We start from the raw sequence: 72,089 nt of genomic DNA on the forward strand, positions 1-72,089 counted from the left end.
GGGGTACTGATTGTGGATGTGGATGATTAGCCATGATCACATTGAAGGGCCGAATGGCCTACTCCTGCGCCTATTTTCTATGTATCTATGTAATAACTTAGATTTTTTCCCTGAATGCTGATAATATTCCCGAGCAGCAGACAATGAGGGAAGTGGAAAGTCTACCAACAAATTGGAGTGACTTTAGACTTTGGTGATATAGCGTGAAACAGGCCTTTCGGCCCACTGAGTCCGCGCTGACCAGCGATCACCCCGTACACGAACACTATCCTACACACAATTTTACAACTTTACTGAAGCCAATTAACCTACTAACCTGTACGTCTTTGGAGTGTGGGAGGAAACTGAAGCACCTGGAGATAACCCGCACCATCACAGGGGGAATTTATGAATGCCATACAACAGGTTCGAACCCTGGTCTCTGGCACTGTGAGGCAGCAACTCTACCACTGCACCACTGTGGTGCTCATAAGAACATATTTCAAGATGAATTTGTTCAATGAACTGACGACAACAATGTTAGGACCAGGGAGATTAGATAAACCAAGATCTTCTTAACGGCACAGTTAGGATGCGCAACTGGTAGAACTACTGCCTCACAGCTTCAGAAACCCGGTTCAATCCTGACCTTGGGCACTGTCTGTGTGGAGTTTGCACTTTCCCCCTGTGATTGCGATCCCTTCACCCCGCTGCTCCAGTCATCCATATGGTTCCTCCCACATCACAATTACCTGCTGTAAATGCCCCCCTGGTGTGGAGGGAGTGGGTGCAAAAGCGGGATAACATAAAACTAATGTGAACAGGTGAACGATGGTCGACATGGTCTGGGTGGGCCGAAGGGCCTGTCTGCATGCTGTATCTTTCAATTCAATCAATCAAATAATCCCATGATTTTTTTTCCTCTAACTCCACTTTCAAACGTCTTTTGTGATGGTTTCCCTGACACCAACAACACGGATGGAATGTAATAGTTCAATAGTGCTTTATTGCCACATGTGCAGAAAATATTGAAATTATTTTCCAGTCACCAGAGAGAGTCATAGGTATTTATTTCACAAAATGCTGGAGTAACTCAGCAGGTCAGGCAGCATCTCAGGAGAGAAGGAATGGGGGACGTTTCGTGTCGAGACCCTTCTTCAGACTGATGTCAGGGGGGTGGGACAAAGGAAGGATATCGGTGGAGACAGGAAGATAGAGGGAGATCTGGGAAGGAGGAGGGGATGGGAGGGACAGAGGAACTATCTAAAGTTGGAGAAGTCAATGTTCATACCACTGGGCTGCAAGCTGCCCAAGCGAAATATGAGGTGCTGTTCCTCCAATTTCCGGTGGGCCTCACTATGGCAATGGAGGAGGCCCATGACAGAAAGGTCAGACAGGGAGTGGGAGGGGGAGTTGAAGTGCTCAGCCACCAGGAGATCAGGTTGGTTAAGGCAGACTGAGCGAAGGTGTTGGTCGAAACGATCACCGAGCCTGCGTTTGGTTTCGCCGATGTAAAGATAGAGTCATAGAGTCATAGCATGATACAGTGTGGATACAGGGCCTTTGGCCCAATGCTAAGAATAAAGGGGAGGCCATTTAAAACTGAGGTGAGAAAAAACTTTTTCACCCAGCAAGTTGTGAATTTGTGGAATTCTCTGCCACAGAAGGCAGTGGAGGCCAATCCACTGGATGAATTTAAAAGAGAGTTAGATAGAGCTCTAGGGGCTAGTGGAATCAAGGGATATGGGGAGAAGGCAGGCACAGGTTACTGATTGTAGATGATCAGCCTTGATCACAATGAATGGCGGTGCTGGCTCGAAGGGTCAAATGGCCTCCTCCTGCACCTATTTTCTAAGTTTCTATGTTTCCATGCCTACATCGGTCAACATGTCCCAGCTACACTGGGGAACGGATTTGGCGCCATTTCCAAAGTCTGGTCCGCGCGCTAAGTCTAATAGAGCGGCGCCCGGTCCAGGCGATCCCCTGGGGTCGTTCAGCGTAGCGACGTCCCTCCTCTTCTCGCCCTGTCACATTTGTGCTCCGGGAGGTGCCTCCCACAGCCGACCATGAGTGCGCAGGAGGTTTGGGTTTGAGTTTATGGTCACGTGCAGCGACCGAGGTACAGCGAAAAGCTTTTGTCGCGTGTGAACTGGTCAGCGGAAAGTCAATACATGGTCACAGTCGAGCCGTCCACAGTGTGCAGATATATGATGAAGGGGATAACGTGAATAACGTTTAGTGCAAGATAAAGTCCAGTAAAGTCCGAGCATTGAAAGGCCGGGGGAGGTAAGACTCCGGCCCTTCAATAAAGGGGGTCCCGTCAATAGACAATAGACAATAGGTGCAGGAGGAGGCCATTCGGCCCTTCGAGCCAGCACCGACATTCAATGTGATCATGGCTGATCATTCTCACTCAGTACCCCGTTCCTGCCTTCTCCCCATACCCCCTGACTCCGCTATCCTTAAGAGCTCTATCCAGCTCTCTCTTGAATGCATTCAGAGAATTGGCCTCCACTGCCTTCTGCGGCAGAGAATTCCACAGATTCACAACTCTCTGACTCCAAATTTGAGGAAGGATATTCTTGCTATGGAGGGCGTGCAGCGTAGGTTCACTAGGTTAATTCCCGGAATGGCGGGACTGTCGTATGTTGAAAGGCTGGAGCGATTGGGCTTGTATACACTGGAATTTAGAAGGATGAGGGGGGATCTTATTGAAACATATAAGATAATTAGGGGATTGGACACATTAGAGGCAGATAACATGTTCCCAATGTTGGGGGAGTCCAGAACAAGGGGCCACAGTTTAAGAATAAGGGGTAGGCCATTTAGAACGGAGATGAGGAAGAACTTTTTCAGTCAGAGGGTGGTGAAGGTGTGGAATTCTCTGCCTCAGAAGGCTGTGGAGGCCAGTTCGTTGGATGCTTTCAAGAGAGAGCTGGATAGAGCTCTTAAGGATAGCGGAGTGAGGGGGTATGGGGAGAAGGCAGGAACGGGGTACTGATTGAGAGTGATCAGCCATGATCGCATTGAATGGCGGTGCTGGCTCGAAGGGCTGAATGGCCTACTCCTGCACCTATTGTCTATTGTCTATTGAAAACGTTTTTCCTCATCTCAGTTCTAAATGGCCTACCCCTTATTCTTAAACTGTGGCCCCTGGTTCTGGACTCCCCCAACATTGGGAACATGTTTCCTGCCTCTAACATGTTCAACCGCTTAATAATCTTATGCGTTTCGATAAGATCTCCTCTCATCCTTCTAAATTCCAGTGTATACAAGCCTAGTCGCTCCAATCTTTCAAGATATGATATTCCCGCCATTCCGGGAATTAACCTAGTAAACCTACGCTGCACGCTGTTGTGGGGGAACCGCCAAGAACTAAGGGGCCCACAGATGGAATGTGTTAAAAATGGTTTGTGTAAAATGGAATACTTCGGCGCCCTTCATGTGGGGACTCTTTGCATACCTTGTGTCTGCAAAACAAAGACTTGTCACGCGTGACAACAAAGTATTATTCCTTCATTCGTTGTTCCTCATGACCGTCGTCACCGGCTCCCTCCTCTTCCCTTCTCTGGTCTCCGGGGGTCGAGCAAGGGCCAGGGTCCACGACTTCTTCTGTCCAGGGCACGGCCCGCCCGCCCGCCCGCCCGGTCTTCCTGTGTCCTGTCGAGCGGCCCACCGGGATTGTCCGGGTGGGTTCCCAGTCCACGGCAGGCGAGCCAGGCCTGCTGTCTGCTACGGCCAAGGCTTGCTCGGATCCCTATTGTGCATTAGCACATGTACAGAGCTGCTCACATCTAGCATGGCCTGGTGGCACAACATCGCTCAGTCCACTTGTTCCTACCTGATCTCCCGGTTGCCAAACGCCTTAATTGCCCTTCCCATTCCCACACTGACCATTGTATCCTGGGCCTCCTCTATTGTCAGAGTGAGGCTAAACACAAACTGGAGGAACAGCACCTCATATTAGCTTGGGCAGCTTACAACCCAGTGGTGTGAATCCTGATTTCTCTAACTTCAAGTAACCCTTGCATCCCATCTCTCTCCGTTACTTCCACCCAAGTCATATCAGCTTCAAAGTCATCTTGTTGAGTCTCATTGTCTGTATCATTCTCACGTGGCACACAGCTAACAATGGCCTGTTTCCTTTATCATTGTTACTTTTTTACATATCGTTCATTCATTTGTTCTATATCTCTCTACTTCACCTTCTATATTTCCCCTTTCCTTTACCCCTGACTCTCAGTCTGAAGAAGGGTCTCGACCCGAAATGCCATATAGTCCTTTTCTCCAGAGATGCTGTCTGGCCCGCTGAGTTGCTCCAGCTTTTTGGTGTCTATCTGGTACTTATTTATAAGAAAATAACTGCAGATGCTGGTACAAATCGATTTATTCACAAAATGCTGGAGTAACTCAGCAGGTCAGGCAGCATCTCGGGAGAGAAGGAATGGGTGACGTTTCGGGTCGAGACCCTTATCATATCATATCATATATATACAGCAGGAAACAGGTCTTTTCGGCTCACCAAGTCCGTGCCGCCCAGCGATCCCTGTACATTAACACTATCCTACACCCACTAGGGACAATTTTTACATTTACCCAGCCAATTAACCTACATACCTGTACGTCTTCTTCAGACTTATTTATGTCTGAAAGGCCGATATGATGAAATGGCATGAAGTTGACAGTTTTCACCTTGTTGTCAAGCTGGAAAGGGTACAGAAAAGATTTACAATGGTGTTGCCAGGATTTGAGGGTCTTAGCTGTAGGGACAGGTTGAGCACGATTCCTTGGAGTGCAGGATGATCTTTTCGAGGTGTATAAAATCATGAGAAGAATAGATCAAGTAGACACAGAGTCTCTTGCCCAGAGTAGGTGAATCAAGAACCAGAGGACATAGGTTTAAGGTGAAGGGGAAAAGATTTAATAGGAATCTGAGGGATAACTTTTTCACACAAAGGATGGTGGGTGTATGGAACGAGCTGCCGGAGGAGGTAGTTGAGGCAGAGTCTATTGCAAAGTTAACAATTATACAAGTCTATTGCAAAATAAATTATACAAGTACATGGATAGGACAGGTTTGGAGGGATATGGGCCAAACGTAGACAGGGGGGACTAGTATGGATGGGACATGTTGGCCGGTGTGGATAAGTTGGACTAAAGTGCCTGCTTCTACACTGTATCACTCTATGACTCAATGACACCTGTCAGTGATTAAGTTTCAAGAGTTCATTTTTTAAAGGATCAGGAGATTGATTTTGTGACAGGAGCCATTTTACATGCACTAATATTCTCGCACTTATAGCGTTGATCCTTGAATGCCTAGGCACTTCACAGGTACCAGTTAAAGAGACTTTGTTGATCTAAAGGCAGACGATGGTGGAGAAGTGAAGAGAGACTTTGAATGATTTGTGTGAAGATATTATTATCGTTTTATCTGATGAAGTGGCATTTGACTGCATTAACATTTTGTACATCACTCAGAGTGATAATCCACAAGGTGAAACGATCAATATTTATCCATTCAGTCAAAGTAAGACACTGCACTAAAGGTCAGCTAATCGATTAGATACAAAGCTGGTTTGCTGGTAGAGGTCAGAGTGTGAAAGTGGAAGGTTGTTTCTCAGATTGGAGTGTGGGACCAGCGATGTGTGGCAGGGATCGGTGCTGGGTCCCATGGTGTTTGTTAAATAAACTGCTTCCAAGATGGTGCCCAACCCAGGCAACAATTTGCGTGCCAACCACAGAAACAGATCTACAATTATTGCAATCCCTCCACACTCTTAGATAGACACAAAGTGCTGGAGTAACTCAGCGGGATAGGCAGCATCTCTGGAGAGAAGGGTCTCGACCCGAAAAGTCACCCATTCCCTCTCTCCCAGATGCTGCCTGACCTGCTGAGTAACTCCAGCATTTTGTTCACAAAATGCTGGAGTAACTCAGCAGGTCAGGCAGCATCTCAGGAGAGAATGAATGGGTGACGTTTCGGGTCGAGACCCTTCTTCAGGCTGATGTCAGGGAGGCGGGACAAAGGAAGGATATAGGTCGAGACAGGAAGTTAGAACTGGGAAGGGGGAGGAGGGGGAAGAGAGGGACAGAGGAACTATCTAAAGTTGGAGAAGTCGATGTTCATACTGCTGGGCTGCAAGCTGCCCAAGCGAAATATGAGGTGCTGTTCCTCCAATTTCCGGTGGGACTCACTATGGCACTAGAGAAGGCCCATGACAGAAAGGTCAGACTGGGAGTTGGAGGGGGAGTTGAAGTGCTCAGCCACCAGGAGATCAGGTTGGTTAAGGCAGACTGAGCGAAGGTGTTGAGCGAAACGATCGCCGAGCCTGCGCTTGATTTCGCCGATGTAAAGAAATTGAGATCTAGAGCAGTGGATACAATAGATGAGGTTGGAGGAGGTGCAGGTGAACCTCTGTCTCACCTGGAAAGATTATTTGGGTCATTGGATGGAGTTGAGGGGGGAGGTAAAGGGACAGGTGTTGCATCTCCTGCGGTTGCAGGGGAAAGTGCCCGGGGATGGTGTGGTTTGGATAGGAAGGGACGAGTGGACCAGGGAGTTACAGAGGGAACGGTCTCTGCGGAACGCAGAAAGGGGAGGGGATGGGAAGATGTGGCCAGTGGTAGGGTCCCGTTGGAGGTGACGAAATGTTGGAGGATGATATGTTGGATCCGCTGGCTGATGGGGTGAAAGGTGAGAATGAGGGGGATTCTGTCCTTGTTACGAATGGGGGGAGGGGGAGCAAGAGCGGAGCTGCGGGATATAGAAGAGGCCCTAGTGAGAACCTCATCTATAATGGAAGAGGGGAAGCCCCGTTTCCTGAAGAATGAGGACATCTCTGATGCCCTATTGTGAAACACCTCTTCCCGGGCGCAGATGCAGCGTAGACGGAGGAATTGGGAGTAGCGGAAGAGTTGCTGCCTTACAGCAAATGCAGCGCCGGAGATCCGGGTTCGATCCCGACTACGGGTGCTGTCTGTACGGAGTTTGTACGCTCTCCCCGTGACCTGCGTGGGTTTTCTCTGAGATCTTCGGTTCCCTCCCACACTCCAAAGACGTACAGGTTTGTAGGATAGTTGGCTTGGTGTAAATGTAAAAATTGTCCCTAGTGTGTGTAGGGTAGTGTTAATGTGCGGGGATCGCTGGTCAGCACGGACCCGGTGGGCCGAAGGGCCCGTTTCCGTGCTGCAAGGGAGCAGCTCTACTGCTGCATCCCTAGTTTCTAGCCACCAGCCTAAGAAACTAGGGACCAGCTGGTCTACATTCTTCGTTCAAGTATGTCCTGACTGATGGTTCAACCAGGAACCAGACATAATATTAACGTAGGCAGAAACATTATTGAACACGAATCTGATGCCACATCTGATAACTCCAGCCAGGATCACCTGGTCTTTGAAGGCAAGTCAGGGTCACAAGCGTCATGACTGTAAAAACCGAAGAAGAAAAAAACAGCAGTCCGCAGTTAGAATTCTCTTCACAAAACATCCAACAAAGGACATGCTAGGTCTTGGCCAACATGATAACTTAACTAATTAGCAGTGGACTGATGAATTCCAGTGTGTCTATCTTTGGTGAAAATGTTAGACAATAGACAATAGACAATAGGTGCAGGAGGAAGCCATTCGGCCCTTCGAGCCAGCACCGCCATTCGATGTGATCATGGCTGATCATTCTCAATCAGTACCCCGTTCCTGCCTTCTCCCCATACCCCCTGACTCCGCTATCCTTAAGAGCTCTATCTAGCTCTTTCTTGAATGCATTCAGAGAATTGGCCTCCACTGCCTTCTGAGGCAGAGAAATTCCACAGATTCACAACTCTCTGACTGAAAAAGTTTTTCCTCATCTCAGTTCTAAATGGCCTGCCCCTTATTCTTAAACTGTGGCCCCTTGTTCTGTTATTGTTTAGTTTAGCATAGTTTCTTGTCACGTGTACTGAGGTACAGTGAAAAGCTTTATTTAGAGTCATAGAGTCATAGAGTGATACAGTGTGGAAACAGGCCCTTCGGCCCAACTCGCCCACACCGGCCAACAATGTCCCAGCTACACTAGTCCCACCTGCCGGCGCTTGGTCCATATCCCTCCAAACCTGTCCTATCCATGTACCTGTCTAAAGAGTCAAGCAATAAAGAGGAATATTAGTTTGCTGTATCTGGTAGAAAAAAAGAAAGTTAACTTTAATGATGCATTATCTTTCAAATAGAGAAGGTTAATTAGAAAGCAGAGATCTGAGAAAACTTAAGAGAATAATAGATAACTATTCTGGTCTTGGGGAGAAATTCGAATATGTCTGGACGAGACAGCAGCTGAAAGATAATAATGAGACTTCAAATCGCACTGTCTACTGCATCTGATTTACCTCCTGGGGCACAGGAGACCTTACTGACACGGCAGTGGAAACGCTCGCTGTGAGTGAGCTGCCTCCTTGATACGACTCATTAAGGTAGTTTTGTTGCAAGCGTCTTGTTATCATTCGAAAGGTGAGCAGACACGCGGGGCAGCAGTGGTGGCAGATGAAACATCGACATAGAAAACATAGAAAAATAGGTGCAGGAGTAGGCCATTCGGCCCTTTGAGCCTGCACCGCCATTCAATGTGATCATGGCTGATCATCCAACTCAGTATCCCGTACCTGCCTTCTCTCCATAACCCCTGATCCCTTTAGCCACAAGGGCCACGTCTAACTCCCTCTTAAATATAGCCAATGAACTGGCCTCAACTACCTTCTGTGGCAGAGAATTCCACAGATTCACCACTCTCTGTGTGAAAAAAAATCTTTCTCATCTCGGTCCTAAAAGACTTCCCCCTTATCCTTAAACTGTGGCCCCTTGTTCTGGACTTCCCCAACATCGGGAACAATCTTCCTGCATCTAGCCTGTCCAACCCCTTAAGAATTTTGTACGTTTCTATAAGATCCCCCCTCAATCTTCTAAATTCCAGCGAGTACAAGCCGAGTCTATCCAATCTTTCTTCATATGAAAGCCCTGCCATCCCAGGAATCAATCTGGTGAACCTTCTCTGTACTCCCTCTATGGCAAGAATGTCTTTCCTCAGGTTAGGAGACCAAAACTGTACGCATTACTCCAGGTGTGGTCTCACCAATGCCCTGTACAACTGCAGCAGAACCTCCCTGCTCCTATACTCAAATCCCCTCACTATGAATGCCAACATACCATCCGCTTTCTTCACTGCCTGCTGCACCTGCATGCCTACTTTCAATGTAACACTTCGTACGCTCGGCGGATTGAGGGGCGTGGGGCGCGGAGAACGGGGACCAGGCTAAACGTGCTGGCACCCCGCACGCAAGCACACGCAAGCAAAGGTCTTTGATTATGTTGGCAGCCTTCCTGTGGCAGTGTGAAGTGGAGATTGAGTCGATGGTGGGGAGTCTGGTATCTGTGTTAGACTTGGCTCACATCTACAACTTTCTGCAATTGGAAGGACACCCGTTTTACAACCTCAGCTAAGGTGATATGAATATTGATTTCTCTAACTTCTGGTGACTCTTGCATCCCCTCTCACTCCATCCCTTCCCCCTCCCTAGTCGTTGTACGAGTTTCAATGTCGTCCTGCTGAGTTTCATTCCCTGTAACTGGTTTTCACCTAGCCCACAGATAACAATAACCTGTTTCCTTTAATATCATTATTTTTTTGCATATCTCTCATTCATTTGTTCCATATCTCTCTATATCGCTGTCTGTATCTCTCATTTCCCTTTCCTCCTGACTCTCAGTCTGAAGAAGGATCTCGACCCAAAACATCACCTATTCCTATTCTCCAGAGATGCTGCCTGTCCCGCTGAGTTGCTCCAGCTTTTTTCTGTCTATCATGTTGCAGTTGTATAAGACTTTGGTGAGGCCGCATTTAGAGTACTGTGTTCAGTTCTGGGCACCATGTTACAGGAAAGATATTGTCAGGCTTGAAAGGATTCAGTAAAGATTTACGAGGATGTTGCCAGGACTAGAGGGTGTGAGCTCTAGAGAGAGGTTGAGTAGGCTGGGTGTGCAGGAGGTTGGGGGGAGCGATCCTACAGAGCTATATATAGAGGTGTATAAAACCATGAGAGGAATAAATTGGGTAGATGCACAGAATCACTTGCCCAGAGTAGGGGAATCGGGGACCAGAGGACATAGGTTCAAGGTGAAGGGGAAAAGCATTAATAGGAATCTGAGGGGTAACTTTTTCACACAAAGGACGGTGGGTGTATGGAACGAGCTGCCAGAGGAGGTAGTTGAGGCTGGGACTATCCCAACATTTGAGAGACAGTTAAACAGGTACGTGGATAGGACAGGTTTGGAGGGATATGGACCAAACGCAGGCAGGTGGGACTATTGTAGCTGGGACATGGTGTGGGCAAGTTGGGCCGAAGGGCCTGTTTCCACACTGTTTCACTCTATGACTCTATCTGAGGTGACGTCGCTTAGACGTGCAGGCAGAGAGAGAGCCAAGTTTCATTTCCCAGCTCTTCTCAAGTTAATGATCTCGTCCTGGGCAGCTGCCTTTGTGTGCCATGGATCTCTGCTCCAGAGGTTGGCAGCACGCAATTTTGGATGAGCTCCTTTCCTAATTGTCTTCCCCCCTGTTGGAGATACATGTTTGTGGACACTGGGTGAGGGGATCATTGGCTGGGCTAACCTAGCATTCCCCAGGGAGTATCTTGTTATCACAATAAATGACTCTGCTGAAGCCAACACCGAAATGTTATCAGGGTGACTCATTAGAAATCGTGCAGAGGCATATCTGGTTTAAATGAACACAATCATTAGCATGCCATGAACACGTTGCTGTGGTTGTTTAATGTACAGATGATTATTTTAATAGTTGCATGAAATAGATGCAACCATAAAAATAATTATCTGCATATTAAGTAAAACAAAGGGGACTAATACATGTCCAAGACATTCACACTGAGAGCACTTACATGGAAAGTGGAACAGTATAGTACAGGAACAGGCCCATCAAGCTCACCGTGTCTGCACCAACCATTAGTCGGCACTGGGCCTGTACTCGCTGGAGTTTAGAGGAATGAGGGGGGACCTCATTGGAACGTACCGAACAGTGAAAGGCCTGGATAGAGTGGATGTGGAGAGGATGTTTCCACCAGTGGGGGAGTCTAGGATTAGAATCTTGAGAGGCATAGCCTCAGAATTAAAGGACGTTCCTTTAGGAAGGAGATGAGGAGGAATTTCTTTAGTCAGAGGGTGGTGAATCTGTGGCATTCTTTGCCACAGAAGGCTGTGGAGGCCAACTCAGTGGATATTTTTAAGGCAGAGAAAGATAGATTCTTGATTAGTACGGGTGTCAGGGGTTACGGAGGAAAGGCAGGAGAATGGGGTTTGGAGGGATAAGTAGATCAGCCATGATTGAATGGCGAAGTAGACTTGATGGGCCGAATGGCCTAATTCTGCTCCTATCACATGACATTATGATCATCCATAATGCCAAATGAAGCCTATTCCATCTGCGCACACAGGGTCCATATCCCTCCATTCCCTGCATGTCCGTGTAACTTTGTAAATGCCTCTTGAGGCTCGCAGGTTGGCTTAACCGGGAACCGACCCGAAGGCTCTTCAGACGGAGGGGGCTGGTCATACAGTAGCCAAGTTACATTGGTCATGGGAGATTTCAATACGCAGGTAGACTGGGAAAATCAGGTTGGTACTGGACCCCAAGAAAGGGAATTTGTAGAGTGCCTCCGAGAAGAGTTTTTAGAGCAGCTTGTACTGGAGCCTACCAGGGAGAAGGCAATTCTGGAATTAGTGTTGTGTAACGAACCAGATTGGATAACTGAACTCCAGGAGAAGGAACCACTCGGAGGAACCACTGGGTGTCCTATGGCGCACCCTCAAAAATCATCAGTAAACTTCAATACATTCAAAACTCCGCTGCCCGTCTACTCACCCACTCCCCGATCCGTGACCATATCACCCCCGTCCTTAACAAGCTCCACTGGCTCCCCATCCCCCAGAGAATCCACTACAAAATCCTCCTCATGACCTACAAAGGTCATCGCATCGCAGAGGATCTGACGTGGGCAACGCACATTGCCGCACTGGTGGGTAAGGCTAAGCAGCGCCTTTACCACCTTAGACAACTGAGGAAATTCAGAGTGTCGCTGAGGATCCTTCATTGCTTCTACTCTGGGGCTGTAGAGAGCATCCTGTCCGGCAACATTACAGTCTGGTTTGGGAACAGCTCTGCCCAGGACAGGATGGCCCTGCAGAGAGTAGTGCGTTCGGCAGAACGCACCATGGGAACTACACTCGTCCCCCTGCAGGACCTATACATCAGGAGGTGCAGATCCAGAGCAAGCAAGATCATGAGGGACCCCTGCCACCCCAGTAACGGACTGTTCCAGATGCTACGGTCAGGCAAACGCCTCCGCTGTCACGCTGTGAAAACGGAGAGGATGAGACGGAGCTTCTTCCCACAGGCCATCAGGACTGTCAACTTTGATAACCCCAGAGACTAAATTTTTGTCGACACTTTTTGTGCTATGTTTAGTAACTTATTAACTTTATTTATATGCTGTAACTGTAATTATTTTTGTGCACAACCCGCAGGCATTGCCACTTTCATTTCACTGCACATTGAGTATGTGTATGTGACAAATAAATTTGACTTGACTTGACTTGACTTGATAACCTGGCCCCATCCTACCTGACTGACCTCCTCCACAGGCACACTCCCACCTGCACCCTCCGCTCTGCTGCTGCCAATCTCCTGTCCCCCCCCATCCGGACCAAAATCAGATCCTGGGGGGACAGGGCTTTCTCCATCGCTGCTCCCACCCTCTGGAACTCACTACCCCAAACCGTCAGAGACTCCTCCTCACTCACCACATTCAAAACATCACTGAAGTCTCACCTGTTCAGCACTGCCTTCAACCACTGACCGTCACCTCACCTTCTGTCTCCTTTTTCTGTACGTTTACTTATTTATTTATTTATTTACTTCTCTATGTTCTAGTAATCCCTGTAAAGCGCCTTTGAGTGTTTGAAAAGCCCTATATAAATATAATGCATTATTATTATTATTATTATCAGTCACTGAAAGGAAGCATGCAGGTACAGCAGGCAGTGAAGAAAGCCAATGGAATGTTGGCCTTCATAACAAGAGGAGTTGAGTATAGGAGCAAAGAGGTCCTTCTGCAGTTGTACAGGGCCCTAGTGAGACCGCACCTGGAGTACTGTGTGCAGTTTTGGTCTCCAAATTTGAGGAAGGACATTCTTGCTATTGAGGGCATGCAGCGTAGGTTTACTAGGTTAATTCCCAGAATGGCGGGACTGTCATATTTTGAAAGACTGGAGCGACTAGGCTTATATACACTGGAATTTAGAAGGATGAGAGGAGATCTTATCGAAACGTATAAGATTATTAAGGGGTTGGACACGTTAGAGGCAGGAAACATGTTCCCAATGTTGGGGGAGTCCAGAACAAGGGGCCACAGTTTGAGAATAAGGGGTAGGCCATTTAGAACTGAGATGAGGAAAAACTTTTTCCGTCAGAGAGTTGTGAATCAATGGAATTCTCTACCTCAGAAGGCAGTGGAGGCCAATTCTCTGAATGCATTCAAGAGAGAGCTAGATAGAGCTCTTAAGGATAGCGGAGTCAGGGGGTATGGGGAGAAGGCAGGAACGGGGTACTGATTGAGAATGATCAGCCATGATCACATTGAATGGCTCAAAGGGCCGAATCACCTCCTCCTGCACCTATTGTCTATTGTCTATTGAGGTAGTGACCATAACATGATAAGTTTTAATCTGCGATTTGAGAGGGAGAAGGTGAAATCGGAAGTGTCGATGTTGCAGCCGAGCAAAGGGGATTACAGAGGCATGAGGGAGGAACTGGCCAAAGTTGATCAGAAAGGGACCCTAGCAGGGGTGACGGTGGAACAGCAATGGCAGGAATTTCTGAGAATAATTCGGAAGACGCAGGATCTTTTCATTCCAAAGAGGAAGAAAGATTCTGGGGGGAGAAAGAGGCAACCATGGCTGACAAGGGAAGTCAAGGACAGTATAAAACTAAAAGAGAGAGCGTATAACATTGCAAAGATTAGTGGGCAGCCTGAGGATTGGACTTATTTTAATGAACACAGAAGGTAACTAAAAAGGCAGCAGATCATTAGAAGAGATGAAATACGAAGGTAAGCTGGGCAATAATATAACCATATAACCATATAACCATATAACAACTACAGCACGGAAACAGGCCCGTTCGGCCCTACCAGTCCACGCCGACCACTCTCCCTGACCTAGTCTCATCTACCTGCACTCAGACCATAACCCTCCAATCCCCTCTTATCCATATACCTATCCAATTTACTCTTAAATAATAAAAGAGGATCGCAAGAGTTTCTTCGGATATATAAAGAGTAAGAAAGAGGCAAGAGTGGACATTGGAATATTATCTCCACCTGGGTAATAGACTATATCCATGTCTCAGAATTTTATGTGTAGGTTATCCTTGGGTAACAAATAGGTTCCATTGTTTCAGATCTCCGTAAATCAAATTTGTCCATTAGTTGAAAAATGCATGAAAATCACAATATGGTAAACATATTTTTAAGGAATAAGGAGTAGGGCATCTAAAGCACTTAAACCGTTAAGAAAGAACAGCAACTAAAAGTGGAGAGTCATAGGGTCATAGAGTCATATAGCATGGAAACAGACCCTTCAGGGCATCTTACCCACACTGATCATCATGTTCCATCCACACTAGTCCCACCTGCAGTGTCTGACCTACAATATATCCCTCTAAACCTATCCTATCCATGTAACTGTCCAAATGTCTTTGAAACGTTGCTTTAGTACCTGCCTCAACTACCTCCTCTGGCAGCTCGTTCCATGCACCCACCACAGTTTATTCCAACAAGTTGCCTCTCAGGTTCCTAGTAAATCTTCCCCCCCCTCACCTTAAACCTACAGTGTACCCTCGATTCCGCTACTCTGGGAAAAAGACTGTGCATCTACTCGATCTATTCCTCTCATGATCTTGTATACCTCTATAAAATTCTTGCCATAGAGGGTGTACAGAGAAGGTTCACCAGATTGATTCCTGGGGTGGCAGGACTTTCATATGAAGAAAGACTGGATAGACTCGGCTTGTACTCGCTGGAATTTGGAAGATTGAGGGGGGATCTTATAGAAACTTACAAAATTCTTAAGGGGTTGGACAGGCTAGATGCAAGAAGATTGTTCCCGATGTCGGGGAAGTCCAGAACCAGGGGTCACAGTTTAAGGATAAGGGGGAAGTCTTTTGGGACCGAGATGAGAATTTTTTTTTTCACACAGAGAGTGGTGAATCTGTGGAATTCTCTGCCACAGAAGGTAGTTGAGACCAGTTCATTGGCTATATTTAAGAGGGAGTTAGATGTGGCCCTTTTGGCTAAAGGGATCAGGGGGTATGGAGAGAAGGCAGGTACAGGCTACTGAGTTGGATGATCAGCCATGATCATATTGAATGGCAGTGCAGGCTCGAAGGGCCGAATGGCCTACTCCTGCAGCTATTTTCTATGTTTCTATGTTTAAGATCACCCCTCATCTTCCTGCGCTCCAAGGAATAAAGTCAGCCTCTCCCTATAGCTCAGGCCCTCATGACCTGGCAACATCCTCGTAAATCTTCTTTGTACGTTTTCAACTTAACAACATCGTTCCTATAACAGGTTGGCCAAAACTTAATACAATAGCCTAAATGTGGCCTCACCAATGTCTTGTACTTCTATGTCATCCCAACTTCTATACTTAATATTCTGAATGATGAAGGCCAATGTGCCACAGTCTATTTGACCACCCTATCTATCTTTGATGCCACTTTGGAAATTTGTACCTGCACTCATACATCCCACTGCTCTACAACATTCCCGAGTCTTGCCATTCACTGTGTAGGACCTGCTCTGGTTAGATATCCCAAAATGCAACACCTCACATTTCTCTCTATCAAAGTTCCATCTTTAAGAGAGAGTTAGATAGAGCTCTAGGGGCTAGTGGAATCAAGGGATATGGGGAGAAGGCAGGCATGGGTTATTGGTTGGGGACGATCAGCCATGATCACAATGAATGGCGGTGCTGGCTCGAAGGGCCAAATGGCCTCCTCCTGCACCTATTTTCTATGTTTCTATGTTTCTATGTTTCAATCATTGCCCAGCCCACCTGCCCAACCGATCAAGATCCTGTTGCAATTTTTGGCAAGCTTCTACACATTCTACAATACCACTGACTTTGGTGTCAGCTGAGATCTTGCTAACCACGCCTTCCAAATCATTGATGAAGATGAAGAACCTTCCACCTTCTTGATTAGTACGGGTGTCAGAGGTTATGGGGAGAAGGCAGGAGAATGGGGTTAGGGGGGGAAAGATAGATCAGCCATGATTGAATGGCAGAGGAGACTTGATGGGCCGAATGGCCTAATTCTACTCCTATTTCTTATGCCCTTATGGCCATTACCCTCTACTTCCTTCCACAGACAATTTTCCATCCATTCAGCTACCTCTCCTTGGATACCATGGGATCTCACCTGAGCATCTTGCCATGCAGAACCTTGTCAAAGTACATATGCGAACAAGCCCGGGAGATTTGTCTACCTTCATTCACATGAGGACCTTTGGCCCCTCCTCGACCGTAGTACTGGCTGCCCTTTAGACACTTCCACTGACTGCCCCAAGCTCCCCAGTCCTCCTGTCTTTCTCCATGGCAAAAACAGAGGAGAAATATTCATCGATGACCTTACCCATCTCCTGTGGCTCCACACAGAGTTGACCGCTTTGATTCCTGGGGAGGATTGAATCTCTCTCTGATTGCCATTTTTCCCTTAATGTACATAAAACTTCTTAGGATTATATTTAATATTAATTGCCAGAGCTGTCTCATTTGACAAATTCCACCCCCATCTAAGCCTTTGGCACGATGACAATCCCAGTCTACATTGGGAAAGTTAAAATACCCTACTTTAACAACCTCGTTAGTCTTGTAGCTGCCTACAATCTCCTGGCATATTTGTTCCTCGAATTCTCGTAGACTCTTTGGGGCCCAGTAATATGTTCCCAACAAGGTGATCACCCTTTTTACTTAGAAGCAAAGAACTGCAAATGCTGATTTACAAAGGAAGGACCCAAAATGCTGGAGTGACTGAGCAGGTCAGGAAGGATCCATGGAGAACATAGATAGGGGACATTTCGCATTTCAGACCGAAGATGGGTCCAGACCTGAAGCATTAGCCAGCCATTTCTCCAAGAATGCTGCCTGGCCTACTCAGTTTTGAGGAAGGATATTTTTGTTATTGAGGGCGTGCAGCGTAGGTTCACTAGGTTGCCGGGACTGGCGTGGGCTGTGTTCTGCAGCTGCGGCTCACCGGCAGTCTCTCCGTTTTTTTTTGTGTTTTTTTGTCATTGTCGATGTTAAATGTACGTTTTGTTTTATTTTTAATTCTGTGTATGTAGGGGGGTGGTGGGGGGGTTGGGGGAAACCTTTTTTCAAATCTCCTCCTCAACGGAGATGCGACCTTTACCGTGTCGTATCTCCGTTCGCGCTACGGCCTAACATCGTGGAGTCGGCGGCCTCCAGCTGGGATCGACCTCAAAGACTCCGGTCGCAGGGCCTGGACTTACCATCTCGGAGGCTTCAGCCGTGGGCCCTGCAGACCGCAACATCGGGAGTTCGCAGGTCCCTGGCTGGCGACCGGCTTTTGGGAGCTCCAGCCGTAGCAGCTTCGACCGCCCCGAAGCGCGAGGTACGATCGACCCGCTCGCAGGCCCTTCATCACCCTGCGTGGCTCGGCCGCAGCACTTTCCATCGCCCAGTGGGGGCTCAGGACTTTCATCGGCCTGCTCGGCTCGGCCCTGGGACTTTCCATCGCCCGGTGGGGGCTTCAAAAAGTTGGGAGCCTCGATCACCTCGTGGCACCACGGGAGAAGAATGAGGAGGAGATAAGACTTTGCCTTCCATCACAGTGAGGGTAGGCCTAGAGCAATCACTGTGATGGCTGTTTTGTGTAAAAAATTATATCTGTGTGTCTTGTGCTTTTTAATGTCTACTGCCGGACCCTGACGTGAGAGGACGCTAGCGTTGTGTATTCGCCGCTTTTCCGTCAGGATAGTTTGTCTGTTTGTTTCTATGTTAATTGTTTTTGTAAAGCGCTTTGAGCATGTGATAAGGCGCTATATAAAATAAATGGATTATTATTATTATTATTATTATTATATGTTGAAAGACTGGAGCGACTAGGCTTGTATACGCTGGAATTGAGAAGAATGAGAGGGGATCTTATTGAAACATATATTAAGGGATTATTAAGGGATTGGACACATTAGAGGCAGGAAACGTGTTCCCAATGTTCGGGGAGTCCAGAACCAGGGGCCACAGATTAAGAATAAGGGGTCGGCCATTTAGAATGGAGATGAGGAAAAACCTTTTCAGTCAGTGAGTTGTAAATCTGTGGAATTCTCTGCCTCAGAAGGCAGTGGAGGCCAAGTCTCTGGATGCATTCAAGAGAGAGCTAGATAGAGCTCTTAAGGATAGCGGAGTCAGGGGGGTATGGGGAGAAGGCAGGAACGGGGTACTGATTGAGAATGATCAGCCATGATCACATTGAATGGCGGTGCTGGCTCCTCCTGTACCTATTGTCTATTGTCTATTGTCTGTTGTCAGTTACTCCAGCATTTTGTGTCATCCCACCTATATAGCCTCAAAGTGAATAGTGAATGGAAAGGAAATTAAACTTATATCCAATATCTCTCTCCAACCCAGAAATGAAAGGGACTATTTCTTGCTCGAGTCCATTCATCGTACAATCAGACCACATCTTTTTCTGTATTTCAAATCCATCTGCAGGGTTCCAGTAATCCCTGCCATGCCTCTCCCCTCCCTCCCTCCTTCTCCAGACTTGGCTTCCTACTGGTTTCTCAGTTCGCATCCTTGGATCCCTTCGTTATCATCTCTTCTTCAGCCAACAATGGGCCATTGTGGGCTCCACCCCGCCTTGGTCATCCGTTGCCAGCCCTGCTTTGTTGTGGCCTTTTCTTACCTCCACTTCCCTCCGCCCTACTTTCAGTCTGAAGAAACGTCCCGACCTGAACCCATCATTTTTCCTCCAGAGATGCTGCCTGACCCGCTGAGTTACTCAGCAGGACTTTCATATGAAGAAAGACTGGATAGACTCGGCTTGTACTCGCTGGAATTTAGAAGATTGAGGGGGGATCTTATAGAAACTTACAAAATTCTTAAGGGGTTGGACATGCTAGATGCAGGAAGATTGTTCCTGATGTTGGGAAATTCCAGAACAAGGGGTCATAGTTTAAGGATAAGGGGGAAGTCTTTTAGGACCGAGATGGGAAAGTTTTTTTTCACACAGAGAGTGGTGAATCTGTGGAATTCTCTGCCACAGAAGGTAGTTGAGGCCAGTTCATTGGCTATATTTAAGAGGGAGTTAGATGTGGCCCTTGTGGCTAAAGGGATCAGGGGGTCAAGTCAAGTCAAGTCAATTTTATTTGTATAGCACATTTAAAAACAACCCACGTTGACCAAAGTGCTGCACATCTGATTAGGAAAATATGGAGGTGCAGGCTCGAAGGGCCGAATGGCCTACTCCTGCACCTATTTTCTATATTTCTATGTTTCTATGTAACCCTGTGGTCTATCTTTGGTATGAACCAGCAACTGCAGATCTTTCGATTTATTTATTTTTTAGATTTAGAGATACAGCGCAGAAACAGGCCCTTCGGCCCACCGGGTCCGCGCCGCCCAGCGATCCCCGCACATTAACACTATCCTACACCCACTAGGGACAATTTTTACATTTGCACAGCCAATTAACCTGTGCGTCTTTGGAGTGTGGGAGGAAACCGAAGACCTCGGAGAAAACCCACGCAGGTCATGGGGAGAACGTACAAACTCCATACAGACGGCGCCCATAGTCAGGATCGAACCTGAGTCTCCGGCGCTGCATTCGCTGTAAGGCAGCAACTCCACCGCTGCGCCACCGTGCCGCCCATTTCTACACACAATGCACACATCATATGCTGTTTTTTCCTACATTGCAGTAAAGACCATTGTCCTTCTTTGGCTGAGGCTTGGATGGAGTGGATGTGGAGAGGATGTTTCCACTAGTGGGAGAGTCTAAGACCAGAGGTCATAGCCTCATAGCCTCAAGAAAAAGGGATGACACAAAATGCTGAAGTAAGTGACAACAGACAATAGACAATAGGTGCAGGAGTAGGCCATTCGGCCCTTCGCGCCAAAAGGACGTCCTTTTGGGAAGGAGATGAGGAGGAATTTCTTTAGTCAGAGGGTGGTGAATCTGTGGAATTCATTGCCACAGAAAGCTGTGGAGGCCGTCAATGGATATTTTAAAGGCGGGGATAGATAGATTCTTGATTAATACGAGTGTCAGGGATTATGGGGAGAAGGCAGGAGAAAGGGGTTGAGAGGAGAAGATAGATCAGCCATGATTGAACGGCAGAGTAGTCTTGATGGGCCAAATGGTCTAATTCTGCTCTTATCTCTTATGAACGCTTTAAAATACCTTGAAACTGAAACAAATGCGACGCAGGTATAGTTTTCTCTTTCAAAACAGAGTCAAAGCATCACCGCATGTAACTGTGCATTCTGTTACCTGGCAACCATTGACACAGGCAGTCAATATTGAAACAGCTGTCCAAGATTAAAATCTGTGAAAAGCAAAATTAATTTACTATTTACGCTAGATGACCTGAGAAGATTTATTTTCTCAAAATGTAAATATTCAAACCATGTATTTAACGTGGATCAAGATTTAATTGACTAATAGGCCAAGCTAATGTGTGGAGAAAGGTCAAAATATTAGAGAAAGGAGTCCAGAACAAAAAAAAAGTAAGATTTTAGTGCCATTATTAACTGCAGCGATGTTTGCTTCGTTGGCATCAGTGAAGATGCTGAAAAATGGAAATAAAAACAGTAATTACCAGAAGTGAAAGGGGAAATACAATGGATCCCAAGAGGCACCATCGAAAGCAGTTTCTTAGGATGCATCACAGCTTGGTTTGGGATCAGCTCCGTCCAAGACCACAAGAAATTGCCGCGAATTGTGGACGCAGCCCAGACCACCACACAGACCAACCTCCCTTCTATTGACTCAATTTAAACCTCACGCTGCCTCGGCGAGGCCAGCAGCATAATCAAGGACGAGTCGCACCCTGGCCCCTCCCTCTTCTCCCCTCTCCCATCGGTCAAAAGGTATAGAAGTGTGGAAACGCACACCTCCAGATTCAGGGACAGTTTCTTCCCAGCTGTTTATCAGGGAACTGAATTATCCTACCACAACCAGAGAGCAACGCTGAACTACTATCTATCTCTTTGGAGACCCTCGGACTATCCTTGATTGGACTTTGCTGGCTTTACCTTGCACTAAACGCTATTCCCTTATCATGTATCTATACACTGTAAATGGCTCGATTGTAACCATGTATTGTCTTTCAGCTGACTGGTTAGCACGCAACAATAGCTTTTCACTGTACCTCGGTACACGTGACAATCAACTAAATTGAACTGAACTGAAACCTTTTCACTCAGGTGGTGGTGGGTATATGGAATGAGTTGCCAGGGGTGGAAGTTGAGGCAGGTACTATACCAATGATTAAAAGACACATGGACAGGTACGTGGATAGGAACTGTATAGAGGAATACGAACCAAATGCAGGAAAATGGGACTTACAGTCACAGAGTCATTCAGCACGGTAAAAGGCCATTCGGCCCAACACGTCCATGCTGTCCAGGATGCTCCATCTTACATGCATACATGATAAGGGAATAGCATTTAGTGCAAGGTAAAGATGGAGCATCCTGGACAGCATCGACGAGTTGGGCCGAATGGCCTTTTTCCGTGCTGAATGACTCTGTGACTGTAAGTCCTCAACAGATTTTCTTTGTTTCGAATAAGACGGCATAAGAATAAACTGAATCAATAGACAATAGACAATAGGTGCAGGAGTAGGCCACTCAGCCCTTCGAGCCAGCACCACCATTCAATGTGATCATGGCTGATGATTCTCAATCAGTACCCTGTTCCTGCCTTTTCCCCATACCCCCTGACTCTGCTATCCTTAAGAGCTCTATCTAGCTCTCTCTTGAATGCATTCAGATAATTGGCCTCCACTGCCTTCTGAGGCAGTGAATTCCTCAGATTTACAACTCTATGACTGAAAAGGTTTTTCCACATCTCCATTCTAAATGGCCTACCCCTTATTCTTAAACTATGGCCCCTGGTTCTGGACTCCCCCAACATTGGGAACATGTTTCCTGCCTCTGAAGTGTCCAACCCCTTAATAATCTTATATGTTTCGATAAGATCCCCTCTCATCCTTCTAAATTCCAGTGTATACACGCCTAGTCGCTCCAGTCTTTCAACATACGACAGTCCCGCCATTCCGGGAATTAACCTAGTAAACCTACACTGCACGCCCTCAATAGCAAGAATATCCTTCCTCAAATTTGGAGACTAAAACTGCACACAATACTCCAGGTGCGGTCTCACTAGGGCCCTGTACAACTGCAGAAGGACCTCTTTGCTCTTATACTCAACTCCTCTTGTTATGAAGGCCAACATTCCATTGGCTTTCTTCACTGCCTGCTGTACCTGCATGCTTCCTTTCAGTGACTGATGCACTAGGACGCCCAGATCACGTTGTACGCCCCTAACTTGACACCATTCAGATAATAATCTGCCTTCTTATTCTTACCACCAAAGTGGATAACCTCACACTTATCCACATTAAACTGCATCTGCCATGCATCCGCCCACTCACACAACCTGTCCAAGTCACCCTGCAACCTCATAGCATCTTCCTCACAGCTCACACTACCACCCAGCTTTGTGTCATCTGCAAATTTGCTAATGGTACTTTTAATCCTTTTATCCAAGTCATTAATGTGTATTGTAAATAGCTGCGGTCCCAGCACCAAGCATTGCGGCCTTAAATCAATTTAATCTTGATGTTGAGGTAATCTCTGGAAACGATAAGTCGAGAGGGAGTTAGCAGTCATTATTTATGTGTGAATTGTTCCAGGATAAAGAGAAGGCATTTCAGGCTGAGGTTAGGAAAAATGTCTTCACCCGTATAGTTTAGTCTAATCTAGTCTAGTCTAGTCTAGTCTAGTCTAGTCTAGTCTAGTCTAATCTAGTCTAGTCTAGTCTAGTCTAGTCTTGTCTAGTTTAGTTTAGTTTAGTTTAGTTTAGTTTAGTTTCATTTCGTTTCATTTAGTTTAGTCTAGATACAACATGGAAACAGGTCTTTTAGCCCACTGTTTCCGTGCCGACCAGCAATCCCCACACACTAACACCATCACACACACACTAGCGACAATTTACAATTAGACTAAAGCTAATTAACCAACAAACCTGCACGTCTTTGGAGTGTTGAAGGGAACCGGAGCGCCCGGAGAAAACCCACGCAGGTCACAGGGAGAACGTACAGACTCCGTACAGAAGGCACCCGTAGTCAGGATCGAACTCGGGTCTCTGACGCAGCAAGGCAGCACCAACGTGCCGTGCCACACTGAGTGTTAAACCCATTGAACCATTGAAGGGCCGAGTGACCTACTCTTGGTCCAACAGAAATCATTTTGTCAGCTTGATTCAAGACTGCAAGAAACTTCAGAGGCTTGTAGACCTGAATTGTCTGAAGTTATGGAAGCCAAACCTCTAAGCATATTCAGGAAGGTGTGACATGTGGTACTCAGGGCGAGAAGGATCGAGGAATATGGGGAAAAAGCTGGACCGGGGACTGAAGTTTAGAGATACAGCGCGCAAACAGGCCCTTCGGCCCACCGGGTCTGTGCCGACCAGTGATCCCCGCACACTAACACTATCCTACGCACAATAGACAATAGACAATAGACAATAGACAATAGGTGCAGGAGTAGGCCATTCAGCCCTTCGAGCCAGCACCGCCATTCAATGCGATCATGGCTGATCACTCTCAATCAGTACCCCGTTCCTGCCTTCTCCCCATACCCCCTCACTCCGCTATCCTTAAGAGCTCTATCCAGCTCTCTCTTGAAAGCATCCAACGAACTGGCCTCCACTGCCTTCTGAGGCAGAGAATTCCACACCTTCACCACTCTCTGACTGAAAAAGTTCTTCCTCATCTCCGTTCTAAATGGCCTACCCCTTATTCTTAAACTGTGGCCCCTTGTTCTGGACTCCCCCAACATTGGGAACATGTTTCCTGCCTCTAATGTGTCCAATCCCCTAATTATCTTATATGTTTCAATAAGATCCCCCCTCATCCTTCTAATGACAATTCTTACATTTACCAAATTAACCTACAAACCTGTACGTATTTGGAGTGTGGGAGGAAACCGAAGATCTCGGAGAAAACCCACACAGGTCACGGGGAGAACGTACAAACTCCGTACAGACAGCGCCCGTAGTTGTGATCGAACCCGGGACGCCGTCGCTGCATTCGCTGTAAGGCAGGAACTATACCGCTGTGCCACCGTGACCGACCAATCTGACGATCAAGTTTAAGAATGGACAAACGGACAGTGGTGCCATGACTCTCCCCAGAGCAGGCCTGGATCCCACGACACAAACCGGCAAAGCCATCCCCAGGACGGGGAAACCAGTGGGAGCTAGGAGTGCAGGTACATAGTTCCTTGTATGTGGCTTCACAGGTAGATGGGCTCTTGGCACTTTGGCCTTCATCAGTCAGTGTATTGCAGTTATATAAGACGTTGGGGAGGCCACATTTAGTGTATTGCGTTCAGTTCTGGGCACCATGTTAGAGGAAAGATGTGGTCAAGCTGGAAAGGGTACAGCGAAGATTCACGAGGATGTTGCCAGGACTCGATGGCCTGAGCTATAGGGGGAGGTTGAGCAGACTAGGACTGTTCCTTGGAGTGCAGGAGGATAAGGGTTGATCTTATCGAGATGCACATAATCATGAGAGGAATAGATCGGGTAAACGCGCAGAGTATCTTGGCCAGAGAGAGGAATCGAGAACCAGGGGTCATCCAGTAGGTTAAAGTGAAGGGGGAAAGATTTAACAGGAACCTGAGGGGTAACATTTTCACGCAAAGGGTGGTGGGTGTATGGAATGAGCTGCTAGAGGAGGCATTTGAGGTAGGTACTATCGACCATTCTTCAGACCTTCTTTAGACATTCTTTTGCTCCAGAGATGCTGCCTGTCCTACTGTGTCTATCTTCGGGGTAAACCAGCATCTGCAGTTCCTTCCTACACCTAACCTAAAACATGTTCCTCCATCTCTTGATTGAGAGACCAACTCATCCATGCCAACTGTGATGCACTTCAACTCAATCTTATAGAAACATATAAGATTATTAAGGGGTTGGACACGTTAGAGGCAGGAAACATGTTCCCAATGTTGGGGGAATCCAGAACCAGGGGCCACAGTTTGAGAATAAGGGGTGGGCCATTTAGAACGGAGATGAGGAAAAACTTTTTCAGTCAGAGAGTTGTGAATCTGTGGAATTCACTGCCTCAGAATGGCAATGGAGGCCAGTTCTCTGAACGCATTCAAGAGAGAGCTAGATAGAGCTCTTAAGGATAGCGGAGTCAGGGGGGTATGGGGAGAAGGCAGGAACGGGGTACTGATTGAGAATGATCAGCCATGACCACAGTGAATGGTGGTGCTGGCTCAAAGGGCCGTATGGCCTCCTCCTGCACCTATTGTCTATTGTCTATTGTCTAAGCCCCGTTGCCTGTGTTTGGCCCACATCCCTCTAAACCTTTCCTATCCACATATCTGTCCAAATGTCTTTTAAGTTTGTTATGGTACCTGCCTCAACCACTTCCTCTGGTAGCCTGTTCCATATACCCACTGACCTCTCTATTTGAAAAGATTGTCCCCCAGGTTCCTATTAAATCTTTCCCCTCTCACTTTAAACCCCTAGTTCTCTTCATTCCCCATTTTAGACCCATCTCTGGGTCCAAATCCAGGCAATCTCCCCCCAACAGTGGCGCAACGGTGGAGTTGCTGCCTTAAACCCCTGTCCCACTCAGGCTATTTTTGAGACGACTACGGGCAACTAGGCTGTCACCACACGGTCGCTGGGGTGTCGCCTGTACGGCCGTGAGTCGTCTCCAAAGAGTTGTAGCGTCTTTCTGGTCACCGCTGGATTTTCAGAATGTTAAAAAAAAATTGGCAACAGTGGGTTTGACGGCAATGATGGTAGCTTGACGTCTCCTGACGTAGGTGCTGTCATAGGTTGTCGCCGGTGCTGACTTCGGTGAATTCCATGGGCGACTACCTACGTCAACCTACGTCAACCAGCGACAGGTACCGGCGTCAACACCTGAGGCCAAAATAATGTGAATTGTCTTCAGTTGTCTTCAATTGTCATCGACAAGGTTGTAGTTTGTCGTAGCTTGTCGCGGGTGGACGTAGGTTGACTTCGGTTGTCGCCTCTCTGGCGGTAGGTTGTCGTAGGTACGGTCGTAGGTGGACGTCCTACTCGCGACGATTGGGTCGCCGGTTGTCGGTAGCTTGCCGTAGCTTGACGTCGACTAGGTGGAAGGTTGTTGTAGCTTGTCGTAGACATTGTCGTAGGGGGGTCCAGTCGCCGTTTTTCCAGCGATCTGCTACGACTAAGACAGTCGCCGGCAGACGTCTGGAAAAAAACGCCTGTGGGACAGGCATTTTACAGTGCCAGAGCCCCGGGTCTCAGGTCCCAGGTTCGATCCTGACCATGGGTCCTGCCTGCATGGAGTTTGTACGTTCCTCTCCCTGACCAGCGTGGATTTTCTCTGGGTGTTCCGGTTTCCTCTCGCACTCCAAAGACATACAGGTTTGTCGGCTAATTGGGTTGGTAAAATTGTAAATTGTCCCGAATGTGTGTCAGGATAATGTTAGTGTGCAGGGATTGCTGGCCCGTGCGGACTTGGTGGACCGAAGGTTCTCTTTCCGCGCTGTGACTCTAAATAAAAGCACTGTGGGAGCATCTCCTCCAGAAAGAAATAACAGCAGTGGTTCAAGAAGATGGCTCACCACCACCTTCTCAAGGGCAATTTGTGAAATAAATGCTAAGGGCACCCTGAGCATTATCTAATAAATTAGGTAAAATGATGTCAGGATATATACAAGCCTCTTGCCTAGTCTCTTGCCCAGAGTAGGTGAATCGTGGACCAGAGGACATAGGTTTAAGGTGAAGGTGAAAAAGATTTACTAGAAATCTGAAGGATAACTTTTTCACTCAAAGGGTGGTGGGTGTATGGAACAAGCCGCCAGATTAGGCAGTTGAGGCTGGGACTATCCCACTGCTTAAGAAACAGTTAGACAGGTACATGAATAGACAATAGGTGCAGGAGGAGGCCATTCGGCCCTTCGAGCCAGCACCGCCATTCAAAGTGATCATGGCTGATCATTCTCAAACAGTACCCCGTTCCTGCCTTCTCCCCATACCCCCTGACTCCGCTATCCTTAAGAGCTCCATCTGGACCAATCTGGATATGGATATGGACCATATCTGGATATGGACCATATCTGGATATGGACCATATCTGGATATGGACCAAAACGCAGGCAGGTGGGACTCGTGTAGCTGGGACATTGTTGGCCGGTGTTGGCAAGTTGGGCCGAAGGGCCTGTTTCCACACTATATCACTCTCCAAAGCCTGTGGAATGAGTGGAGAAACTGCAGCCAAAAAGGTCAACACAGAAAATGCAAACTGTTACAGCTAATTCATTGCGATAAAAAGATGTGATATAAACTGGGGAACACAGACCCAGCAGAAATGCAGCGACAGATGTGGCAGTACATGTGTGCACAAATTGTTGAAAGTGGCAGAGCAGATGGTGAAATCAATTGAAGAAGCAAATGTGTACCTGGCCTTTATAAATAGAGACAGAGTGCAAAAGCAAGGCTGTTCTGTTGAACTTTTACAACACGCAGGTTTTTACGCGACGCAGTGGTGCAGCTGGTAGAGCTGCTGCCTTACAGAGCCAGGGGCCCGGGTTTGATCCTGATTTCGGGTGCCGTCTGTATGGAGTTTGGTACGTTCTCCCTGAGAACATTTTGTACGTTCTCCCTGTAATCGTTTGACCGCGCTGGGCCTGTACTCGCTGGAGTTTAGATGAATGAGGGGGGACCTCATTGAAATGTTCCGAATAGTGAAAGGCCTGGATAGAGTGGATGTGGAGAGGATGTTTCTACTAGTGGGAGAGTCTAGGACCAGCGGGTTATGGCCTCAGAATTAAAGGACGTTCCTTTAGGAAGGAGATGAGAAGGAATTTCTTTAGTCAGAGGGGGTTGAATGTGTGGAATTCTTTGCCACAGAAGGCTGTGGAAGCCAAGTCAATGAGGCCATTAGACCCATCAAGTCTACGGCGGCACGGTGGCGCAGCGGTAGAGTTGCTGCCTTGCAGCGCATGCAGCGCCGGAGACTCAGGTTCGATCCTGACTACGGGTGCTGTCTGTACGGAGTTTGTACGTTCTCCCCGTGACCTGCGTGGGTTTTCTCCGAAATCTTCGGTTTCCTCCCACACTCCAAAGACGTACAGGTATGTAGGTTAATTGACTGGGTAATAAGTAAAAATTGTCCCTAGTGTGTGTAGGATAGTGTTAATGTGCGGGGATTGCTGGGCGGCACGGACTCGGTGGGCCGAAGGGTCTGTTTCCGCGCTGTATCTCTAAATCTAAATCTACTCCACCATTCAATCATGGCTGATCTAACTTTTCTCTTCAACCCTATTCTCCTGTCTTCTCCCCATAATCCCTGACACCCGTACTAATCAAGAATCTATCTATCTCTGCTTTAAAAATATCCATTGACGACCAGCACAGCCTTCTGTGGCAATGAATTCCACAGATTCACCACCCTCTGACTAAAGAAATTGAATGAATGAATGAATGAATGAATGAATGAATGAATGAATGAATGAATACTTTATTATCACATGTGACATCACAGTGTAATACTTTGTTTTGCATACCCACAGTATGCGAAGGGTCACCACATAAAGGGCGGCCACAGTAGGCTGTGGAGGCCAAGTCAATGGCCATTTTTGAGGCGGAGATTGACAGATTCTTGATTAGTACGGGTGTCAGGGTTTATGGGGTGAAGGCAGGAGAATGGGGTTAGGAAGGAGAGATAGATCAGCCATGTTTGAATGGCGGAGGGGACCTGGTGGGTGGAATGGCCTAATTCTGCTCCTATCACTTATGAACATGAACTAGTTACTTGAATAGACTGGCTTGAGTTGGAGTTTGAATCCATACATAGGAGGATGGGAAAAGATCTGACAGAGATATTTAAAATCATGAAAAGACTACATGGAACATAGAACAGCACAGCACAGGAAACGGCCAATGTCTGTTCGCCCCACAATGTTTGTGCCGAACATGATTCCTAGCTGGACTGAACTCATGTGCTTGTACATAATCCATATCCCTCTATTCCCGGCACTTCCACGTGTCTATCTAAAAGCATCTTCATCGTCCCTATTGTATCTGCCTCTACCACCACCTCCCCTGGCGATGCGTTCCAGGCTCCCACCACTCTCTATGTGAAATACTTGCCCCACACATCTCCATTAAACTTCCCCCCTCCCACCTCATAGCTGTGCCCTCTAGTTTAGATTAGTTTAGTTCAGAGATACAGCGCGGAAACAGGCCCTTCGGCCCACCGGCCAGCGATCCCCGCACACTTACACTATCCTACGCACACGAGGGACAATTTGCACACCTACACCAAGCCAATGAACATACAAACCTGCACGTCTTTGGAGTGTGGGAGGAAACTGAAGACTTCGGAGAAAACCCACGCAGGTCACGGGGAGAACGTACAAACTCCGTAAAGACAGTCGGGATCGAACCCGGGTCTCCGGTGCTGCAAGCGCTGTAAGTCAGCAACTCCACCACCGCGCCACCGTGCCGCCCCTGTTGGACATTTCCACCCAGCGTAATTGGTTCTGACTGTCTCCACCTGAGAACAAAGGGTCTGACTGTCAGGTCCCAACCAGAGTAGACAGTGAAAAAATGTTGCCATTGTCACAGAAGCAAAAAGCATCGAATGAAGGTTATTGGCAAAAGAACTGGAATGTATTGACAGCATTGTGTAGTGGAAGCAGATTCAATTATCATGATCAAAAGCTGAATTGTCACTTGAAAGGTTAAGGATTGCACAGGAAAGACACAAAGACACAAAGCCCCGTCATTCCTATCATTTAGCAACTCTTTTTTTTTAGTTTAGTTCAGCTTAGTTTATTGTCACGTGTACCGAGGTGCAGTGAAAAGCTTTTGTTGCGTGCTAACCAGTCAGTGGAAAGACAATGCATGATCACAATCGAGCCGTCCACAGTGTACAGGTACACACAATGTGGCCTATCCAGTGTTTTGTAAAGTTGCTCCGTGGAAACAAGGAACTGCAGATGGTAGTTTACGTTAAAAAAAAGACACCGAGTGCTGGAGTAATGCAGTGGGTCAGACGGACCCCGGGTCAGTGGGTCCCTGGAGAACATGGATAGGGGACGTTTTGGGTTGGGAAGTGTAAGAAAATAAATATGGGTAAGTACAGTACTCCAAATACAGCCTCACCAACATGGGCAACATGGTGACACAGCAGTAAACCCTGGTTCGGTACAACAAAGGGGATTGTTGGTCAACGCAGACTCGGTGGGTGGAAGGGCCTGCTTCCACTCTTTATCCCTCAACTAAACTAAACTAAATTAACTAAACTAAACTAGTGGTGCAGTGGTGGAGTTGTTGCCTTACAGCGCCATAGACCGTGGTTCGATCCTGACTACAGGTGCTGTCAAAGCAGCCACAGCCAGACATAAAAACAGCTTTTTTCCACGAGTGGTAGTTCTACTCAATAACCAAAGTCTGTGGTCTCTTTTTTGCTCCGGTTTATTTTCACCCACATGTTTAGACCGTAATGGTGTATCCTTATTGTTTTGATGTGTTTATGCTTTATTCTTAATTGTTAACTGTATGTTTGTGTTGTCATTTGTGAGCGGAGCACCAAGGCACATTCCTTGTATGTGCACATACTTGGCCAATAAACTTATTCATTCATTAATTAATTCATTCATTCATTCATTCATCTATAGGGAGTTTGTACGTTCTCCCTGTGACCTGCGTGGGTTTTCTCCGGGAAAACCATGCAGGTTTGTAAGCTAATTGGCACCGGTAAAATTGTCCTCAGTGTGTAGGATAGAACCAGTGTACTGGGTGATCGCTGGTCAGCACGGGCTCGGTGGGCCTAAGGGCCTGTTTCTGCACTGCATCTCTAAACTAAGCTAAACTAGACTAGACTAAACTGAACTAAACTGAACTAAAAACGTCTGATCCGTATTTGTTTAATGATAGGAAGCTGGAGATGATTTCCTTTGTGAATAGAATCCATAGCAGGAGCAACTGTTTAAGATTGAATCCAGGCGAGCTAGGATCGGTATCATAAAACAGTTATGTATTCATTCATTCATGTAATGTGAGCATTTATCGTCCTTCTCTAATTGCATGAACTACAGTTGGTCAGGACTCATGTATCAGCCTAATCAAGCAAGGAAAAGTGTGAACGAACCCATATATTTCTCTGTCACCGTGGCGCAGCAGTAGAGTTGCAGCACCGGAGACTCAGGTTCGATCCCGACCACGGGTGCAGTCTGAACAGAGTTTGTACGTTCTCCCCGTGACCTGCGTGGGTTTTCTCCGAGATCTTCGGTTTCCTCCCACGCTCCAAAGACGTACAGGTATGTGGATTAACTGGCTTGGTATAAGTGAAAATTGTCCCGAGTGTGTGCAGGATAGTGTTAATGTGCGGGGATCGCTGGCCGGTGCGGACTCGATGGGCCGAAGGGCCTGTTTCCGCGTTGTATCTCTAAAACTAAAACTAAAAACTAAAGAAATGCGTGAATGAATCACATGGATTTGTTATGACAATGTGGTAGTTTTGCGTTAATGTTCCAGATTTTTGTCTCTTAAATGCTAAATCGATTTAGTGGCTTGAATTATAATTCCTTAGTACTATTTGAATCTGGGGCGGCACAGTGGCGCAGTGGTTGAGTTGCTGCCGTACAGCGCCAGAGTTCATAAGTTCATAAGTCATAGAGTGATACAGTGTGGAAACAGGCGCTTCGGCCCAACTTGCCCACACCGGCCAACATGTCCCAGCTACACTACTCCCACCTGCCTGCATTTGGTCCATATCGCTCCAAACCTGTCCTATCCATGTACCTGTCTAACTGTTTCTTAAACATTGGGACAGTTCCTGCCTCAATGACCTCCTCTAGCAGCTTGTTCCATACACCCACCACCTTTTGTGTAGAAAACCTACCCCTCAGAATCCAATGACAATGATAGGATCAGAATGAGTCCATTCGGCCCATCAAGTCTACTCCACCATTCAATAATGGCTGATCTATCTCTCACTCCTAACCCCATTCTCCTGCCTTCTCCCTATAATCCCTAACAGCCCAGAGACCCGGGTTCGATCCCGACTACGGGTGCTGTCTGTACGGAGTTTGTACGTTCTCCCCCGTGACCTGCGTAGGTTTTCTCTGAGATTTTTTTTAGATTTAGAGATACAGCGCGGAAACAGGCCCTTCGGCCCACCGGGTCCGCGCCGCCCAGCGATCCCCGCACACCAACATTATCCTACACACACTAGGGACAATGTTTACATTTGCCCAGCCAATTAACCCACAAACCTGTACGTCTTTGGAGTGTGGGAGGAAACCGAAGATCTCGGAGAAAACCCACGCAGGTCACGGGGAGAACGTACAAACTCCGTACAGACGGCGACCGTAGTCAGGATCGAACCTCAATCTCCGGCGCTGCATTCGCTGTAAGGCAGCAACTCTACCGCTGCGCCACCGTGCCGATCTCCGGTTTCCTCCCACACTCCAAAGACGTACAGGTTTGTAGGCTAATTGGCTGGGTATAATTGTAACTTGTCCCTAGTGCGGTGTAGGTTATTGTTAACGTGCGGGGATCGGTGGCCAGAGCGGACTCGGTGGACCGAAGGGCCTGTTTCCACGCCGTCTCTCTAAACTAAACTTAAAACTGAATCCCGGATCATTTATCTGGACCTAATGGATGGCCGTCCAGGAATTTAGTTAGTACGCCAACAAGTCCTACTGTTACCTTGGGATCTGAAAATCTCTCCACGATAAAAACAGTGGATAACAAATCAACTAAACCTTTCATTGTCAGCTTGACGGATTTTTATTTTACGAGGTTATCGAGGGATGCTGACCAGCGGATGTGTGACGTTAATCAAACACACGCTGATCGAAAGACAAAGTAAACTTGAAAGATTGAAGTGTCCGCTCCTGTTCCCGGTAGCTGTTAATCACATTTATTTTACAAAAATACCCTGACAGAATTGTGACTTATTTCACATACTTGCTACCTTTTATGACAATGTGTAATGCAGGAACAATGGAGATTTAAGCTCGACAATTTACTTCACCCGGCTTTTCCATAAATTTTGACTGCAAGAGTTTCTTGGGGTTGGAGAGAATGCTTGTCTTTAGATTCCTTACCATTGGGAAACAGAAAGCATCAAACGATGGCAACATATTAAAAAAAAACTCGCAGACATTTTTGAAGAAGGGTGAAGAGAGGAATTAACAACATTGAACAGGTATTTGGGTCAGAATTAGTTAGAGGGATGAGGGTCAAATGGAGGTTGAGGAGACTAATAGAGTCATAGTCAATGAGTTTTACAGCGTGGAAACTGGCCCTTTGGCCCAACTTGCCCACAGCGACCAACATGCCCCAGCTGCACTAGCTAGTCCAGCTGCCTGTGTTTGGTCCATATCCCTCCAAACCTGTCCTATCCGTGTACCTGTCTTAAACGTTATGGTAGTACCTGCCTCAGCCACCTCCACTGGCAGCTCGTTCCATACTCCCACCACCCTCTGCGTGAAAAAAACCTACCCCTCAGATTCCTATTAAATCTTTTCCCCCTTCACCTTAAACCTATGTCCTCTGGTCCTCGATTCACCGACTCTGAGCAAGAGACTCTGTGCGTCTACCCGATCTGTTCATCTCGTGATTTTATTCGCCTCTATAAGATCATCCCTCGTCCTCCTGCGCTCCAAGGAATGGAGACCCAGCCTACTTAACCTCTCCTTATAGATCAAACCCTCGAGTCCTGGCAACATCCTCGTAAATCTTCTCTGTTCCCCTTTCCAGCTTGAAAACATCTTTCCTATAACATGGTGCCCAGAACTGAACACAATACTCTAAATGCGGCCTCACCAACGTCTTAAATAACTGCAACATGACCTCCCAAACCACTAATGTAATCTTACTGGTCTTACTGCAAAAATATAATTTCACTTTACCTTGGTACAAGTGATAACAAAAAGCCATTGATGATGATGATGATGATACTTTATTGCCACATGTACATTTGTACTTAGGCACAGTAAAATTCGTTGTTTTGCATTCAATCCAGAAAAATCATGCTATAGGTAAGGCACAATCGTAGATAAGTACAAAAGTGCAATGATTGCAGTGTAATAACAAACTTCACCGAGACAGTACACAAAGGAATGTCACGTTTCTGGCACCCACAAAGGTTCATAGTTCTTAAGAGTGTAGTCTTGTCTTGGCCTTAAAAGGCCGTTGTCCTGGCAGCACCGATCCTCTTCTCCGTCCGCCGCCATCTTGAAATCGGCCCTTTGTCTAGCGTCCGCCGCCGTCCCTCTACCCTCCTCCCCGGTTCCCAGTCTCCAGGTTCGAGCGGGAGATGATCCTTATAGACAATAGACAATAGGTGCAGGAGTAGGTCATTCGGCCCTTCGAGCCAGCATCACCATTCAATGTGATCATGGCTGATCATTCTCAATCAGCCTTGGATAATTCCAGGTGGGTTCCCGGTTCCACGGTGGGTGAGCCAGGTCTGTTGTCCAGGTCATTGTTCGCTGTGTGCTAGGTGAAAATGAGTTACAGACAATGAGACTCAACAAGACAACTTTGAAGCTGGTCCATGGAGATGGAGTTTTTTTTAATAATCTCATGATCATCATTACTGACATTATGTTTTTTTTTCTTCTTTGCTTTATTTAATTACTTGAATTTAAATTTTTGGCTGCTGTGGTAGGGTTTGAACTTGAATATCTAAATCGATATTCCAGGCTTCTGGATCCCAGCTACGAGATCCTAACGCGGTGTGTGACAGTATAAAGAGGGGTAGGCTGGGTTTTTACCTCAGGGCCGATTTCTTGCAGTCTTAGATGGAACTGTTCCCAAACCATGCTGTAATGAATCCTGATAAAATGCTTTCTACGGCGTATCTGTTAAAGTTGGTGTGAGGTGTTGGGGTCATGCCAAACTTCCCACACCTTCTGAGGAAGCACAGAAGCACTTCTTCAAGTTTCTTTGTATTTATGTTGCTCCTATTATGGTGTCCCAAATATACTTTATTTCATATTTATTATTTCATATTTCAGATACAGGCCTTTTCGGCCCACCAAGTCCGCACCGCCCAGCGATCCCCGCACATTAACACTATCCTACACACACTAGGGACTTTGAACTTCTCCTGTTTTTAATTTCCTCCTTCCATCTTCACAGCGATCACAGAACTTCTAAATTATTTGCACCAAATTACACCACATCCCTAATTCTGCTCCTATAAATTTTGAACTTATTTTTTTGATTTTTTAGATTTTCTTTTTAGATTTAGAGATACAGCGCAGAAACGGGTCCTTCGGCCCACCGGGTCCGCGCCGCCCAGCGATCCCCGCACACTAACACTATCCTACACCCACTAGGGACAATTTTTACATTTGCCCAGCCAATTAACCTACATACCCGTACGTCTTTGGAGTGTGGGAGGAAACCGAAGATCTCAGAGAAAACCCACGCAGATCACGGGGAGAACGTACAAACTCCCTACAGGCAGCACCCGTAGTCAGGATCGAACCTGAGTCTCCGGCGCTGCATTCGCTGTAAGGCAGCAACTCTACCGCTGCGCCACCGTGCCGCTCTATGGCCCAGATGCACAAAGATTTTTCGATCTCGAATATTCCCAAGTGAATGAGTGAATGAGCTACCACAGTCTTCTTGGGTAAAGAATTCCAACTCATCTTTTTCTCAGAAGATAGACACAAAATGCTGGAGCAACTCAGCGAGACAGGCAGCATCTCTGGAGAGAAGGAATGGTTGACTTTTCAGGTCGAGACCCTTCTTCAGACTGAGAGTCGGGGGGAAAGGGAAGCTAGACATATAGAAGGGTACAAAGAGCATGGAAGGTTATAGTGGAAAAACCAAAATATGTCAAGCAATTATCCAAAGATAGACACAAAAAGCTGGAGTAACTCAGCGGGACAGGCAGCATTTCCAGAGAGAAGGAGTAGGTGACATTTCTGGTCGTGACCCTTCTTCAGGCTGAGAGTCGGGGGGAAAGGGAAATGAGAGATTAAAAAATGGTGATATAGAGAGATATAGAACAAATGAATGAAAGATATGCAAAAAAGTAATGGTGAACAAGGAAAGTTGGAGCCCACAATGATCCATTGTTTGCTGTAGGCGAGGTGATCACAGAAGAATCAGAGAATCAGAATCAGAATAGACTTTATTGTCATCCAAAAAACATGTCTTTGGGACAAAATTCCGTTACCCACAGTCCAACAACAAGAAGCAATAAAAATATAGCAATAACACACACAATCACAAAACCAACACAAAAGGAAAAAAAAACATCCATCACAGTGAGTCTCCTCCAGTCACCTTCTCACTGTGATGGAAGGCCAGAATGTCTTTCTCTTCGCTGCCGTCTTCTTCCGCGGTTAGGCTGTTGAAATTGCCACGTTGGGGCGGTCGTGGCTCCCGACGTTGGGTGACTTGGACAGGTTGTGTGAGTGGGCGGATACATGGCAGATGCAGTTTAATGTAGATAAGTGTGAGGTTATTCACTTTGGAAGTAAGAATAGAAAGGCAGATTATTATCTGAATGGTGTCAAGTTAGGAAGAGGGGATGTTCAACGAGATCTGGGTGTCCTAGTGCATCAGTCACTGAAAGGAAGCATGCAGGTACAGCAGGCAGTGAAGAAAGCCAATGGAATGTTGGCCTTCATAACAAGAGGAGTTGAGTATAGGAGCAAAGAGGTCCTTCTACAGTTGTACCGGGCCCTGGTGAGACCGCACCTGGAGTACTGTGTGCAGTTTTGGTCTCCAAATTTGAGGAAGGATATTCTTGCTATTGAGGGCGTGCAGCGTAGGTTCACTAGGTTAATTCCCAGAACGGCGGGACTGTCGTATGTTGAAAGGCTGGAGCAATTAGGCTTGTATACACTGGAATTTAGAAGGATGAGGGGGGATCTTATTGAAACATATAAGATAATTAGGGGATTGGACACAGTAGAGGCAGGAAACATGTTCCCAGTGTTGGGGGAGTCCAGAACAAGGGGCCACAGTTTAAGAATAAGGGGTAGGCCATTTAGAACGGAGATGAGGAAGAACTTTTTCAGTCAGAGAGTGGTGAAGGTGTGGAATTCTCTGCCTCAGAAGGCAGTGGAGGCCAGTTCGTTGGATGCTTTCAAGAGAGAGCTGGATAGAGCTCTTAAGGATAGCGGAGTGAGGGGGTATGGGGAGAAGGCAGGAACGGGGTACTGATTGAGAGTGATCAGCCATGATCGCATTGAATGGCGGTGCTGGCTCGAAGGGCTGAATGGCCTACTCCTGCACCTATTGTCTATTGTCTATTGTCTATTCCAGGCCGCGCCGGACGGTGAAAGGTCCGCGGCGGGCCGACCCAAGCCCTGTGAATCGGGGCGGACAAAGACGCTGCCTCTGCCGGAGCTCCCGATGTCGGCCCCCACCCAGGGGCCTGCGGGCTTCCGATGTCCACGTGGCCCGCGGCTCATGGCCGAAGCCTCCGGAGCCTCCGAAGGCGAGTCGCAGCCGCTCCCGCAGCGCCACCACAGCCTCCGAAGGCAGCCAGCTCCGCAGGTGGTGAGTCCGGTCCGCGGCCTCTGCGAACCAGGGCCCCAGGTGGTCCCAGGTGTAGGCCGCCAGCTCCAGGTGTTTGGCCGATGGTAGGCCGCAGAGGGAACGGAGACACGGCCCAGAAAACAAAAGGTCGCGTCCCCGTACGGAAGAGACCATTTTTACAGTCCCCCCACACATAGCACACAACCACAAAAAACACTACGTTACATCTAAACATTACAATTAAAACAAAAAAACAACATAAAACACAAAAGACAAACGGACTGCAGGCTGCGCAGCGCCGCCACTTCCTGTTTCGAGTTATAACAAGTTATACATACAGTGAAACTCAACAAGATGACAGGGAAGCGTATGGCGACGAGAGTAGGGGAGGGAGAGAGAGGGGATGCATGGGTCACTTGCAGTTAGAGAAGGCAATATTCATACCGTTGGGATGTAAGCTGCCCAAGCGAAATATGAGGTGCTGTTCCTCCAATTTGCATTTGGCCTTCACTCTGACAGTGGAGGAGGCCCAGAACAGAAAGGTCAGTGTGGGAAGGGGAAGGGGAGTTAAAGTATTTCGCAATTGGGAGATTGCGAAGATCTAGCTGCCCCAAGCAAAGGTGTTCAGCGAAATGATCGTCCAGTCTGTGCCTGGTCTCGCCGATATACAGGAGTTCACACCTAGAACAGCGGATACAGTAGATGAGGTTGGAGGAGGTGCAAGTGAACCTCTGCCTCACGTGAAAGGACTGTCGGGGTCTTTGGATGGAAATGGGTGTTTGCCCCAAATAACCTCTTATTTTGAGGCTGCAACCACTGTTTTTGGAAACCCCAGTCATGGGAAACGTCATCCCATGGAAGATTTGGATCTTTCACAAGTTTCATTTCCATGCACCAAGACAAATCAGGCAAATTCGATCATGACACAAATGTTTAGATGGTGAGAAAATATACCAGGCCGACAGATACACTGCAGACATCACCAGAACGGTCAGGAGTGTAGAAACAAGGAACAATAGACAATAGACAATAGGTGCAGGAGGAGGCCATTCGGCCCTTCGAGCCAGCACCGCCATTCAATGTGATCATGGCTGATCATTCTCAATCAGTACCCCGTCCCTGCCTTCTCCCCATACCCCCTGACTCTGCTACCCTTAAGAGCTCTATCTAGCTCTCTCTTGAATGCATTCAGAGACTTGGCCTCCACTGCCTTCTGAGGCAGAGAATTCCACAGATTCACAACTCTCTGACTGAAAAAGTTTTTCCTCAACTGCAAATGCAGGTTTACAAAAGAAGGCACCAATTGCTGAAGTAACTCAGCGGGTCAGGCAGCATTTCTGAGGGTGATGCAGGGCAAACACGCATGTCTTTAGGATGTGGGAGAAGACCAGACGGAGCACCCGAAGGAAATTCACGCGGTCACGGGGTGAATGTGCCAACACTGCACAGACAGCACCCGGGGTCAGGATTGAACCCGGGTCTCTGGCGCGGTGAGGCAGGGGCTCTGGCAGTTGCAGCACTGTGCTGCCCTGTGTTCTCACGTCTAGTCAGAGATACTGTGCATCTCAGCTGATACATGACGGGAATGAAAGGGAAAGTAATGCTTACTAATAAAGCAGTGTGTAAGGAGAAACTGCTGATGCTGGTTAAACCGAAGACAGATGCTAAAAGCTGGGGTAAATCAGCGGACCAGGCAGCATCTCTGGAGAAAAGGAATAGGGGACATTTTGGGTCAAGATAATGCGGGTCATGCTTTGGCAAGAAAAGGAAAAGAGAACTCAATGTTAATCATAGCAAGATCTGATGTCCAATGTTTGGGAAAACATCACTTACGTTAATCAGGCTTTCCTGTCTGCACTGTAACATCACTGGCAACAAAACACAAACCTGTCATTGTTATCTGAAACAAAATAGCACATGAACTTTAGTTTAGTTTAGAGATACAGCGCGGAAACAGGCCCTTCGGCCCACCGGGTCCGCGCCGACCAGCGATCCCCGCATATTAACACTATCCTACACCCACTAGGGACATTTTTTTTAAACATTTACCAAGCCAATTAACCTACAAACCTGTACGCTTTTGGAGTGTGGGAGGAAACTGAAGATCTCGGGGAAAACCAACGCAGGTCACGGGGAGAACGTACAAACTCCGTAAAGACAGCACCCGCAGTTGGGATCGAACCCGGGTCTCCGGCGTTGCATTCGCTGTAAGGCAGTAACTCTACCACTGCGCCACCATGCTGCCTGAGTTAAGATTTCCCATATGATGAGGTTTAGTTCAGAGATACAGCATGCAAGCTGGCTCTTTGGCCCACTGAGTCCAAGCCAACCATCGATCACCACATGACACTTAACTAAACTAAATTAAACAAAATTAAACTAAAGGTAGACACAAGATGCTGGAGTAACTCAGCGGGACAGGCAGCATCTCTGGAGAGAAGGAATGGGTGACGTTTCTGAAGAAGGGCCTTCACCCGAAACGTCACCCATTTCTTCTCTCCAGAGATGATGCCTGACCCGCTGAGTTACCCCAGCATTTTGTGTCTACCTTCGATTTAAACCAGCATCTGCAGTTCTTTCCTAAACTAAACTAAAGGTTAGTTTTATGTTATCCCACTTTCTCATCCATTCCCGACAAACTAGGGATAATTTACAGAGGTCAATTCACCTACAAACCAACACTACTTTGGGATGTTCAAGAGAGAGTTAAAGTTAGAGTTGGATTTAGCTCTTAGGGCTAAAGGAATCAAGGGATATGGGGAAAAAGCAGGAATGGGGTACTGATTTTAGATGATCAGCCATGATCACATTGCATGGCGGTGCTGGCTCGAAGGGCCGAATGGCGTACTCCTGCTCCTATTTTTCTTTGGAGGAAACTGGAGCACCCATGTCGGAGGGCAAGTCAATGGATATTTTTGCGGTGGAAGTTGACAGCCACAGTCACAGGGAGAAAGTGCAAACTCTGCACAGACAGCACCCGAGGTCAGGATCGAACCTGTGTCTCTGGCGCTGTGAGGCGGTGGCTCTACCAGCTGTGCCACCGTGCCGGCCCTGCCACCACTGCTTTGTAAAAATATCAAGGCTGACTTTCAGTACCAAGGAGTGAATACAGAATAATGAAAGGCATAGTTTGAGTGGATGTGGGAAGGATGTTTCCACTGGTGGGAGAGTCTAGGACCAGAGGTCACAGTCTCAGAATTAAAGGACGCTTTTTAAAAAGGTGAAGAGGACCTTCTTTAAGTCAGAGGGTAGTTAATCTGTGGAACTCATTACCACAGAGGGCTGTGGAGGCCAAGTCAGTGGATATTTTTAAGGCAGAGATAGACAATAGACAATAGACAATAGGTGCAGGAGGCCATTCGGCCCTTCGAGCCAGCACCGCCATTCAATGTGATCATGGCTGATCATTCTCAATCAGTACCCCGTTCCTGCCTTCTCCCCATACCCCCTGACTCTGCTATCCTTAAGAGCTCTATCTAGCTCTCTCTTGAATGCATTCAGAGAATTGGCCTCCACTGCCTTCTGAGGCGGAGAATTCCACAGATTCACAACTCTCTGACTGAAAAAGGTTTTCCTCATCTCAGTTCTAAATGGCCTACCCCTTATTCTGAAACTGTGGCCCCTTGTTCTGGACTCCCCCAACATTGGGAACATGTTTCCTGCCACTAACGTGTCCAACCCCTTAATAATCTTATACGTTTCGATAAGATCTCCTCTCATCCTTCTAAATTCCAGTGTAGACAAGTTCTTGATAAGAACGGGAGTCAAGGGTTACACGGAAAATAGAAAATAAGTGTAACTAGTAACTAGTAGAGTGGATAAGGGAGAACCAGTCGATGTGTTATATCTGGACTTTCAGAAGGCCTTCGACAAGGTCCCACATAGGAGAGTGGTGTACAAACTTAAAGCACACGGTATTGAGGGTTCAGTGTTGAGGTGGATAGAAAATTGGTTGGCGGACAGGAAGCAAAGAGTAGGAATAAACGGGTCCTTTTCGGAATGGCAGGCAGTGACTAGTGGGGTACCGCAAGGCTCAGTGCTGGGACCCCAGTTATTTACAGTGTATATTAATGATTTGGACGAGGGAATTGAATGCAACATCTCTAAGTTTGCGGATGACACGAAGCTGGGTGGCAGTGTTAGCTGCGAGGAGGATGCTAGGAGGCTGCAGAGTGACTTGGATAGATTAGGCGAGTGGGCAAATGCATGGCAGATGCAATATAATGTGGATAAATGTGAGGTTATCCACTTTGGCGGCAAGAACAGGAAAGCAGAGTATTACCTGAATGGTGACCGATTGGGAGAAGGGGAGATGCAACGTGACCTGGGTGTCATGGTGCAACAGTCATTGAAAGCAAGCATGCAGGTGCAGCAGGCAGTGAAGAAAGCGAATGGTATGTTGGCATTCATAGCAAGAGGATTTGAGTTTAGGAGCAGGGAGTTTCTGCTGCAGTTGTACAGGGCCTTGGTGAGACCGCACCTGGAGTACTGTGTGCAGTTTTGGTCTCCTAACCTGAGGAAAGACGTTCTTGCCTTAGAGGGAGTACAGAGAAGGTTCACCAGATTGATCCCTGGGATGGCGGGACTTACATATGAGGAAAGACTAGATAGACTGGGCTTGTACTCGCTGGAATTTAGAAGACTGAGGGGGGATCTTATAGAAACATATAAAATTCTTAAGGGGTTGGAGAGGCTAGATGCGGGAAGATTGTTCCCGATGTTGGGGGAGTCCAGAACCAGGGGTCACAGCTTAAGGATAAGGGGGAAGTCTTTTAGGACCGAGATGAGAAAACATTTCTTCACACAGAGAGTGGTGAGTCTGTGGAATTCTCTGCCACAGAAGGTAGTTGAGGCCAGTTCATTGGCTATATTTAAGAGGGAGTTAGATGTGGCCCTTTTTGCTAAAGGTATAACTTGCAGTTATTTTCTTACACCACCTTATCACTCTGCTCTCCTCAATCAAGTGATAACGTGGTGTAAGAAAATAACTGCAGATGCTGGTACAAATCGAAGGTATTTATTCACAAAATGCTGGAGTAACTCAGCAGGTCAGGCAGCATCTCAGGAGAGAAGCTCCTGAGATGCTGCCTGACCTGCTGAGTTACTCCAGCATTTTGTGAATAAAGAGTGATAAGGTGAATCATTTGTCTTTCCCTCAATGATTTCACTGGGACAAGAGAAAAGATAAAACATAAATTTCTCGTTGTTTTTAGATTTGTGGCATTTCCTGAACCAGGCTAATTTGGTTCGAATACGATTTGATAATCTATGGATTTACCAACCTCCCTTCCATTGACTCCATCTACACCTCACGCTGCCTCGGCAAGGCCAGCAGCATAATCAAGGACGAGTCGCACCCTGGCCACTCCCTCTTCTCCCCTCCCCCATCAGGCAAAAGGTACAGAAGTGTGAAAATGCACACCTCCAGATTCAGGGACATAGAAACATAGAACTTAGAAACATAGAAAATAGGTGCAGGAATAGGCCATTTGGCCCTTCAAGCCAGCACCGCCATTCATTATGATAGACAATAGACAATAGGAGCAGGAGTAGGCCATTCGGCCCTTCAAGCCAGCACCGCCATTCAATATGATCACGGCTGATCATCCAAAATCAGTACCCCGTTCCTGCATTTCCACCATATCCCTTGATTTCTTTAGCCCTGAGAGCTAAATCTAACTTCTCATTGAAAACAGAGAGAGTCACAACAGAAAAGAAACAGAGGCAGTTACTTTGCAGCTGTTATCAGCCAACTGAATCTTCCTACTACAACCAGAGAGCAGTGCTGAGCTACTATCTACCCCTTTGGTGACCCTCAGACTATCAGACTTTGCTGGCTTGACCTTGCACTCGAAACGTATAAGATTATTAAGGGGTTGGACACGTTAGAGGCAGGAAACATGTTCCCAATGTTGGGGGAGTCCAGAACAAGGGGCCACAGTTTAAGAATAAGGGGTCGGCCATTTAGAACTGAAATGAGGAAAAACTTTTTCAGTCAGAGAGTTGTGAATCTGTGGAATTCCCTGCCTCAGAAGGCAGTGGAGGCCAATTCTCTGAATGCATTCAAGAGAGCTAGATAGAGCTCTTAAGGATAGCGGAGTCAGGGAGTATGGGGAGAAGGCAGGAACGGGGTACTGATTGAGAATGATCAGCCATGATCACATTGAATGGCGGTGCTGGCTCGAAGGGCCGAATGGCCTCCTCCTGCACCTATTGTCTATTGTCTATTGCACTAAAAGTCATTCCCTTATCATGTAAATGGCTCGATTGTAATCATATATCAATAGTCAATAGTCAATAGTCGTTTATTTGTCACATACGCATAAATGTGTAGTGAAATGCAGTTAAACAATAAGACCAATAAGAATAATCAATAAAAATGCAATAACACATACAATCACAACTAACACCAAACAAAAAGAAACATCCATAACAGTGAGTCTCCTCCAGTCCCTCCTCACTGTGATGGAAGGCCAAAAATGTCTTTTTCTCTTCCCTGCATGTCTTCTCCCGTGGTCAGGCTGTTGGATTTGCCACGTCGGGGGCGGTCGGGGCTCCCGATATTGAAGCCGCCGCTGGGCGGTGAAAGGTCAACGGCCTATTCCAGGCCGCGCCGGAGGGTGAAAGGTCCGCGGCGGGCCGACCCAAGCCCCGCGATTCGGGGCGGGCGAACACGCTGCCTCTGCCGCTGCCGGAGCTCCCGATGTCGGCCCCCATCCAGGGGCCTGCGGGCTTCCGACTTCCACGCGGCCCGCGCCGGAGCCTCCGGAGATGAATCGCAGCCGCTCCCGCAGCATCCGCAGGCAGCCAGCGCCGCAGGTGGTGAGTCCGGGCCGTGGGCTCTGCGAACCAGAGCCCCAGGTGGTCCCAGGTGAATGGCTGATGGTAGGCCGCAGCTGGAACGGAGACACGACACAGAACAAAGGTTGCTTCTCCGTTCGGGAGAGAGAATTTTACAGTTCCCGTTCCCTCCCGCCCCCCCCCCCAAACATAACATACAAACACTACACCATATTAAAACTACAATTCATACAAAAACAACAAAAAACACAAAAGACAGACGGACTGCAGGCAAGCCGCAGCTGCGACGGCAGCGCTGGCTCCTCCTTGACTGGTTCGAACGCAACAAAAGCTTTTCACTTTCTCTCCTCGGTACACGTGACAATAAACTAAACTGAGTGAATCATCTGCCTTTCCTTCATTGGCTTCACTGAGACCAGAGCAAAGTTAAAACATAGATTTCTCGTTGCTTTTAGATTTGTGGCATTTTCTGAACCAGACGAATCAGGTTCAAATACTATTCGATCACCTACGGATTTACCAAATTAAACCTTCTTGAAAGGCTTTACTGGATTTTATTTTTCGCAGTCCCAGTCCGAAGAAGGGTCTCGACCCGAAACGTCACCCATTCCTTCTCTCCAGAGATGCTGCCTGTCCCACTGAGGTATTTATTTTCTTACACTACCTGTTGCTCCACTGCGATTTCTCCTCAAGGTATGTCCACTTTGAAGAAGTTCTCCTCTCTCCGACGAGAGTTTAGCAACATGCTCTCTCGTTGCTCCCCCTCTGTGATTTCTCCTGCCCTCCTACTCTACGACCACATCTTGACCCAGACTCGCACCTCATATTTCGCCTGGGCAGCTTGCAGCCCAGTGACTTCTCCAACTTTAGATAGTCCCTCTGTCCCTCTCTTCCCAGTTCTCCCACTGTTTTCCTGACTCCACCCATATCCTTCCATTGTCCCTCCCCCCTGACATCAGTCTGAAGAAGGGTCTCAACCCGAAACGTCGCCCATTCCTTCTCTCCTGAGATGCTGCCTGACCTGCTGAGTTACTCCAGCGTTTTGTGAATAAATACCTTCGATTTGTACCAGCATCTGCAGTTATTTTCTTACACATCCACTGAGGTACTCCGTCACTTTGTGTCTATCTTTGGTGTATAACCAGCATCTGCAGTTCCTTCCTAGTCAATTCTGTAATCACACGTTAAAAATGTGGTCGATGGTGCTTCAACAAAATTAGTACAGGTGTCAGAGGCTATGGGGAGAAGCCAGGAGAATGGGTTTCTCACAATGGGTGGTGGGTGCATGGAACGAGCGACCGGAGGAGGTAGTTGAGGCAGGGACCATTGCAACAATTAAGAAGAATTTTGGTAGGGACATGGATAGAACAGGCTTGGAGGGATATCCAACCACAGACAGGTGGGACTAGTGCAGATGGGACATGTTGGTCGGCATTGGCAATGGGCCGAAGGGCCTGTTTCCGCGCTGTAAGACTATGACTCTGGGTCTATCAGCAACTGGCACCTGCTAAGGGATTAATTACATTGCCTCTGCACGTCCCTCTGGCTGTTCATAGCAACAAGCCGGGAGGATGTTTTCATTAGGAAAACTGGCACACACATTCCTATACATCTCCACAGCTGGATTGCGTGTATTGGCCAAGGTAGTGCTCTCTAACTGTGCATGCAGCTTCACTTCTTTATGCTCAGCCGACTATTAACATATCAATTACTGTGCAGCAACAAACCCTTCCAACGATTTCTGTCTATTCAACAACCCCCACCTTTCCCAACCAGCCCTGTCCACCCAACATCATCCCACCCTCCAAATAAAGGACCCCTGTATGGATTCATCGTCCTAATCAGATACAGCAATGACCTGTCTCACACTGATTAACCCTGATTATAATGGTATATTTTTAGCTCCTGGTATTAACATTAAGGTAATATTTTATTAGCATTTGGTGTAATTATAGTTATCACTGCACCAATACTGCCAGCAATCTGCTGGAAGGTTACTTTAGCTCCAAGGCCTATGCAAAGTTAATATCTACGCAAGTCTCCCGATTTTGCTCAGTTGTAGGCCAGGAGCTAGTCAACCATGGCAGCTATTTGACTGCATTTGCACAGTGCCATTAGCACAGGGAAACGTGCCAAGGCGCTTCACAGGAACAGGAGCTGGTGGCAAGCCAAAGATGGAGTGAATAAGCTGGGTGTCCTGAGGTTCTTCCAAGGTATCACCAGGATGCTGCCAGGACGAGAGGGTCTGAGCTATGGGGAGAGGTTGAGCAGGCTGGGTCTCTATTCCTTGGAGCGCAGGAGGATCAGGGGTGAGCTTATAGAGGTGTGCAAAATCATCAGAAGAATAGATGCCCAGAGTCTCTTGCCCAGAGGAGGGCAATCAAGAACCAGAGGACATAGGTTTAAGATGAGGGGGGGGGGGGGGGGGGGGGGGGGAGAGATTAAATAGGAATCTGAGGGGTAACTTTTCACACAAAGAGTGGTGGTTGTATAGAACATGCTGCCGCAGGAGGTAGCTGAGGCAGGTACTAATGCTACGTTTAAGAAACATTTAGGTGGGCACATGGATAGGACAGGTTTAGAGGGATATAGGCCAAACACAGGTCGGTGGGACTAGTGTAGATGGGACATGTTGGCCAGTGTGGGGAGGTTGGGTTGAAGGGCCTGTTTCCACGCTGTATGATTCGATGACCCTATGACCATTAAATGAGATGAGGGAGCTTCCGAGAGGATATTCAAAGCTTTAGTAAGACTGGTGATGAAACAAAGTGTGAGTATGGTGTAAGAGGAATAATGTGGAGCATTGAGGGCCTGCAAAAAGTTGGAGGATCAATGCATAGATTTGAACGAAAGGATGAGAATTTGATATAAGAGGTGTTGGAGCACAGCTTTGAGTATTTGGGAAAGAATAATTTTCAGGGCAATCGGGAAAGCACTGGAGAATGAATGGTGCTGATAGGTCTGCTGTATTGAGGGGCCAGCATAGATCTGGAGGGCAGAGTGACCTCCTTCTATCCACAATAATTTCATGTAATAGGTGCAGAATTAGGCCATTCGGCCCATCAAGTCTATTCCGCCATTCAATCATGGCTGATCTATCTCTCCCCCCTCACCCCATTCTCCTGCCTTTTCCCCATAACTTCTGACACCCGTGCTAATCAGGAAACTATCTATTTATATCTTAAATATATCTAGTGACTTGGCCTCCACAATCTTCTGTGGCAGCGAATTCCACAGATTCACCACACTCTGATTAAAGAAATTCCTCCTCATCTCCTTCCTAAACGAACGTCCTTTAATTCTGAGGCTATGACCTCGAGTCCTAGACTGAGACCTCCCACCAGTGGAAACATCCTCTACACATCCACTCTATCCAAGCCTTTCACTATTCTGTACGTTTCAATGAGGTTCCCCCATCATTCTTCTAAACTATTTCAGTCAGAGAGTTGTAAATCTGTGGAATTCTCTGCCTCAGAAGGCAGTGGAGGCCAATTCTCTGAATGCATTCAAGAGAGAGCTAGATAGAGCTCTTAAGGATAGTGGAGTCAGGGGGTATGGGGAGAAGGCAGGGACGGGGTACTGATTGAGAATGATCAGCCATGATCACATTGAATGGCGGTGCTGGCTCGAAGGGCCGAATGGCCTCCTCCTGCACCTATTGTCTATAACTCCAGCGAGCACAAGCCCAGTGCCGTCAAATGCTCATCGTACGTTAACCCACTCATTCCTCAATTCCTACTCATTACTCAATTCCAAACAACTTAAATTCTATGAGTCAATATAAAATCAGGGACCGAGATTAAGCAAAACTCGATATAGGTCCCTGTACCAGGAGGAGAGAGGGTAATCGAATGCATGAGGATGAAATATTGGAAAGCTTCACCTGGCGATCAAATTTGGTTTTGTACACCGTCTGCGAGTCAACGCAAGCTGCTTTTTGTAGCCGGGCCGGTCCCGCCTCCTCGGCTTTTCTCCCAGGGATGGTTTTGGCCAACCAATCTGATAAAGGGTCTCGACCTGAAACGTCACCTAGTCACAGAGTCAGAGAGTAATACTGTGTGGAAACAGGCCCTTCAGCCCAACTTGCCCACACCGGCCAACATGTCCCAGCTACAACTAGTCCCACCTATCATCATATCATATCATATCATATATATACAGCGCGGAAACAGGCCTTTTCGGCACACCAAGTCCGCGCCGCCCAGCGATCCCCGCACATTAACGCTATCCTACACACACTAGGGACAATTTTTACATTTACCCAGTCAATTAACCTACATACCTGTACGTCTTTGGAGTGTGGGAGGAAACCGAAGATCTCGGAGAAAACCCACGCAGGTCACGGGGAGAACGTACAAACTCCTTACAGTGCAGCACCCGTAGTCAGGATCGAACCTGAGTCTCCGGCGCTGCATTCGCTGTAAAGCTGCAACTCTACCGCTGCGCTACCGTGCCGCCTTTGGTCCATATCCCTCCAAACCTGTCCTATCCATGTACCTGTCTAACTGTTTCTTAAATGTTGGGATAGTTCCAACCTCTACTACCTCCTCTGGCAGCTTGTTCCATATACCCACCACCCTCTGTGTGAAAAGGTTACGCCCCAGATTCCTATTAAATCTTTTCCCCTTCACCTTAAAAAGCACAGCATTTCAAACATTGCAGTGAGGTGCGGCGCGGAGACAGGAGACAGGAGGAGGCCAAGAAAAATTCCTGACGGAATTGGAAAAGATCAACCTGGTAAACCATGCCAATAACACAGAAGACGGACACAAATTGCTGGAGTAACTCAGCGGGACAGGCAGCAGCTCTGGAGACAAAGAATGGGTGATGTTTTGGATCGAGACCCTTGTTCAGACTGAGAGTCAGGGGAGAGGGAGACAATAGACAATAGACAATAGACAATAGGTGCAGGAGGAGGCCATTCGGCCCTTCGAGCCAGCACCGCCATTCAATGTGATCATGGCTGATCATTCTCAATCAGTACCCTGTTCCTGCCTTCTCCCAATACCCCCTGACTCCGCTATCCTTAAGAGCTCTATCCAGCTCTCTCTTGAATGCATTCAGAGAATTGGTCTCCACTGCCTTCTGAGGCAGAGAATTCCACAGATTCACAACTCTCTGACTGAAAAGGTTTTCCTCATCTCAGTTCTAAATGGCCTCCCCCTTATTCTTAAACTGTGGCCCCTTGTTCTGGACTCCCCCAACATTGGGAACATGTTTCCTGCCTCTAACGTGCCCAACCCCTTAATAATCTTATATATGTTTCGATGAGATTAAAGAGACATAGAGATATGGAAGGGTAAGGTGTGAAAACACAGATCAAAGGGGACGAGGCTCAAGGAAAATGTAGAATGGCTCACGGTTACTGAGGGAAAGGTGACCACAAGGCAAACAATCAGTAAGATTTAATCAGGAGGACAGTGAAACTAGTCGGAGGACTAGGATGCGGAAGGGACGGAGGGGGAGGGAAAGCAAGGGTTACTTGAAGTTAGAGAAATCAAAATCCATACCGCTGGGTTGTAAGCTGCCCAAGCAATAACACAAGGAGGGTAACACAAAATGCTGGAGTAACTCAGCGGGTCAGGCAGCATCTCTGGAGAGAAGGAATGGGTGATGTTTCGGGTCGAGACCCTTATTCAGTCCTTCTCTCCCGAGATGCTGCCTGACCCGCTGAGCTACTCCAGCATTTTGTGATACCTTCGATTTGTACCAGCATCTGCAGTTATTTTCATACTCCTAAGCAATGACACACAGTTTAGTTCAGTTCTATTTAGTTTATTGTCATGTGTACCGAGGTACAGTGAAAAGCTCTTGCAGTGTGGTAACCAGTCAGCGGAAAGACGATACATGATTACAATCGAGCCGTCCACAGTGAGTTCCCCCAAATCAGCTTTCTGTAGCTTGTACTCCTTGCCTAAGGAACAATATAATGAACATTTTCTGGATGATTCTACAATGGAAGAGTAGTCCCGTGGGAGAGATTGTTTATTATCTGTAGTTACGAAGTATGAAGCATGATTCCTAGTGGAACATGGAATTCTTAGAGGAGTTGGATGCTGAAAAGTTGTATCCCCAGGCCACAGAGTCTAAAACTGGGAAGCCATAGTTTTGGTGTAAGAATTTGGCCGTTTGGGGAAGAGATGAGACTTTTATGGTCAAGAGAACTATGGATCTTTGGAAGTCTCAGCCCTAGAGTGATGTAGATTTTCCACTGTTGAATATATTTGAAGCTGTGATTGTTAGATTTTTGAAATCAATAGAAATGGGAAAATAGAGGGAAAAAGGTTCAACCTTCATCTTATTGAGTGGTGGAGTAGGCTTGATACTTTTTATGTTGTTATAGATGCCAATGGTGACAAAAATGGAGCTGGACATAAATAGACATTGGCTTGGGAGTTTGCAGAAAGGCACACATTATTTTGGCCACTAAAATTTATCTTATAGCGCAGTAACTTTCCTGTTATCAGGTTAAGTATCAGTTTAGTTTAGAGATGCAGTGTGGAAACAGACCCTTCAGTCCACCAATAAATGAATGAATGAATGAATGCATACTTTATGGTCACATGTGACAATTCACAATGCAATTCTTTGTTTTGCACACTATACACAAAGAATCGTCACGTATAGCGCGCTGACAGAGTTACAACGTATTCAATGCAGTCTCGATTTAGTTTAGTTTAGTTTAGAGAATACAGCGCAGAAACAGGCCACTGGGTCCACGCCGACCAGCGATCCCCGCACATTAACACTATCCTACACACACTGGGGACAATATTTACATTTACCAAGCCAATTTACCTACATAACTGTACGTCTTTGGAGGATGGAGGGAAACCGAAGATCTCGGAGAAAACCCACGAAGGTAAGGCAGCACCTCTGGCAGGTTTGTAGGTTAATTGGCTTCGGTAAATGGTGGAATTACAGTGTGTGTAGGTTAGTGTAGATCATTGGTTGGCTTGGACTCGGTGGGCCAAATGGGCCTGTTTCCACGCTCTATCTGTTGTACAGGGCATTGGTGAGACCACACCTGGAGTATTGTGTACAGTTTTGGTCTCCTAATCTGAGGAAAGACATTCTTGTCATAGAGGGAGTACAGAGGAGGTTCACCAGATTGATTTCTGGGATGGCGGGACTTTCATATGAAGAAAGACTGGATAGACTCGGCTTGTACTCGCTGGAATTTAGAAGATTGAGGGGGGATCTTATCGAAACTTACAAAATTCTTAAGGGGTTGGACAGGCTAGATGCAGGAAGATTGTTCCCGATGTTGGGGAAGTCCAGAACAAGGGGTCACAGTTTAAGGATAAGGGGGAAGTCTTTTAGGACTGAGATGAGAACTTTTTTTTCACACAGAGAGTGGTGAATGTGTGGAATTCTCTGCCACAGAAGGTAGTTGAGGCCAGTTCATTGGCTATATATAAGAGGGAGTTAGATGTGGCCCTTGTGGCTAAAGGGATCAGGGGGTATGGAGAGAAGGCAGGTACGGGATACTGAGTTGGATGATCAGCCATGATCATATTGAATGGTGGTGCAGGCTCGAAGGGCCGAATGGCCTACTCCTGCACCTATTTTCTATGTTTCTATGTTTCTATCTCTGACGTCTGAAGACTAGCATTCTTTCAATTCAACAATAAATATTGAAAAACCACAACTGATTGCAAACAGGATGAGATAGCTGTTTGCAATGACCCTCGAGGCATAGATCTCACTGGCAAGGTCATTGCTCATTGCCTTGCTGTGACTGTGTAGCTTGCTGAACAGAGGGGACCAGCTGAGATTCATTCACTCTCTGCAGACTGGACTCATACATTGTAAAGCAAGTGAGGTGGTAGGCTTTCATATTGAAAGGAAATTTAATGCAACCCGTCTTATCTTGAAATACTCTCTTGAAAAGGTGGATAAAAATTCTCCAAATGGGTTGGATTTCAGCTCACACTGCTCCGCTGGACTTACTGGCCCTGTGTTCTTTTAACAAAGTTCTGGATAGAGTTGATGTGGAGAGGATATTTCCACTAGTGGGAGAGTCCAGGACCAGAGGTCATAGGCTCTGAATTAAAGGATGTTCCTTTCGGAAGGAGATGAGGCAGAACAGAGGGTGGTGAATCTGTGGAATTCTTTGCCACAGAAGGCTGTGGAGGCCAAGTCAGTGGATATTTTTAAGGCAGAGATAGATAGATTCTTGATTAGTACGGGTGTCAGAGGTTATGAGGTGAAGGCAGGAGAATAGGGTTAGGAGGGAGAGATTGATCAACCATGGTTGAATGGCGGAGTAGACTTGATGGGCCAAATGGCCTAATTCTACTCCTATCCCTTAGACCTTATGATCTTATGACCTTATGAACTAAAAAAACCTTTTTACTCAGAGGGTAACCCATGCAGCCTCAACAGCATCCTCTCCAAGAAGATGGCTTAGTGCTCTTGAAAGTGTCTTGCTAATGCAGAGAATGCTGCCATTTTCATTTTCAGGTTTGCTTCATGCTCGTTGACTCATCACATCAACATATTCTCTTGAACTTTACAAATGGTAATATTAAGGCAAGGAAACTGGTGAGCGGAGTACCAAGGCACATTCCTTGTATGTGTACATACTTGGCCAATAAACTTATCCAAGTCAACTGGTGACAGTGTGGGTCGTGTGGTGAACGTGGAGAGGCTTTAAGGGGGTGTGGATGGACCAGGTGATTATAGACAATAGACAATAGGTGCAGGAGTAAGCCATTCGGCCCTTCTAGCCAGCACCACCATTCAATGTGATCATGGCTGATAATTCTCAATCAGTACCCCGTTCCTGCCTTCTCCCCATACCCCCTGACTCCGCTATCCTTAAGAGCTCTATCTAGCTCTCTCTTGAATGCATTCAGAGAATTGGCCTCCACTGCCTTCTGAGGCAGAGAATTCCACAGATTTACAACTCTCTGACTGAAAAAGTTTTTCCTCATCTCCGTTTTAAATGGCCTACCCCTTATTCTTAAACTGTGGCCCCTGGTTCTGGACTCCCCCAACATTGGGAACATGTTTCCTACCTTTAATGTGTCCAACCCCTTAATAATCTTATGGCATTATGGCAAATGGAATATTATATTGAAAAATATAGGTCATCCACTCTCTTAGATAAAATAGGAATACAGAATATTTTCGTAAGACGGGACATTGAATGGTGATTTAGTTTTGTATCTGTGTAATGCCATGCAAAATTCTCAAGAATCACCAAATTCCTCCGATAACATGGGAGCCTAAACTGTTCACACTATTTCCAGCAAGATCTAATCTTCATGTGCAAGAAAATAACTGCAGATGCTGGTACAAATCGAAGGTATTTATTCACAAATTGCTGGAGTAACTCAGCAGGTCAGGCAGCATCTCAGGAGAGAAAGAATGGGCGACGTTTTGGGTCGAGACCCTTCTTCAGACTGATGTCAGGGGGGCGGGACAAAGGAAGGATATAGGTGGAGACAGGAAGACAGTGGGAGATCTAGGAAGGGGGAGGGGAAGAGAGGGACAGAGGAACAATCTAAAGTTGGAGAAGTCAATGTTCATACCACTGGGCTGCAAGCTGCCCAGGCGAAATATGAGGTGCTGTTCCTCCAATTTCCGGTGGGACTCACTATGGCAATGGAGGAGGTCCATGACAGAAAGGTCAGACTGGGAATGGGAGGAGGAGTTGAAGTGCTCAGCCACCGGGAGATCAGATTGGTTAATGTGGACTGAGCGCAGGTGTTGAGGAAGCGATCGCCGAGCCTGTGTTTGGTTTCGCCGATGTAAATAAGTTGATATCTGGAGCAGCGGATGCAATAGATGAGGTTGGAGGAGGTGCAGGTGAACCTCTGTCTCATCTGGAAAGACTGTTTGGGTCCTTGGATGGAGTTGAGGGGGAGGTAAAGGGACAGGTGTTGCATCTTCTGCGGTTGAGGGGAAAGTACCCGAAGATGGGGTGGTTTGGGTAGGAAGGGACGAGTGGACCAGGGAGTTACGGAGGGAACGGTCTCTGCGGAACGCAGAAAGGGGAGGGGATGGGAAGATATGGCCAGTGGTGGGGTCCCGTTGTAGGTGACGGAAATGTTGGCGGATGATTTGTTGTTTTTATTAAAAGTTCTAGTGATGGTAGTTGGCCAATCAGGGGGGGGGGGGTCCAAGAGGAGGGGGTTCGCTAGAAACGGGAGAAGGGGTCATCAGTGGGGGGTGAGGACTCCTTGCCATGGAATTTTTTATTCCATGTGTTTTCTTCATGTGCTTTCAACTACATTTTAGTTTAGTCTGTCTAAATTTTAGTTTATTTTAGTTTATGGATACAGCGTGGAAAAAGGCCCTTCAGCCCACCGAGTCCGTGCCGACCAGCGATGGCCCGTACACCAGTTCTATCCTGCACACTTAGGACAATTTACAGAGGCCCATTAACCTACAGCGCCCGCATGCCTTCGGGATGTGGAAGGAAACCGGGGCACCAGGAGGAAACCTATGCAGTCACAGGGAGAACGTGCAAACTCCACACAGACGGCACCCGTGCTCAGGATCCAACCCGCGTCTCTGGAGCTATAAGGCAGCAGCACTACCGCTGCGCCAATGTGCTGCCTCGTTAGAATAGATATTGAGTGCAGTTCCAGTTGCCAGGAAGGGTTTGGAGAGGATGCAGAAGATTTTCACCAGGTTGTTGCCTGGATTAGAAAATATTACCTATGAGGAGAGATTGGATAAACGGATATTTTCTCTGGAGGCTGAGGGGGTAACCTGATAGAAGTATATAAAATCATGAGAGGTATAGATACTGTAGATAGAGTCATTTTACCAGGATGGAATAGTCAAATACGAGAGGAAAGCCTTAGGGTGTGAAGGGGAATGTTTGAAGGAGATTTGTAAATCACGTCTTTTTGTACGCAGTATGTGCCAGGAATGCAGGGTCTGTGGGAGCAAAGATGATTTGCTCGAATTAGATGGGGCCCACTGTATCTGGGAGACTGTGTACATGTTCCCAATGTTGGGGGAGTCCAGAACCAGGGGCCACAGTTTAAGAAGAAGGGGTAGGCCATTTAGAACGGAGATGAGGAAAAACTTTTTCAGTCAGAGAGTTGTAAATCTGTGGAATTCTCTGCCTCAGAAGGCAGTGGAGGCCAAGTCTCTGAATGCATTCAAGAGAGAGCTATATAGAGCTCTTAAGGATAGCGGAGTCAGGGGGTTATGGGGAGAAGGCAGGAACGGGGTACTGTTTGCGAATGATCAGCCATGATCGCATTGAATGGCGGTGCTGGCTCGAAGGGCCGAATGGCCTCCTCCTGCACCTATTGTCTATTGTCTATTGTCTATTGTCTACAGGTTTGGCTTCCTGACTAAATAAAGCATGGACTTACAATGGAGGGAATGAACCAAATGGTCACGAGATTTGTGGGACAGGAGGAGAGATTAATCAAACGAGGCCAATACTCGAATTTAGAAGAATATATTGTCTTTCCGCTGTTCGGTTAGCATGCAACGTAAACAAAAGATTTTCACTGTACCTCAGTGCTCGCGACAATAAACTAAATCTGAAAACTGAACTGACAGGTACAGACACATAATAAAATCTGTGGTGAGTCTATCGAACAGGTTGGTTGGCACAGTGGTGCAGTGGTAGAGTTGCTGCCTTACAGCGCTTGCAGCGGCAGAGACCCAGGTTCGATCCCGACTACAGGTGCTGCCTGTACAGAGTTTGTACGCTCTCCCTGTGACTGCATGGGCTTTCTCCGAGAGCTTCGATTTCTTCCCACACTCCAAAGACGTACAGGTATGTAGGTTAATTGGCTTGGTCGAAATGTAAATTGTCCCTTGTGTGTGTAGGATAGTGTTAATGTGCGGGAATCGCTGGTCCATGCGGACTTGTTGTGCCAAAGGGCCAGTTTCTGCACTGTATCTCCAAACTAAATTAAACTAAGGAGGGTCTCGACCCGAAAAGTCACCCATTCCTTCTCTCCAGTGATGCTGCCTGTCCTGCTAAGTTACTCCAGCATTTTGTGTCTATCTTTGCTTTAAATTAAACTAAAGTCGGCTTCTTGAAAGGCTCAACAGAGCGCACCACGAAACACTCGGAGTAGATTCCGTATTGTTGTCGGGCGACCTGAGGTTATCGCATCAATAGAACAGAGAGAAGGAAAAGAAATTAAAAGGAAAAATGTGGTGACTGTACTGGACAAAATTCTTAAGGGGTTGGACAGGCTAGATGCAGGAAGATTGTTCCCAATGTTGGGGAAGTCCAGAACAAGGGGTCACAGTTTAAGGATAAGGGGGAAGTCTTTTAGGACCGAGATGAGAAAGTTTTTTTTCACACAGAGAGTGGTGAATCTGTGGAATTCTCTGCCACAGAAGGTAGTTGAGGCTAGTTCATTGGCTATATTTAAGAGGGAGTTAGATGTGGCCCTTGTGGCTAAAGGGATCAGGGGGTATGGAGAGAAGGCAGGTACAGGATACTGAGTTGGATGATCAGCCATGATCATATTGAATGGTGGTGCAGGCTCGAAGGGCCGAATGGCCTACTCCTGCACCTATTTTCTATGTTTCTATGTCTATGACAAGATCGGTGAATAAACCGACTTGTTCAATAGACTCACCACCGATCTACGAGCTGTTATATTTTGTGTCTGTGCCTATCCGAGTAAGGCCACATATAGGGTATGGGTAGCACAAAACAGCACAAAACTCCCCCCACGCATTTCATCAGAAGAATATGGATAAGAAAGCATAGTCGGTATAGAGATACAGAATAACATTAGAAAACACAGGATTTGTGCAACAGGTTAGGCAACATTCAAACTATCTCTGCTCTTTAGACTTTGGAGTTATAGCGCTGAAACAGGCCCTTCGGCCCACCGAGTCCGTGCCGACCAGCCATCACCCCGTGCACTAGCACTATCCCACACACGAGGGACAATTTAGCAATTTTGCCAAAGCCAATTAACGTATAAACAAACCTGCACACCTTTGGAATGTGTGGGTGGAAACCGGAGCACCCGGAGAAAACCCACACAGGTATACACTGGAATTTAGAAGGATGAGAGGGGATCTTATCGAAACGTATAAGATTATTAAGGGGTTGGACATGTTAGAGGCAGGAAACATGTTCCCAATGTTGGGGGAGTCCAGAACCAGGGGCCACAGTTTAAGAATAAGGGGTAGGCCATTTAGAACAGAGATGAGGAAAAACTATTTTAGTCAGATAGTTGTGAATCTGTGGAATTCTCTGCCTCAGAGGGCAGTGGAGGCCAATTCTCTGAATACATTCAAGAGAGAGCTAGATAGAGCTCTTAAGGATAGCGGAGTCAGGGGGTATGGGGAGAAGGCAGGAACGGGGTACTGATTGAGAGTGATCAGCCATGATCACATTGAATGGCGGTGCTGGCTCGAAGGGCCGAATGGCCTACTCCTGCACCTATTGTCTATTGTCTATTGTCACGGGGAGTTCGTACAAACCCCGTACAGACAGCACCCGTGATCAGGATCGAACCCGGGTCTCTGGCACTGTAAGGCAGCAACTCTACCGCTGCACCACCGTGCCGCCCTGAGCATTCTTCTTGCGTTCCAGTTTAAAATAATTAAACCATAAGGACTGTCTTTCTCTGCAGAATTAACGTGAGCAAAGTCATTTTTACAGTGAATTCAGAATTGCAGCACAAAATTGCCACAACAATAGTGACGAGTCTATATGGCAATTCTCTGGGTAATCATTGCATTTAAACTCAGTGTACATAATTGCTTTCCTTGGTGCACCCATGTCTATTGAAGTCCAGTTGGAGAGAGATCAAAGCAGGAGGAGCAGGAGAGGCCACAGTTAAATGCCTCCGACACCCCTTAACTGGTCCTCAGAGCAGGGAAGAAAATGCGTTTTTCGCTCTGACAAGGTGAAACATCTATCATTCCAATCCTCCTGACATCCCAGACATAATGCAGAAGCAGCGCACAAATTTATCGAGGTGCACCTGCTTTGATATTCATGAATAATTTTGTTTCTCCACAGCAGTGGAATTCATCACGGTTTTGGACCATAAATTTACGCGCGGCAGCTCTGTGGGTTTCGAAAGGCAAGATACATTTTTCAGGAGCAATGAGCAATGAATCAGTAAGACGTATGGCAAACAGTTTTCAATGGGTATTAAAAAGGAAGACCTGATGGCGAAAGGACTGCGCCTAATAGGAGTGTTGTATTAAGGTGGCAAGTGAACCGAGAGAGGCCTATCCAAAATCGCATTCAATTCCAGCGTAGCACTAAGGCATATGACAATCTCATGCCGCCTCCCAATCTGCATCAATTAAGACCTGTGAGAGGTGACAGTTTGCTCTGACTGTCTGCCCACAAGGAGACTGTACATAATTGTAAATCACTTCTCTCTAATATAGTTACAAATGGAATCTGAGTTGGCCCTTTTCCAGGCTGTCTTCCAATATATATTTCATTTCTTATCCAATTAAAATCTGCTTCTCGTATGATTTGTGCTTGTCATTATTTTTTTTTTCAACGTCAAAGTGACTGGTAATTATTATTTTTTCACTCAGGAACAGGGGACTCAACCGGTGACTGCATCGTGATGTCCATAATATCATTTTAGGAAATATTGGCACTGATGAAGTTTTCAAGATTGCAAGAGCAATGATCTTATCGAAGGGGATCTTATCGAAACGGATTATTAAGGGGTTGGACACGTTAGAGGCAGGAAACATGTTCCCAATGTTGGGGGAGTCCAGAACCAGGGGCCACAGTTTAAGAATAAGGAGTAGGCCATTTAGAATGGAGATGAGGAAAAACTTTTTCAGTCAGAGAGTTGTGAATCTGTGGAATTCTCTGCCTCAGAAGGCAGTGGAGGCCAATTCTCTGAATGCATTCAAGAGAGAGCTGGATAGAGCTCTTAAGGATAGCGGAGTCAGGGGGTATGGGGAGAAGGCAGGAACGGGGTACTGATTGAGAATGATCAGCCATGATCACATTGAATGGTGGTGCTGGCTCGAGGGGCCGAATGGCCTCCTCCTGCACCTATTGTCTATTGAGGCCTGGAGTCCTGTGCACAATATCATGGCCATAGAGAGGGGAAGATTGGAGAATTGTGCAAGTCATTGGTGAGGCCACATTTAGAGTATTGTTGTTTCGTTTTGGTCACCCTGCTGTAGGAATGATGTTGTTAAGCTGGAAAGAGTGCAGAGAAGATTTGTGAGGATGTTGCCAGGACTCAACGGTCTCAGCTAGAGGGAGAGGTTGAGCAAGTTAGGACTTTAATCTCTAAGTTATGCAGCGGAGAAGCAGGCCTTAGGTAATAGGACCAGAATTAGGCCATTCGGCCCATCGTGTCTACTCCGCCATTCAATCATGGATGATCTATCTCTCCCTCCTAACCCCATTATCCTGCCTTCTCCCCATAACCCCTGACACTACCACTTATACCGAGTCGGTACTGACCAGCGATCCCCGTACACTAGCACTACCCTGCACACTAGGGACAATTTACAATTATACCAAGCCAATTAACCTACAAACCGGTACGTCTTTGGAATGTGGGAGGACACGGAAGGTCTCGGAGAAAACCCACGCAGGTGTCGGGGTGAACGAACGAACTCCGTACAAACAAGCACCTGTAGTCAGGATCGAACCCGGGTAAAGGACACTGTAAGGCAGCAACTCTTCCACTGCACCACCGTGCCGCCTCATGAAGAACATTATGGCCATAGAGAGGGATAACTTGAGAATTGTGCAAGACTTTGGTGAGGCCACATTTAGAGTACTGTGTTTATTTTTGGCCATCCTGTATAGGAATGATGTTAAGCTGGAAAGGGTACAGAGGTGATTTATGAGGATGTCGCCAGAACTCAAGGGCGTTCAGCAGGTTAGTACTTGATTCTTAAGTACTAATTTTTAGTTTTAGTTCCGTTTTAGAGATACTGCGCGGAAACATGCCCTTCGGCCCACCGAGTCCGTGCTGACCAGCGATCTCCAGACGCGAGCACTATCCTACACACTAGGGACAATTTAGTAATGTTACCAAAGTCAATTAACGTACATACCCGTACATCTTCGGAGTGTGCGAGAAAACCGGAGCACCCGGAGAAAACCCACGCTGGCTGGTCATGGGGAGAACGTACAAACTCCGATTGGACAACACCCGTGGTCAGGATTGAACCCGGGTGTAAGGCACCATAAGGCACTACCGCTGCGCCACTGTGAAGGATATCATGGCCATAGAGAGAGAAGATTGGAGAATTGTGCAGGACATTGTTGAGGGCACATTTAGAGCGTTCAGTTGCTGGTCAGTCACCCTGTTATAGGAATGATATTGTTGGGCTGGAAAGGGTTCAGAGAAGATTCGTGAGGATGTTGCCTGTGACACAAGGCGGGTGAGGATAGGAGAGGGACGTAGGTCGATGGGGCGGGCCGGTCCAGGGCGACGGAGGAGGCCCTGCAGCAGCCTGGGGCTTACCTGGGCTCACCTGTATCGGGGAGCGCACCTGTACATCCAGCATGCGGACCAGACTGTGGACTTTGGACTTTTTTTTTTGTAAATGGCGTCAAGATATGGCAGCTTGTGCACATGTAACATGTGCACAGTGCATACGTGACAATGAAGAACCAAATGCATGGTGGCGCAGCGGTAGAGTTGCTGCCTTACTGCGAATGCAGCGCCGGAGACCCGGGTTCGATCCCGACTACGGGTGCCGTCTGTATGGAGTTTGTGCGTTCTCCCCCTGACCTGCCTGGGTTTTCTCCGAGATCTTCGGTTTCCTCCAAATACGTACAGTTATGTAGGCTAATTGGCTTGGTAAAATGTAAAAATTGTCCCGAGTGGGTATAGGACAGTGTTAATGTGTGGGGATCGCTGGTCGGCGTGGACTCGGTGGTTCGAAAAGGCCTGTTTCCGCGCTGTATCTCTAAACTAAACTAAAAAAGAGACATACCAAAACTGCTTGATTATGCGTGGGCGTAAGGGTGGGTCACAAACTGATTGCTTCATCAGTGAAGAGTTAGTTGGCAGACCTGCTCATTTATGACTACATTTCTCGCCGGCGTGGTAATTTATGGTAATGTTAGACAAATAACGTTTGCTAATCCCTTGAAATAGCCCAATTACTTCAGTGCACACAAGGTGAAAGGCAGGACATTATCAAAAACCCTGAGGTGGAACAAGTGTTAGGCTGAAAATACGATCAAGGAGAAGAAGACGGAAGGACCCCTCTTGTCCAATGCTCACCATGTTCAGTGTTAAGGAAGCAACAATCTCTATTATGAACCAATAAATCAGTTTCTCCCCCATCCTCGTTCTCCGACCGGTCCGAATGTCCTCCTGATTAAATTTTACATTGTATGCCTCCTTGTCACCTTCACCTAGCTAACAGTGATCTATTCTACATTTTCCTTGAACTTCGTCCCCTTTGATCTCTCGTTTTCACACCTTATCCTTCCATATCTCTCGTTTCCCTCTCCCCTGAATCTCAGTCTGAAGAAGGGTCTCGATCCGAAACGCCACCCATTCCTTCTATCCGGAGATGCTGCCTGTCCCGCTGAGTTACTCCAGCATTTGGTGTCTATCTTCGGTGTAAACCAACATCTGCAGTTCCTCCCTGCACAACCAGTTTCTTTCCTTGGCTTTAAGAAGGGTCTCGATCTGAAACGGCACCTGTCCATGTTCTTCAAAGATGCTGCCTGACCTGTTGAGCTACTCCAACACATTGTGTCCTTTTGTGTATTAACCAGCATCTGCAGTTCTTTGCTTCTGCTACTTATCATAGTGCCGGTGCCGAAAAAAGCAAAGATCACCAACCTCAACGACTACCGTCCGGTTGCCCTAACTCCAATAGTCATGAAGTGCTTTGAAAGGCTGGTCCTCTCACACATCAAATCCAGCATCCCTGACTCACTGGACCCACATCAATTTGCATACACGGCAAACAGATCCACAGAGGACGCCATCTCTCTGGCTCTTCACACTGTCCTGACTCACCTGGAGAGACAGGGCACGTACGTGAGGATGCTATTCATTGACTATAGCTCTGCCTTCAACACGGTCATCCCCACCAAGCTCATCACCAAACTCCACCAGCTAGGCCTCAGCTCGTCATTATGTGACTGGATCCTGGACTTCCTCCTGGAGCGACCGCAGGCAGTGAGAATGGGCCCGCACCTGTCCTCCACTATCACCCTGAGTACCGGCACACCACAGGGCTGTGTTCTGAGCCCCATGCTCTACTCCCTCTTCACACACGACTGTGTTCCTACACCAACACCATTGTCAAGTTTGCAGACGACACAACGGTGATCGGGCTGATCACCAACGGTGATGAAACAAACTACAGAGCGGAGGTGCAGGACCTGGCGGACTGGTGCTCTGATAACAACCTGTCCCTAAATACCACCAAGACCAAGGAGCTGATCATCAACTTCCGTAGGTCACATAACGGCAAATACGCACCGATCTTTATCAACGGGGACAGTGTGGAGAGAGTGTCCAGCTTCAAGTTTCTGGGCACTCACATTTCGGAGGACCTAACATGGTCCACTAACACTGCTGCGCTGGTCAAGAAGGCACAGCAACGACTGTTCTACCTAAGAACACTGAAGAAGTCTGGTCTACCCCAACAGCTGCTGACGACATTCTACCGTTGCACCATAGAGAGCATCCTAACACATGGCATCCCTGTGTGGTACCTCAGCTGCACGGAGGCAGAAAGGAAAGCTCTTCAGCGGGTAGTCCATAGAGCTCAGAGGACCATCGGAAGACAGCTACCAGCCTTGGAGGCCATCTACAACACACGATGCCTCAGAAAAGCCACCAGCATCCACAAAGACTCTTCACACCCTTGCGACAGTCTGTTCGAACTCCTTCCATCGGGCAGACGATACAAGGCCTTCTTGTCGGCCGTGGCTCAATGACACCACCAAAGCCCTAAGAAGGGAGTGCAGAAAATCAGAAAGGAGATGGAAATGTGACAAGCTTCAAATTTCCTTCGAAATTCTGAGAAACAATCTTCTCAAATACCAGGAAGCAGTAAAGTCTGCTAGAGCACAATACTTCTCCGACCTTATTTCGAAAAACTCTCATAACTCCAAGGTCCTATTTAGAACAATTACCTCTGTCATATGTCCTGCCCCCAGTACCAGCTTAGTTGGGTCCCCTGCTAAGTGCGAAGAATTCGCTAAATTTTTCACCAACAAAGTTGAGAATATTAGAATGAACATTTCCCCTCCCACCCGTGACCTAGCTGTCTCACTAGTCTGTTCATCTAAATTGGACTGCTTCCAACCCGTCACTCTATCCTCCCTTGCAAAGCTTGTCTCCACTATGAAACCTGCAACCTGCCCCCTTGATCCTGCCCCCACTGCCCTTCTGAAGGATGTCATTGCAATAGCTGGTCCCAGCATCCTCTCTATTATCAACAGTTCTCTGGCCACTGGCACTGTTCCAACCAGTTTCAAGCACGCGGTGGTCCAGCCCCTACTGAAAAAACCTAACCTAGACCCCACCTTGCCTAGCAACTACAGACCCATTTCCAAACTGCCATTCCTGTCAAAAGTCCTTGAAAAGGCTATCCTTAACCAATTAGTGCCCTACCTGCACCAAAACACCATCCTGGAAAGTTTCCAGTCAGGTTTCAGAGCCCACCACAGCACAGAGTCTGCCTTGTTGAAGGTACACAACGACCTGCTTCTCGCCATCGACACCGGCGACTGTGCAATCCTGCTCCTTCTCGACCTCAGCGCAGCATTCGATACAGTGGACCACACCATCCTTATTGACCGTCTCCGGTACGCGGTTGGCATTGATGGCACTGCCCTGAGCTGGTTCGCTTCGTACCTCAAAGATAGGAGTTTCGCCATCAACATAGGCAGTTATTCCTCTGCTCCAGCTAGCCTCTCCTGCGGAGTTCCACAAGGCTCCATCCTAGGCCCCATTCTCTTCTCTCTATACATGCTCCCCCTTGGCCAAATCATTCAAAGGCACGGCATTTCTTTCCACTGCTATGCCGATGACACTCAGCTTTACCTCCCCCTGAAACCCAACAACCAGTCAAATTTAAACAGCCTCTCACACTGCCTTGAGGACATAAAATGTTGGATGGCACAGAACTTCCTCCAATTAAATGAGAGCAAGTCTGAGGTCATCCTATTCGGCCCCCCCGACTCCATCAAATTGATAACAGGCAGTCTTGGAAGCCTATCCTGCCTAGTCAAACCGCATGTCAAAAACCTCGGCATGATATTTGACTCTGCATTAAAATTTGATAAGCAAGTCAACGCTGTGGTAAAAGCCAGCTTCTTCCAACTTCGAACCATAGCTAAAATCAAACCTTTCCTCAAATTCGACGACACAGAAAAAATCATTCACGCTTTCATTTCCTCCCGCCTAGACTACTGCAACTCCCTATACACTGGGATCAGCCAATCTTCCCTGTCCCGCCTGCAACTGGTCCAAAACGCCGCAGCGAGACTCCTGACGGGTACCCGTAAAAGGGACCACATCACCCCGATTCTGGCCTCTCTCCACTGGCTCCCTGTACGGTACAGAATCAACTTCAAGCTCCTCCTATTCACGTATAAAGCCCTAAATGGACACTCCCCCCCCTACATCAAAAATCTTCTAACCCCCCTCTCTAACTCCAGGTCCCTCAGATCGGCCGACTTGGGGCTATTCACTATCCCGCGGTCTAGGCTTAAACTCAGGGGTGACCGCGCTTTTGCGGTTGCAGCTCCTAGACCGTGGAACAGCATCCCTCTCCCGATCAGAACTGCCCCCTCCATCGACTCCTTTAAGTCCAGGCTCAAAACATATTTCTACTCCCTAGCGTTTGAGGCTCATTGAGGAGGCGCTGTGAACTGTTTGCGTGCTACTGTATGTTTTCATTTTTTTTTCTATTGGAACCTAATCAAATGTACAGCACTTTGGTCAACGTGGGTTGTTTTTAAATGTGCTATACAAATAAAATTGACTTGACTTGACTTGACTTCTACGCCCGCACCTCCAGACTCAGGAACAGCTTCATCCCCAGGGCCATAGCTGCTATGAACCGGTCCTGCTGAGCCGGATGGTCGGTTTCCTCCCACACTCCAAAGACGTACAGGTATGTAGGTTAATTGGCTGGGTAAATGTAAAAATTGTCCCTAGTGGGTGTAGGATAGTGTTAATGTACGGGGATCACTGGGCGGCACGGACTTGGAGGGCCGAAAAGGCCTGTTTCCGGCTGTAGATATATGATATGATATGATCGCACAGTGATCCGGCACAGATCTACTTGCACTTTATCCTGTCTTAAAACTGTTACAATTTGTTTCATTGGGTTGTTTAAATTAATACTGCATCGTGTTTTATTGCATCGTATGGGAGGCGCATTCCCAATCTCGTTGTACCCCTGTACAATGACAATAAAGATATATTGTATTGTAATGTATTGTATTGTATTACTGTATCATTAATTAGCCACACATTGATCCCATTTCCCTCAGAATCTTTATTTCTCAAAAGAATGTATCTTCATTGAGAAAATGTGATCCAAAATCTTTGTAGCTTTTATCTAATTTGCCAATCTGCACCAGCAACAATGTAATTGCCTTTAAGTTTATGACTAGTTTCAAACATAAATTTGTCACTCACAAACTGAATGTGCATCCGTCATTATGAGTTCACTAATTAATTCTGCCTCATTACACATAAATGCTTTGAAATAGTCAATCAAGATCTAATGTAAGCTTGGGAAAAACACCTGTTTATATCATTCTTTCCCTCCAGAAACTTACTATTTTTTAAAAGTTGTTTTTTTTACACGGCCCTACTAACCTGCTTCACTACATTTAATGATTTGCTAATTTGGCTTCTTAAATCTCTTCCTTCTCCCCCCCCCGCCCCCCCCCCCCTCCCCCCCCCCCCTCCCCCTTCCCCTGAGATACCAATTATCCATGCAATGTGTCACCTTATTCCATCTATCAAAATACATCACCCCACACTTCGCTATGATGAAACTCGTAAGATCATAAGATCACAAGTGATAGGAGCAAAATTAGGTCATTCGGCCCATCAAGTCTACTCCGCCATTCAATCATGTCTGATCTATCTCTCCCTCCTCACCCCGTTCTCCTGCCGTCTCCTCTCCCCATAACCTCTGACACCCATTACTACTCACGTCCATCAGGTAAACACAAAGTGCTGGAGTAACTCAGCAGCTCAGGAGAAGAAGGATGGGTGACGTTTCGTGACGGGACCTTTCTTTCGGCCAGGACCTTCTTCAGAAGAAGTCACCTACTGAAACGTCTCCCATCCTTTTTCTCCAGAGATGCTGCCTGACCCGCTAAGTTACTCCAGCACTTTGTGCCTATCTTTGGTATAAACCAGCATCTGCGGTTCTTTGCTTCTACATCATGTCTATCAGGCATCAGATCTACACGTTTATCTGACTCCTCTTGTAATCTATCACATTTTCTCTCTATTCCCCATCTCTTTAGACTGGCTTCTTCCTCTCTACTCTTTCAGTCTCGATGAATGATCGTAACCCGAAATGTCGACTGTCCATTGAAGCTACCTGACCCACAGAGTTCCTCCAGCAGCTCTCTTTATTTTGCTCCTGATTCAACATATAACGTTACAGCGCACAAACAGGACCTCTGGCCCACAATGTGCACGCCGAAGCCAATGCCGCGTTAAATAAATCTCCTCTACCTGCATGTGATGCATGTCTCTCTATACCCTGCATACCCATGTGTCTATCTGAAAACCTCCTAAAAGCCACTATCATATCTCCCTCCACCACCACCTCTGGCAGTGTGTTCCAGTCACCCACCACACTATCTGTTAAAAACTGCATGTCTCCTGCAAACTTTTTCACCTTTCATCTTAACTCTATGCCCTCTAGTCCTTGACATTTCCAACCTTGGAAAAAATGTTTGCAAGTGATAGGAGCAGAATTAGGCCATTTGGCCCATCAATTCTACTCTGCCGATCGATCTTTCCCTCTCAACCCCATTCTCCTGCTTTCTCCCCAGGAGGAGGCCATTCGGCCCTTCGAGCCAGCACCGCCATTCAATGTGATCATGGCTGATCATTCTCAATCAGTACCCCGTTCCTGCCTTCTCCCCATACCCCTGACTCCGCTATCCTTAAGAGCTCTATCTAGCTCTCTCTTGAATGCATTCAGAGAATTGGCCTCCACTGCCTTCTGAGGCAGAGAATTCCACAGATTCACAACTCTCTGACTGAAAAAGTTTTTCCTCATCTCAGTTCTAAATGGCCTACCCCTTATTCGTAAACTGTGGCCCCCTGTTCTGGACTCCCCCAACATTGGGAACATCTTTCCTGCCTCTAACGTGTTCAACCCCTTAATAATCTTATACGTTTCGATAAGATCTCCTCTCATCATTGTGTGCCTTTGCTTTGTGAACCAACATCGGTAGTTCCTTGCGTCTACTTGAGTTTCTTACTGTTCACTTGATTTAACTGAAAATAACCTAATTGTTTGCTCAACTGTAGACTGTATCCAGATATCACATGGCCAACTACTTCCCATCACACTGACATCAAAGCTCCAAAACCCCCAACCTCAGCACTGCTCATCCAATTTATTTATCCTCGTCAGTCATCATCAGAAGGTGATTGCAAGTGAAAATAACCGAGCATTATCCAAGTCCTTCACTGTCTGTCAACAGCCTTCATTCATAGAGTCATAGATTCATGGTCATACATGGAAACAGGTCCTACGGCCCAACTTGCCCACGCCGACCAACATACCCCATCTACACAAATACCACCTGCCTGTGTCTGGCCCATATCCCTCTAAACCTGTCCTATCCATGAACCTGTCTAACTATTTCTTAAATGTTGAAATAGTCTCTGCCTCAAGCGCAGGCAGATGGGACTAGTGTAGCTGGGACATGTTGGCTGGTGTGGGCAAGTTGGGCCAAAGGGCCTGTTTCCACACTATGACTCTCTCTCTCTCTCTCTCTATGCACCTATCTAACTGTTTCTTAGATATTGGGATAGTCCCAGCCTCAACTACCTCCTCTGGCAACTGGTTCCATACACCCACCACCCTTTCTGTAAACAAATGACCCCTCAAGTTCCTATTAAATCTTTCCCCCCTCACCTTAAACCTTTGCTCGGCCACCTTAAACGGTGGCCGAGCACTTCTACTCCCCCTCCCATTCCCAGTCTGACCTTTCTGTCATGGGCCTCCTCCAGTGCCATAGTGAGGCCCACCGGAAATTGGAGGAACAGCACCTCATATTTCGACTGGGCAGCTTGCAGCCCAGTGGTATGAACATCGACTTCTCCAACTTTAGATAGTTCCTCTGTCCCTCTCTTCCCCTCCCCCTTCCCAGATCTAACTCTATTTTCCTGTCTCCACCTATATCCTCCCTTTGTCCCGCCCCCCTGACATCAGTCTGAAGGGTCTCGACCCAAAACGTCTACCCTTCTCCTGAGATGCTGCCTGACCTGCTGAGTTACGCCAGCATTTTGTGAATAAATACCTTCGATTTGTACCAGCATCTGCAGTTATTTTCTTATATTAAACCTATGTCCTCTGTTTCTCGATTCCCTTACTCTGGGCAAGAGACTGTGCATTTATCAGAGCTATTCCTCTCATGACTTTGTACACCTCTATAAGATCACCCCTCATCCTCCTGCGCTCCAAGGAATAGAGTCCCCACCTCTCCCAGGGCTGCTCAGGCCCCTGAATCCTGGCAACATTTTTGTAAATCTTCTCTGCACCTTTTCCAGCTTGACTATAACATGGTGACCAAAAGTGAACACAATACTCTAAATGTGGCCTCACCATCATCTTATTCAACTGCAACATGACTTCCCAACTTCTACGCTCAATACTCTGACTGATAAAGGCCAATGTGCCGAAAGCCTTTTTGACCACCCTGTCTTCCTGTCACTCTATCCATGCCACTTCCAAGGAACTATGTACCTGCACTCCTCAATCCCTCTGCTCTACAACAGTCTCCAGAGCCCTGCCATTCACTGTGTAGGTCTGCCCATGTTAGACTTGCCAAAATGCAATACCTCACTTTCTCTGCATTAAATTCCTTCAGCCCCAACATCACCATTTCTCATTAACAATAGCATTTGAGAAAGTTTTTTTTTCCAGGTGCAATGTTTAATTTGCCCGCAGCATTTTACTTCTTGAGTCCCCTGTGGCGGTGTTCCAGAGATAAATCCTTCATCCCGGTTGACTCCCTGTCGATGGTGAGCATGGCTATTCAAGTATAACAATCCTGCGGTGCCAGATACGTTTTTATCTGCTTCACTCACAGTGAGATGGCACTTAAACCAACTCTTCCTTTTTGTGAAAGATTGTTTGCACGATTTGGGCAAGCCAGTAACACCACAAATGAACGTGATTTCATCAGGTACAGAAACAGATTAGGCCAGGCCAGTGCATTGGTCCATTGCTCTATCATGAGAGGAATAGGGGGGGGTGGGTCTTTTACCCAGAGTAGGGGAATCAAGAACCAGAGGACATAGGTTGAAGGTGAGAGGGGAAAGATTTGATAAGAACCTGAGGTGCCGGGAGGTCATGTTGTCGTTGTATAAGACATTGTGCGTGACTGCACATAGAGTGTTGTGTTCAGTTCTGGGCACCATGTTATAGGAAAGATGTTGTTAAGCTGGAAAGAGTACAGAGAAGATTTACGAGGATGTGGCCAGGACTCGAGGGTCTGAGCTACAGGGAGAGGTTGAGTGGGCTGGGACACTCTTCCTCGGAGCGCAGGAGGGTGAGGGGTGATCTCATAGAGGTGTATAAAATCACTAGAGGAATAGCGTAAGAAGGAACCTCAGATGCTGGTTTAAACCGAAGATAGACACAAAAAGCTGGAGTAACTCAGCAGGACAGGCAGCATCTCTGGAGAGAAGGAACGGGTGACGTTTCAGGTCGAGAAGGGTCTCAACCTGACACGTCACCCATTCCTTCTCTCCAAAAATGCTGCCTGTCCCACTGAGTTACTCCGGCTTTTTGTGTCTATCATGACAGGAATAGATCGGGTCGATGCACAGAGTCCCTTGCCCAGAGTTGGGGAATCGAGGACCTGAGGACATGGGTTTAAGGTGAAGGGGAAAAGATTTCAAAGGAACCTGAGGGGTATCGTTTTCACACAAGGGGTGTATGGAACAAAGTGCCAGAGGAGGTAGTTGAGGCTGGTACTATTACAATATTTAAGAAACATTTAGACAGGTACATGGATAGAATAGGTTTAGAGGGGTATGAGCCAAACAAAGGCAGTGGGACAAGTGTACATAAGCATGTGGGTCAGCATGAGCAAGTTGGGCTGAAAGGCCTGTTTCCACACTGTATGACTCTATGACTATGTGCAACAAAGCTTCTCACTGTATCTCAGTACACGTGGCAATGATAAACATAAACCATGACAGCACTGGGCCTGTACTCGCTGGAGTTTAGAAGGTTGAGGGGGCACCTCATTGAAACTTACAGAATAATGAAAGGCATAGATAGAGTGGACGTGGAAAGGATGTTTCCACTGGTGGGAGAGTCTAAGATCAGAGGTCATTGCCTCAGATTTAAAGGACGCTCTTTTCGAAAGGAGGTGAGGAGGAACTTCTTTAGTCAGAGGGTAGTTAATCTAGGGAACTCATTGCCACAGAGGGCTGTGGAGGCCAAGTCAGTGGATATTTTTAAGGCAGAGATAGACTAATTCTTGATTAGAACGTGTGTCAAGGGTTACGGGGAGAAGGCAGGAAAATGGGATTAGGAGACAGAGATCAGCCATGATTGAATGGCGGAGTAGACTCGATGGGTCAAACGGCCTAACTCTACTCCCATAACTTTTGAACTTGTGAAACCTCAACCCAAATCAAAAGTATTTTAATCTCAGGTGGACACAAAATGCTGGAGTAACTCAGCGGGTCAGGCAGCATCTCTGGAGAGAAGGATTGGGTGACGTCATCCATTCCTTCTCTCCCGAGATGCTGCCTGACCCGCTGAGTTACTCCAGCATTTTGTGTCTACCTTCGATTTATACCGGCATCTGCAGTTTTTTCCCCCACTTATTTTAACCTCAGCCTGTCGCGGGGGTGTTTTTGAAAATGTAGTTCGATTGCATTGACTGCACTGTTGTTGTCTACTCCCTCTGTTATCCCTTCAAGAGCTCAATGATGATCCATGGTGACATGGTTTATGTCAAAAGTTACTTGAAGCTGTCCATGCTGGCTCTGAGGAGGGTAGACTCAGACAGATGTCCACCAGGGCTCGGATTAGATTGGAAGTCGCTCTGGCACACCTCCTGGAGGTTTACTCATGGGAAGACTATCTTGGATATTCGAGTTCTCCCAGGCTGTGATTATAATTGCAAGCTCCGAGAGGTGCCATTCACCATGCCAACACCTGTCCGGACAAACACCCTCTGTGGCCCTAGAGCTGGACATTGTAGGCTGATGGAATTGACCAAAATACAATAAGAAGGTATTTATTCACAAAATGCTGG

The sequence above is a fragment of the Rhinoraja longicauda genome, chromosome 1 (assembly GCF_053455715.1).
Source record: "Rhinoraja longicauda isolate Sanriku21f chromosome 1, sRhiLon1.1, whole genome shotgun sequence".
NCBI classification, from domain to species: domain Eukaryota; kingdom Metazoa; phylum Chordata; class Chondrichthyes; order Rajiformes; family Arhynchobatidae; genus Rhinoraja; species Rhinoraja longicauda.